Source organism: Rhipicephalus microplus, chromosome 9 (assembly GCF_043290135.1).
Source record: "Rhipicephalus microplus isolate Deutch F79 chromosome 9, USDA_Rmic, whole genome shotgun sequence".
Classification (NCBI taxonomy): domain Eukaryota; kingdom Metazoa; phylum Arthropoda; class Arachnida; order Ixodida; family Ixodidae; genus Rhipicephalus; species Rhipicephalus microplus.
In genome coordinates, this window is record NC_134708.1 from 126,526,792 (window position 1) to 126,598,880 (window position 72,089).

The 72,089-nt window shown below is 44.0% G+C and overlaps 1 pseudogene; it reads left to right on the top strand.

Moving 5' to 3' along the window:
- Positions 1 to 31,171: 31,171 nt before the first annotated feature.
- On the top strand, positions 31,172 to 39,349 carry LOC119163050 (uncharacterized; annotated as a pseudogene).
- The last annotated feature ends 32,740 nt before the right edge of the window (positions 39,350 to 72,089 follow it).

Here is a 72,089-nt window from a genome sequence, read left to right on the forward strand (position 1 = left end):
CGCGTTTAAAATTACTACCTCGTGTAGGAGTGAAAGATGGTACATGACATAGTTTTACCACCACCTCTCAGGCAAGTAGTAAAAGGATGTCAAAATCCAGTTTTACCACGTAGGGAGTTTTCTATCACGTGATTTTTAACCTGCGTTTCAGAGTTTATTACCACGTGACTGCAAGGTGCGGCTGCTTCGGCGGCTTTTGCCCCATGCCCCCCATTGTGACGCTCGCAGTGAATCATGAAGCTACGCGATGACCACAGATATTTTTATTTTTTTGGTATCGCCGTGCCTCAGGACTGACCTCGAGTCAACGCACTTTCACTGGAACTGGGGGCAGCATAAGCACAACAAGCGAGAGCAGCATTCTGTGAACAAAAAAGAAAAAAAAGACGGGGGGGGGGGGGGATCTCAAAAGAAGGAAAAAAAGAAAAAAACCTGCTGTGGAAAGTTGTCCTGCATATTTTCGCAAAATGTTCGCTTTTGCTCGGCGGTGGCCTTGGAGACAGACGGTGCAAGAAGCTCGGTATCTGTGTGTCTCGTTGGGCTGATGGATCTGACGTGTTTCCTACATCATCGAGCGATTGTGCGCTTCCGAGCGCCTCCGAACCTGCACGTGGTAACAAAATCAATCTGGTATCATCGTCCGTGCTTGCCTACTGGAGAAGCAATAAGCAAAATGCTTCACTCTGTCGTCGGAACCGAGCCGCGGCCGCCAGTGACCAGTGGGAGTGTGTCGCCGGGACAGGTGAAAGAAGCATCGCATATATTTTGTTCTACAGTAGGCGATGTCTGCATAAGTAAAGTGCTGCCCGAATCGCCCATCTCATGCACCAACTGTTCTCAAACATGTAGCGCGAAGCCGATACGAGGCAGACGGAACCAACAAGCGGCTGCAGGTGAGCACGAAGAAAACCCGGACGGTGGTCTTTCGTTGGAAGTATGCATACACCGCCCCGTCGCCGTAAGATAGCGGTCACGTGTTCATTTGTGTCTGAAATGACGACGAAATTCGCACAGTATATGTGTTCTGTGATCGCCAGCTGTGTTTCATCGGATAGCCGTGCTCCTCGGAAAGGCCTAGTACGCCGTCGGTAAGAAGCTTGTGTGCAGGCGTGCACCGCTCTTCTACGCCCGTTGTGATGAATACGTGCTGCTGCTATGTTTGTGCACTGTCGCTCAATGAAAATCATTGAGCTACCATGGTTTGTGCGTAATTAGGTATATTTTGTGGACTCAAAAAGGTGAGATCGAGTAGATTTATAATAAAAGGTCGGTGTGACATTTAGTGCGCTGCAGCCCACCTTAAGTTTACGCTTGCACCTTCAACCGTTGTTGTTAATCATTGCAAAAAAGAGCTCTTCAACCGGTACTACAGGGCCGGTCGAAAAGTCGTGCTTATATATGCTGGATTGTCAAAGTGTAGTTCCGCAACGCGTGCAGTCTGTTCGAGTGGTGTATTATTCTGCAGTAGTTGTGTGTGCGTGTTTGTCTGTATGTGAATCTATGTGTCACCAATTCTGCCGTTCAATAAATTCAATCAATTCTGCTATTTAATAAATTCGTCAACTCTAGGCGAATGCACTCGTAAATTTTTATTTTTTTACCACCAAAAATAACTCCCAGAAATCGCCTCAAAAACATTGTTAAGGAAGTAAAATTTTACTATCTTTATACCCGCTCAAAACTTCAAGGGGGTAAATAATTACTACTCTCCCTATGTTCAAAAACTCAGTTAGCACGAGAGTAAAGTTTTACCTTGATAGTAGGTGGTAAAAAAAACACAGGAAAGGTAGTGCGTGAAATGACAAATGGTTTACCCAGTTTTTGAGGTTATTTCAGATCATTTTCGTTTAGTGTGTAGAGCACCTGTAGTGCCCATCCACTTCATTAATATAGTGCCACTATGGTCAAGACTTGCCAAAAAGGGTTTCACCTATAGCGATATCTATACCCATGTCAGCCAGTGTCAATGAGCGATAACACAGCCCTGTCGGCAATGCAGACCAGTTTTGAACATTAAGAAAGATATAGAATGTTTTCAGCCATATTCGTGTTGGTCGAGAAAACGCTAAATGATTTGGCATGGATTGCCAATTCAAAGAAATCGGCTGTGACTCCATTCAGTTACGCCTACGTGTGTGTAGCGAAAGGCACAGTTGTTCTTATTGGAAAAAAATATTTAGCACCCACAACAGCTTTGCGAACACAGCCTGTCATAGCAAATGGCTGGCAGGCTGCATCTACAGAGCGGCTGCGGATGCCCACTAAATTTGTGTATTGTTTCCAGATTAGTTCTCTGCACAGTTACACGTTTCGAGGCACGTGGCTCGTTCTTCCTCCTTGTCCTTAGCTCGCTGCCTCATTTTGAATTCGTTCCGAAGTGCATGGCTCCTTTAAGCCCATGGCTCCGACGCACTTTTTATATCTGCCAATGAATCCGACCAAACCACCACTTCTATATTTACGGTGCAATGCTAGCCCCTCCTCTAATGAGTGTGAACAGCACAAAAGAGTTGAACACGCACACACAATGTTTACTTTACATTGTAAATGCAGTTGCGATGCAGTTTGCTTCTCCTCTGTCACATGCCATGTAACGCAGGGAGTGGTGCAACCACCGAATACAGCAAAACGGCGATGATGCAGCCAATGTAGCTCCCGCTAGGAAACTCTGAAATCAATATGTGTATTCAAAAGGGAGTACTTCACGGTCTCACTAAGCATGGCAATAAATATAGCCTCAAATTGACTTGGCAGTGATGGTGAGATTCCTGATATCTTTTTTTCTTGACTGGCATGCACTGATCATATTGTTTGGGAACATTAGACAATAGTAATAGCATCTAAAGATGAGGCGTTCATTATCAGTGACATAAGAAGCACGTAAGCAGGGCTGTTGTTGCCACACAAGGCCGCCTGTACATTTGAGCTGGAAACACTTCACTAGCAGACAATAACTGCTAATAAACAAATACTTGAAGCAATATTGATGTTCACACGGAGCAAAATAATGTAAGAGTCGTACTAAAGGAACCTAAAAGCTCGTAAGCTACGGGCTGCACAGGTCGCTCGCTTGTTTAGAGGTTTTCCTGAGGCATGAGCACTGTGGTGCAGCGCAATGAAGAACATATATATGCTATCTAGAGATAATAACATCGTGTATGCTCATGCTCTTCCAACTATATATATCGGCACTATCTTAAGGTCATTTTCGCATGTAGTGTATGTTCAAATGCAGTTTTTCTGAGCAATATTGTTTACTAGAATGATCTATATGGTTTACTTCTTTCTTCTTGTACCTATATATGCTTAGAAAGTGACAATATTGGTTCTGTTGAATAGCTTGTGATGTTATCGCAATTCTTTCCTATTGCTTTTATGTACGCAACTCCTGTAATAGCCCTGCATTCGGCTGCAGTAATTTAAAATCATGAAATAACAATCATAAGTCGCTCGCACCTGTAGCGTTCACTCCATTTGGCACAAAACACGTGACCAAGAACTGCGGTATTCGACAAGTCACCTGAATACTATCATGGGTTTACTCCAAATAAAATTATCTTCGCATTTTATGATTCCACGAAGTAGCACACTGCACAAAGCATAGCATGCACTGACATACCTCTCTTGCGTCGACGGCAGCTCGGCGTACGCACATACTTTTGAATGTGCAATTCTAGAACAGTGCACGCTAAGCTTCGCGTTTGCGTTGCGCATGCGTTCTGCGGCTACTTCTCGCGGGCTCCCTTTACATGACGCCCGCAAAAGGTAAACTTGCACGCTTTGTGTATGATATTCTATGCGCAGATTACATGTAGCTAGCGGTCTGCAAGCGCTCTGGGACATGACCTAGTTGGTTAAACACGGCGTGGTTGAACATATCGCAAGTAGGGGGATCTCTTCTTGAAAGAGGATAGCGAGAAAAGATTTTGAACATACGCACACAATACGCGGACCGTGTAATGAGGAATTTTATTTCACCTGTCATATTCAGAAGTACGGTGTCGTAGCGGCAGCATTCGGTCTTCTCATCGGTGCTTCCCGTGGTGAAGTCGTCGATGTCCTTGCGGCTCGATCATCGTACTAAGGTGGCCACTAAAGCCACACGTTCTTCGCATTTTTAACCTTATTATTTTGTCAAATTGGTATCTTATATATAAGAACTGCGTCTCAGTAACAGTTTACATGCGAGCAATGGTTAACACCACAAAATCATTCGTAAAAGCCATTGATTAGTATGGTGATGACAACGAAGACGATGATGATGATGGTGATGATGATGATAACTGTGGCCTTGCCCTTTGAAGCGGGCAATGAACGAGCATATACAGCCCGGATGTGACCTTTAAAAGGAAGAAGTTCTAGTTGTCTGCACTTTCAGGGGCACCTGATGGATTCCTGGTGCGCCACCAGTGCTCCTGCCGTCGCTTTTTTATTCCACCTCTTTCCAGTTAGGGGGCACACCCTATTTGCGAAATTCCAGCGCTGTCACCAAGGCACTGGGGTAACTGGGGTTCGTCTGCTCGAGTGGATGCTCAGACTGTAAGCCAGTGCATTAGAGCACACCGTGCTGAATGGCTTCCTCGGCCGCGTTACAACGGTGGCAGGTCGTCGGCGTGCTGAGTGTGAACTTGGCCTGCATGGCGCGAGGGTGGAGGACACCACCACAGGCCTCTGAGAGGGGACTGCTTCCCCTCGAACTGTCGAAGAACCGATCGGGTTTATTGGCTTGTTTATTTGTACGGTATACTGACAGTGTCGGCTTTGTCTGAGCCGAAGTCCTCCACCTTTTCAGCGTAGCGGCTTAGACGTGATCCCTCACTTTGTGTCTTTGTTCAGCTTGTGGGACGGTCGTGAGTAGGATGAATTCGACGCCAAACCGTTCGGTGACGACTTTTTACCCACTTGGTGTTATGGGATCGTAGGTAGATGTACTTTTACATCTGCAGGGCCCATCGGTCATTGGACATCCCGCCTAATCTCAGCTCGTAGGATAATTTCACTACTGCCTGGCGCACTTGAAAAGAGGACCAACCAACATCGCCCTGGATGGCTGCATTTGGCATGCACCTCTGTGTGCCGAGAGCCATGCGGCCGACCACGCTCTGTCGGGTCTCCAGAGCCTGTCTTGCACCCGACGACAGGTGCAGCAACGCATTTTGGAACGTGAGGCCCGGCACTGCCACTCCTTTCCATAGCACTCTCTATACCTCAAAACGGTTGAACGACCACAGTGCTTTAGAGCCGAGAAAGGATCGTCATGCTTTCGCCTTGGCTGCCAGGCGCGTCTCATAGCTCTGCAGGTAGCTTGAGGCAGATGGGATTGATATCCCCGGATACATGTACTCCTTTGCCTAAGCTAGGGGTTTTCCTTGAATGGAGAGCTCTGGGATAATTAGGAGTGGGGCGCTGGTACATAGGTCATTACCGCTGACTTTCCGACGCTGAAACTGAAGGCAAGGTTTGTGCCCTCTTCACCACATAAGTTCAGGAGGTCACATTACCAAAAATATGTCAGCGTTGCTAAGACTGCCATAAAGTGAAGGTTTCACTACTAAGCAAACGTATACCAGCATTAAATCTTCTTGGCATATAAACTTTGATGTTTCGACTGAAAGAACAGGAACTCCAAACCATAAATATAGTAATAACTAACATGACAACACTATGAATATTTGTTATGTTGTCACATTGTTTTGTATAATCAGTCTCAATTTTAAACAACACCAAAGCTAGTTAGTTTTTAATTATAGTGCTAAATATTGTCACTATATTTTTCCTCGGCTACCACTATTTTCTTAGTAATAAAATAGGCCGACAAGATCACGCTTTTGCCTCAATCAAGTGAGGCACCAGCAGAAAAACCAATAATGGTGAGCGTGTCAGGCCTTTTAAATACAGCTCCAGCCTTCCGCCTAATTTTCTTCTAAAAAGAAAAACAACAAATAATTCGAAGCACTCAGGTTAATTCTCTCAATTGTAATAAAAAATAGAAAAAAAGCTTCAAAGAGATATCATACCTGGGACTTCAACTTAAGACTCACGGTGTTCGCGAATTCGGCAGCAGCGCACTGACACAGTCACCACAGCAAGGTGCTATGTTCCTGCAATAGCAGCACATGTACGATCATGCGACGAAATACTGATATTTGATTGATATAGCATGGTTTGTGTGTGTGTGTGTGTGTGTGTGTGTGTGTGTGTGTGTGTGTGTGTGTGTGTGTGTGTGTGTACGATGCTGGCCTGTCGCCATTCTTCCATGTGGGTGGTATCCCTTCTGGCTTACTGAGGACAGCAGCTTCCCCACATCGACGATCATTTCGGACAACCACCTCGGAGCACGATGACGTCACGACGCATGCCCACAAGGGTCCGCCTATATGCTCTGAGAGATATGTGGGGTTGAACGTCCCAAAACCGCCATATGTTTATGAAAGACGCTGTAGTGAAGGGCTCCAGAAATTTCCACTACCTGGGGTTCTTTAACGTGCACCCAAATCTGAGCACACGGGCCTACAGCATTTTCGCTTCCATCTAAAATTCGCCCGCTGCAGTCGCAATTCGGTCCCGCGACCTGTGGTTCTGCAGCTGTGTACCTTAGCCAGTAGACCACCACAGTGGGGCCGCCTGTATGCTCTAAATGCGGAAACATCGCCTGCCTGCTTCAGTGGACACGGTGGCAGCGTCGTGTCAATGTCGCCTCATGTAACGCTGTTCATGCAGGTCCTATGCGCGAACCTACGCTTCATAACCGGACGCACTGCGGAATCTTTTAAAACTGGATGCGGTGAGCTTCGTTATGATGCTGACCTGTAGCCGTACTTTTATGTGGGCGGTGATCCCTTCTGGCTTAGGGCCGGTTCACCCTAGGGGCAAGCATGCCTCGATGTTGGACGTTGCACGTTCTCAAGCAGCCGTGCGCGGCTGTTTCCTTCGCGCAGGTCTGCCGTTTCTCACCGTTTGGAAAATGTGTCCGAGACCCATTTTTGCGCCATTTCCCAGAGAGTGACGTAGCCAATCAACGACGTAGGAGCGAGGAGGTTGAGCCATGTCACAGAACACCTGCCAGTTTAGAGAACGGAAACTGTGTTTGGGGTGTTGTACCAAAATACCATGCAAATACGTAGCGGTGGCGTACTGAACTGCAATACCGCGAGATGAGATGGCGCTGTTAGTACTATCATTTTTTTTCGTTGATAAATCGCGCTTTGCGTCTGTAATTATGGTCAGGTGACCTAACAGACCTCCACTTGCAAAACAACGTTAATCTAGTAAGGTTTGCATCGTTTATTGCGAGTGTCAAAGCCGGTACAACTAATGTATATGGTCGAGTTCGCAAAAAACAAGTCACTCAAACATATTGAAAGCTTTCAAGCCAACTGTAAAGACTCTTGAAAGCTAACAAGCATATGCATGTAACTGAACATTGAGAACGCTGAATGAACGTCGCTCTCATCGTGTTGCGGCGTTCGAGTTTAATAGCGTGGGTGCAAGACAAGGGTCCCATTCTGCCATCAGATGCGGCGCTTGCCCTGTAGTGTTGATCTTGAAGTGAAGTGATTGCATGACGTAGAATTGGGAAGGAAACTTGCACATTTCCAATAGATAGCTTGAAAAGTTAGAGAAATGTTGTTTTGCTAAATTTGTCAAATAAGCAATTGTGAATGCGTGCAGTTCTGAATCTTTCTCGCTCTGCAATGCTACATAGAGTACTTCACAATGGTGCTATGTCGCGTCGTGTCAACAAGGTAGGCGCTAGTTTTAATTCTCAGCCTTGATCCCATATCATAGGTAATATGTATATAGGTGATGGGGCTCGAAAAATATTTCAGGCTTGCTACATTTATTATTAGAGTGAAGTTAATCAGTTACTACAGCTAGGATTTCTTGTCGCAGGTACTGACTGGTCTGCAGAGTATACGGCGAACATATATGCTTAAGTAACAGTTATGAGGTGTCTGCTTACATATCTAAAAGGCCCAGTTCTGAAAAATAAGCTTTAGGCATGCATTGTACGATTTTCTTAATTGTACATCTTTGTTGGTGCTCTTACAGTACACTATCTGCTCAGATCTGAGCACAATCTTTGTTTTGCATAGACATATCGACAGAACTTGAGCGCTCTCTTGCAAGCAAGCCTTCCTGAAATGAAATGGTGGTACAAGATGTTAATCTGTTCCAATACTGGATCAATGAAGGTCATATTTATGACACATATACTTGTGTATATAGTATACTTGTATTGTACGTGTATTGTATAGTATACTTGTATATAGTATTCAGTATACATGTGCTTGAAAGCTTAAGTTCTTTTCTCCCTGCTACTTTTAGAGGTTAGGACTTGAAATACATACTATCTTGCAGTGCGGCTGTGGATAAGTCATGATCATGTATGTTTCAACTACCTGTGCGATTTCCTATATTTTTTTTCATGACGGTAGTGCACAGAATTTCACTACGTAGTGGTAGACACTATAGCTAAGACAACTTAATTTCAACAGAAGCAGATGTGCTCAATGAAATCTGGGACGTTTCTCTGCTATATGAAAAAAAACACTACCATACGTACAATCTTGCTCTTCACTACAGCATTCACGTGTTTGATAAAGCTTTGCAGCAAGTGCTCATCACCTTTATGCATTATTATTCTAGGAGCCCATTGAACATACGTGCAAAGCTAATGCGATTCAGTGCAGCCTTATGAGCTTTGGCACACCTTTTTTGTAAACTTCTATGAGCTAAACACAGTTAATTAAGACAAAACAGCTCTGGGTGTAGTGCGTAAACTGTCACAAGGCACATCTGAATGTCGGAAAGCCTGTTGATGCCCCTCACTGCGGTGGTGTTCATTTTGTATTGCAAATAATAATTTCTGGCGATTCACATGCCAACTCTAAGTGATCATGAGTAGTACAGTACTGGACAAATTTAGATTGATTCTGGCTTCCAGCGTTTAAATCTAATAACATTGTAGCCTCGCAGGAGACAAGACTGCTTGTAGAAACTTTTGCTCTGACCCCTCGTGTTCACAGAGATTTCATATTTTCGAGCTTCCGTCTTTGAGGGTCAGTTTAGTTCACCTGCACCAATGGGGACCGGTTCACAGCTGTGCACGAAATTTCAGAACTTGTGCAGCACGAGTTCAGCAGTTCGGCACCACAAGTGAATGACAAGGTGCCGTCAAGGTGGAATCCTTATTTCTCTTTGCTTAATTTAATGAGGTGCAAATATTGTGACAAAACACGCCGCATTTGCAGAGGTGGGTACAGTACCTACGTCTAATGCTATGTTGTATGTTAAACTGTGGGTGCGGCTGCACCAAACCAGGGCCGCCAGAGTACTCGTGAACTAGTTCTCGTTCTGCACCTCTCCTGCGCTTTTTGAAATGAAAGTCACGGTTTAGAGGATGGCATTGGTGCAACACTGAAATGAAATGGTGAGGTGCAGCACTTTGCAAAATGGATTATGTGGTGCAGGGGAATCGAACAAACCCTTAAGCACACAAGCATCTTAGCATTTGACCCCCATCGAAATATGGCCAATGTGGCTGGGATCAAACCTGTGTTGTTGAGCTTAGCCTTACCACGCAATCCAACTAATAGTGTTACAGTTTCAACATTATTGAATTGTAGATTTCATGCTTGTGGCCAATCTAAAGCACCCCTCCACGATATGCGTGGCAAAACATTCACAAATACACCACTGCATGTGTGGGGTTGGAGATGACTTGTTGTGGCGGACGTTCGAGATGTTTCAACGTGCTAGCAGAGTCGACATTCGGGGATAGTCATCTTGTCGTTGCATGGCAGTCTGGAAAAACAAGCAACATCACCAAATATCAATGCATGGATTCAATGTATAGTCAATACAGGAAATTTTCCAAGGTAACAAATAAACTCAGTTAATTAGGAAACATTCTTTCTTTTTAAACATATACGTAATGGTACATCATTGCACGTCTATCGCTCAGGGCTGCTCCTTCACAAGGCATGTCATGTAGCAGGTTCCTTGCCCAGTGTAAAAAGCTGCTTCCATGTCAGGTGGGCCAGGAGGCTGTAACAGAAAAAAGAAGTATTTCTGATTTATGTGAAGCTTTCTTTGTCACATCATAGCAAAACTACACCCATAATTATGTGATGTTTCTCAAATGCGACTTCGGTAAACTATTAACTCGTAGGTTCTTTGTACTAATATATGGGCTAGCTACGAAGACACCTGTGAGGCGGCAGTGATTTATTTCCCTTCTTTCATCGCAACGGCATGGTTGGTGTTACATGGCGATATAATTTCAGAATTAACTATTGAGTCAGCGACTCCTTCCCACGTGAAGCCACGCCGCAAGTAACACACGCTTTTCCAGTGACAGATTGAGACAAAAAATTTTAAAATTTAATATTGCAATGCGCTGCCACCGTGCGATGCCTACGCACTCATTGGCAAAAAAAAAAACTACATATGTTGAAATGAACCAACTAGCCCCGCAAACAACCGCCCTTAAAAAAGCAGAAGTGGTTTCTACTCACCGGCCCTGGTTCCCAATGGGTGTTCACCCGATGAAAGCTTCAACGGTTGCTTCGTTCCCCGAAAGTCATTTGAATTCCCTTCACGAAAGCACTTGAACGAGCCAAAATAAACAGAACGAGAAAGAGCGTGTCAGTCGGCAAAGGCTCGAAATATTTACAGCGAATTGAAACAGTTTGAGACACATCCGAACGCACCGCGAGCCGTTGCCTGCCGTCGCAACCGCTGGCCGCCGTATATTTTGAAATCAGCATAATGATGTCGATAGGCTACTGCTGATATCAAATCAGCTGGAGCGAAAACTATTGCAAAAAAGTGATGACGCAGCACATGTTTAAGAAAAACTATTTGCTATAAGAACAAGTTGTTTTTTCTGTGTAGTGGTATACAAAGATGTAGTATTTATTTATTTTAGAATTGAATTTTGGCCCCGGCGAGGGCACCCCTACAAGAGAGTGCAATAGCGCGAGTGGCGAGAGAGGTTAGTAGATCTACTCTGGGTGTTTGCAGAAACGCGCTGTCGTTGATTTTTTCGCCCCCTATAGGTGATAACTTGAGCTTGAGAGTTTCCGGGGCCTGGCCACGTCATCTGCTTTCGCCTCTCCGCATCGTCTGCGTCTGCCGCGACTTGGCGACTTGTGGCGTCTGCCACACTTCGCACTACAGACAGTGGTTTGATAGAGAAGGGAACTCTTACGCCGGCAGGAACAGCAGCAGCTGGTCCACCGGGCTCGCAGGACCGCGCAAGGCAATAGAGCCCTGGACTGAGGGCCCCACCCACAGAAGGTGCATTTGTTATTATTAAAAGTAACTCTCTCTCTCTCTCTTTCTGCGTCTGCCGTGGGACATTTCGAGCTGCTTGCTTCTTGCTTCTCGGTTTTTATGCTATGTTGTACGTGTTGTTCTCAGACTACATTCAAGCAGTCAATAGAGCATTTTAGTCTGTCCGGTGCTCAAAAAAGCTCAGAGCAATACAAAATGACATCTCCAAAAGGTGGCGTTTGGACAACTAGCGCCAGCTATTCAGCGTTAGTAACAACTAAACAAAAACGTGTTATGTGCGCCCTCTGAGATTGAGGGAGGCTTGCTTAAAACTAGAACACTAATTCTTAGAGAATGGCTCTCAAAACGGTGCCGAATCAATCCGAGTACTGTAGTGTCGAAGCTAAACGACATGAATCTGAAGCGAATGGGAGCATCAGGTCGGAGCTTACGAGCTACGAAGCGCACGGCGGCCGGATGATAGCTTCGAGGCGGTCGAATGCTGCATTCGTAAGGGCAGCAATGGTTATCAGAGGCTGAAATTGTTCGACGGCGTAGCTTGCGTGCTTTTTGAAGAGCCCTCCCGCGGACGGTGGCAGCCGACGGTCTACGGCACTTACGGTTGGCTTGCCGCTAGCGTGAACCGGCCCTTACTAAGCACGTCTGCAATCAGCAGCTTCATCACATTGACGATCACTTTGTCCTGCCACCTGGGAATACGATGACGTCACCATGAATGCCCACAAGGGTCCGCCTGTATGCTTTAACTGTGGGACCATCGCCTACCTGCTTCAGTGGACACGGTACCATTGATGTGATAATGTCTCCTGACAAACCGCTGTTCGTGCAGGTTCGCGACCAAAAGGATAGCTTCCAGTAGCGCTTTCATAGTTCTTATAGTGATCTCGTGTCAACAAACTTCGGTTGACTGTGTGTGTGTGTGACTGTTTTTCTAATATGGGTCTGTTGTTGAAGTTTTCTGACGATGCGAGCTGAACCCAGGTCCTCTAACGGACGTTGTATGCAAAGAATTGCTCCAGAATCAAAGAAAAATCTTGTGTAAACTTACAATGGTTCAATAAAAGCAAGATTCGTTTGAAACTATAATCTTAGACATGCAAAATTGGCTTCTTGTTATTGAGATTAAAGTGCAAAGCTAAGATAAAACTCACAAAAAGCTCCCAACTCTTGAAACAATTGTGACTGAGTGTTATGACAAATTGTCTAGCCTGCTTAATCAGGTCGACAATTTGGAAAATCATTCGAGAAGGAACTTTATCGTAAGGGTAGTAGCAGAAGGTGGGAATAAAAAAAGGAACTCTAAAAAAACTAAACAATTAAATCTTTGGCTCTACTCTTAAGGTAAATATAACATCTATTGAGAGAGAATAAAGGGATAAAATTAAAGTCTTGCAGAGGAACTCAAGGCTGAAGGATGTGGATTACAGCATTAGCGAAGACTTCTCTAAAAGAGTACAGGAAATAAGAAAAACAATTTTGGGACTCTGCAACCGCAGAAAGTAAGGCAGGAAAGAAGGTAAACCTTGTTTTTGATAAGTTGAGGGTAAACAACACCCTATACTGCTGCAATGAAGCATGCGCCCAAAGGTGCAATCTTGGAAATGATGCTGTAAAACGTGATATGTGACAGGCACAGGGTCAAAAAGATAATATAAAAGTAATCCGCTTAAATGCCCGAAGTCAATCACATAAATCAGATATGCTTAAATACTTGGTTATCGATCATGAACCAGATACCATTGTACTCAAAGAAACGTGGTTTCACGAAGATATACCTAATACTGAAATCAGTTCACCCGTTTACTAAGTGGTTTGGAGGGATCGCTATGGAAGAGGGTGAGGGGTTGCTTTCTTACTCAAGGCATAATTTATATCTCTATCGACCCAGCAGATGTTATTAAGGCGGTATGAACTAAAACAAAACTAAGTAATCACAAAGTGGTTATAGGCGGGCTCTATCGACCTCCGGACTCTCCTGTTGAGTGAATTTTGCAAGAATATTCATTGACAGCCACTTTAGGAAAGAAGACAATATCTTCTTCCTAGGAGGTTTTAATCTTCCGGCAATTTCTTGGCATTTGCATGAGGCCGGCGATTCACATAATGCTTTTTGTGAATTATTTCTCGGCTCAATATTCTCTTTGAAATCACATCGGGTTGTAAATTACTTCACTAGAGTATGTGCCGCACGGTTTTCCATACCTAATAGAATTTTACTATTCAGTGCTGCGACTCCAAAGGTGAACGTTTGCCTTCTTAAAAAAGGTTTATCAGACCACATCATGGCTATTCTGTCCATGAGCATGTTGTCTTGCACCTAACTGCAGAAACCGGGCATCACTTTTCTGAACTTAGAAGTTGCCAAGGATATTAGCGTTCTGGTTTTTTTTTTTTCGAAAGGTCGTTTGACAACTTCACTGCTATTTATGAATCAAGCGGTAGCTCCGACTCGTTGCGGGAATATAGTCAAATATAACAATGGAATGCATTAGGTGATTTATTCCTAAGAGTTTTAAAAAGTGTAAAAAAAATAACCCTTGGAACACGAGAGATATAATTCTTGTCAAACGGATGATTGAAAGCAAGAGAAAAACTTGCTCTCGTGGGGCAACTGCCTAGAACAAGACTTCACTTCATAACAAAAGGCTTGATCTAAATCATCTTGTCAAAGAACTGTTGGAAAGTTTTTGAAATGTAACTTTGATAAAAAGCCTGTACGAAGCACCTAGCAAAATCTGGAGGTATCTAAACCCGTCCAAGAAACAGAATAAACCTGTCAATGAAAAAATTGCACTTGAACGCGCGTAAAATTTTTATTCTTCTTTTTCTTCCATATTCACGAAGATTATGGTGCCTTTCCGTTGTTTTCTGACACTTCCTATTGCCCGCCAGTATCCGACCCGTTAATAAACGAGGCAGGGTTAAACCTTCTTTTACACATTGACATAAGGAGCTACCCTGGTCGCGACCGCATTCCGAACGAGTTCTCATATAAATATGCTCAATGGGTCACAAAGCATCCTACTATAATCTTTCAAACTTCAATGATAAAGGCCTGATTTTGTTTACCCTAGAAAAAAGCTCAACTAATACAAGTTCATAAAAGTGGGAATATTTCAGTAGTGCTTAACTACAGGCCCATCTCTCTTACGAGTATCTGCTCCAAACTGCTCGAGCATATATGAGCATGGATCTCTTAAACTATGAAGACACTGACAATTTATTATTACCAGTGCAACGCGGTTTTTGAAAAGAATTATCTACAATAACGCTGTTTGTCGTTATAGTTCACAGTTTTCCACAGAAAATTATTCAGCGGAAACACATTGATCAAATATTTTCAGGTTTTGTCAGAGCCTCTGATAAGGTCCCACGTCCCAAGCTAATAAGGTGTCACGTCCCAAAGTAAATAAGATAAACAAAAAATAAAATATTACTCAATGGTTCACTTTTTACGTTCATTCTCGTACACAGTGCATAGAAATAAACAAAATTAAATCGACGTCCAGAACCGCTCGATCCGGCGTGCATCAAGGCAGTGTTCTGGGGTCTCTTCTATTTCTTATTTTTATAAATGAACTGCCCCCACATTTGTATCTTCCAGTAAGATTGTCTGCAGATGACTACGTCATGTATATCAAGATCACATCCCCGAGAGACCAGTTAGGCCTGAACAACAACCTAAACAAAATTTTACTTTAGTGTGATGGATGCCACATTACTATAAACCCTGTAAAATCAGTTTGCATGAGCCTAACGAAAAAACACCTCTAAGCAATAATTAAAATATTGTTCCTTACGGTCGAAAAAGGGTAACAAAATATAAATATTTAGGGCTAACATTTACTCAATACTTGAGGTAGAATACTCGAACAGATGTCACCTATAGAAAGGCAAATAAAACTCCATGGCGTCTGACGTGAAAGTTGCATGACGCAACACCCGAAGTGACAAGTCTTGCGTTCAAAATGCTGGTATGAATAATAGTCCAATATTTAAAGGTAGCATAGGACCCCCCTCCCCCACCACCACCAAATCTGACCTATATGAATTAGGCGAAGTTCAAAGGAGGGCTTCCAGGTTCCCATTGAATAAATATCAACGCATGCACTCTGCTCCCAAACTTTGCAACCATGCAAACTTCTACGCCTTAGAACTTAGAACCAAGTATATGATTATTTAAAATTTTCATTCCTCATTATTTGTAATCAGTTTAAAATTAACTCATGACACTTCTTTGTAATTTCTCAAGGTCTGCGCTCTAAACACAAACACTGTTTATATATACAGCCACCAGCCACCCGAAATGACGCATTTAAATACAGTTTCTTTTCTAGGAGAAGTAACTGTGAAATGAATTACCAAACACAGTCAAGATGTCTTCCTCTCTCACATCTTGTTCTGCAGCTTTAGAATCGCTTATTTTCTCAGCAACAGTTGCTTTATAAAACATTATTATTTTTATTATGGTCTTCACGATGTCAATGTATATTGCCTATCTCTTTGTTAATCTTTCAGTGCGCAAACTGTGAGTGTGCATGTCTGTGTTTATTTTTTCTTTCAGTGTAAATTCCTCTGTTTGCTGTATGTCCCTATTTTGTGACGTCTTTCATGCCCATATTTTTAGTTATTTTTTATTCGAACTTCAGCATTGAAGTGTATGTTATTCATTGCATGCGTTTTCCACTCCTGCAAAGACCCAAGCTTGGGGTTGAGAGTATTAATAAAAAAAGAAAGAAACAAACAAACTAGATGGTCGTTGTAAACGACCTGGCAACATAAATATTGTTTTCGCGTTTTGCGCGTGGTTCATAATAATGAACTTATATTCATACTAAAATAAATTTTTAACAATGTTTCGTGCGGTGACACAGGCAAACATTCCAGTTTCCATTGCCTTTTCACTCGTTTTCACTGTTATTTAACCTCTAAATCTTCCAATAGGCAGCGCCACCGTCACACCTAACGCACGCAAACGCTGTCCCGCTGAACTATGCGATGCTGACCGCCACGAATATTTGCTGCACAGTAACGCCCATAATTTAACCTCCACTATCACACTAATGGTAAACTATGATTGTCTAATGTCAGCGAACTGCTTGCTGCAGACGTTCAATGAAGGCGGAAAGCGCTTTCCCTTTCTGAGTTTGAGGATACGCTTCTCAAACTGCTGGTTCTTAGAATCTTTGTGAAAACTAACATCCTTTTCATGGGTGGGTGATCACAAAAAGGCACAGTCAGTACTTGACCATTGCGCAGCAATCGCCGCGGAGACAAGCAGCCACAGTTATAGGAAAGAAAACGCTGTGGTTTTCAAGTGAGTGTTAAAAAGGGACACCCATGGTTGTTAAAACAGCGTTGGTAGCCACCACACACAACATAACCAATTTAATTGCTTCTTTGTCGAGTTTTACCACAACGGTGGCTTCTACATGGCGCCGTGCCTTGAAAGCGCGCGAACCCAAGTGACGTCATAAAAACACGATTCACAGCGCTGTCATCGGTGGCGCACCAGGCCAGTAGACGGCACGTAATGACTCATCATCAGCATTTCTCTGCAGACTGTGTAGGACCAGAAAAAGAATCGTTTGCTACCCTAGATGCAGCTTAGTCAAGTTCTATTTTGAAGTAAACATTGTCATCTGTCAATGTCGATTCGCACGTGGAGCCGTTAGGTTTGCGCTCATGTCAGCTTACCGGTTAATTTTTTTTTTGCCGTAAATTACAGATTTTTTCTGCGGGGTGGTGCAGTCAGCAGTTTCAAATCTATGCATTAGCTAGGCGCACAGCGTGAAAAGGAGGGGTGTGTTGCAGTAGTGTAAATTGGGAATAACATGTAAATCGCTTTTAATAAAATACATTTTATTGAAATGGATGAAATAAATGCTGCTTAGTCTTGCAAGCTGACATGGGAAGAATTTTTAGACTGTAATGTTTCTGTAAAGCTACTGTGTACTTTTCATGAAAAAAAAATGTCGTAATGTGAAATCTCTTTAGAGAATGTTAAATGAGATTTGCTGTAATGTTATTTCTTTCATTCAGTGTTGCTAGTTCTTCAAAGTGCTTAGCAGCTGTCAAGAAGGCAGTGATAGAGTAAATTGTGTGGATAAAAGTTATTAATAATCTTTTCTTCCCAGAACCATCAATGGTATGTTTTCATGACTTGTCTGGTACTACATCTGTGATTTCTTAATGATTGCTTCAATTTGCTATCGTCATTTTTAGTTTCACATCTGCTGTATGTCTTGAGTGCAATTGCAGCTCAAATATAATGAGAGCTACTTCGAATGCAACAGTGTCATGCAATGAAATGGACATGACCTGAATCATTTTTCTTCATGCTAGATCCCTTAATGGCAGATATCAAGAATACATTGCTCGTTGTTCAGAATTGCTATAAGAAACCACTCAGTGGCACGAAGTTTGAATATTGTGTATTCTTAAGACATGCTATACTAGTTGTCACATGGAAGGAGCAAAAAAAAAACAATTATGGTTAACTTGTTAGAGCATGTGTCATGGCCGCTTCAGTGTGCACTGCTGCCTTCTTACCGATAACATTCGACAGCTGCCGTTGTCCTGGGTTTCAACTTCTAGGGAAAACTATGTCCGTCATAACGCTTTTATCTGGTTTGTTGCTTTGTCTATGAATTCGCCTATGTGCTTACAATTCCTGAGCAAAAATGTGAATGAATAAATCTTTATTATTTACGAATGCTGCTTTGTTTCCTGTTTTTCATATGTAGGCAAGCTCTAATGAGCTAGCTGAAGACATTGTTGGGCTCTAAGATATGCCGACTCTGCGGGATGATTTTTCATTTTAACAGCCAGCAGAGTGCATAGTAATTCTGAAAGTAGTCAAAAAGCTCCTGAAGAGAGAGAGATAAAGATGCAAGGAAAGGCAGGGAGGTTACCCAAACGCACATCCGGTTTGCTACCCTGCACTGGGGAAGAGATAAAGGGGAGAAAAGAGGTTGCAGAGAGATGAGAAGGTACACACAATCACGAGCACACTCGGGGAGCACACACAGTCTACAGGCGGTCGCTCAGGTTTGTTGACTTTAGGTAAGCTCCTGAAGATGCTCAAGTAAACGATGGGGATGCTGACCTTGATTTCTAAATTAAGAAATTCCCCAGTAATGTCTTCTGGCCTCTCTGGAAGCAGACTGCAAGCTATGTGCTAGTTTTTTTATTTTGTTTTAACAACTAGACTGCAATAGACACAGGTTTGCTGAAGCTGCATAATGCAATACTTTGAAAAAAAATGGTTTGCATCTATTAAAAGGGGTGCAAACACCAATTCTAAGAGCTGACTTAGGTCTGCCATACAAACATCCTTGGTACGGAGATGTCTATGAGGTAGCGTGAGTCAAGAGAAAGGTGGAGAATAATAACTTGGCTTGAAGAAACTTGTGACGTCGACCCTATAGAGTGGTTCTGTTGGCCGCGTGCACCAGTATAGGCAGTGTTTATGACGTCAGCAACCGAAACAAACAAAATGGTGGCTTGTACATCACCAGCAGAGCCAACCATAAAATGTGACATCTTGAGCTTGGGGCAAGAATGCGATGAAGAGCTTGTATCATGTCGTGGTGTCTGGGTACAGTAAAAACTGATACTAACTTGTACTTTATTTTTCAAGGTGCACTGGTACTTACTAGTGCACTATCTAGGGTCATTGAAGGCATATCCTTGATTTGATGCTGAAAAAGCAACTGATCATTTTTGCATCACCTTTCATTACAGCTTTCACGAACTCTAAGCTATATTATTCATGTTACTTTTAGAGTTTTGGCATGCCTTTGAAGTCCTGCATGAGTGGATAAAATTTATAAAAATATTTTATTCGTAATCTGCATCACCACTGTGAACATTACAGTCAGTAAAAGCTTGTGCTCATGGAAGTCAAATCGTCACGCAAAGAAAGAAACTAAGACATTTTTTACAATAATTGGGGGGCTCTTCACAATGTGGAATGTGCTTCATTGGTCAACGCTACATCAATGCTGTCAGTGGACTTATTTTGCCATGTCAAATTGTTCCTCACGCATTTACCGATATGCGTTTGCCGTGCATCAGACATCCACACGAGCTTGGTATAATTGACTGCTTTAAATCCAGTTTTGTATTTATTGTAATGTGAAGGCTGCAACACTATACAATACAGTACAGTATTTATTTGCTCTCATATTCACATACCTAATGGGCACAGTGTTCTGTTGAGTTTTTTAATATTTTATTACTATTAATATCTGTTGGGCAAGTATGATACGACAGTTTATGTAGTATTTTGTACATATCAACTGTCGTAGAAAAGCTTCGTGTTAGTGTAATTAACTATGTATTCCAAAACTGAGCGTACAATCTACTGCATGGATTCGGTCTCTGTGTCTTTTTTCGGTAATCAGTTCCACAACGTAAACAGATTTCGTGTTCACAGTATATTGTAGGACTGTCTTGTGTTTTTTGATGATCTGGAAATCACCTGCCTAGGCTAGCTCTGATGTGCCACATCAAAATGTGGTTTGTGCAATAGAATATGACGAATCAGAGAGGTATATACATAGGTCAGTAAACTAACTGATGAGTCAACTAATTTATATTCAGATCAAGCAGCAAGTCTGAGTCGGAGTAAGCTTGGGTGAGTAAGATTTTGGGAAGTTTTAGTCCAAGAGTCTGGGTCAGAAAATTTTTGGGGATGAGTTGGAGTCAGTCATAAGCACAAAATTTATTCTTGAGTGAGCGTGCATGAGATCCACGTTTCTGTCGACTTATGTTTCCATCTACTGAACTTCATTACTATCAGCTTGATGTCGGCTTATGTTCATGCTTGTGCCTACGCACACATGCTTCAGTGCATAACAGTTTAACTTCATCTAAATACTAGTTCATCAAAGGCATAATTTACGGAAGTTGGTCACTTTGCCCTCAGCTCACAATCTCTTTCACAAGACGTTATTGATAAAAATAGTTCATTTGAGTAGTCTTTCAATAAAAATGTACTTACTGAATTGCAACTGATAACTCATATTGAAAGCTACGAGGTTAAAATGGACTAAAGAGGGCACCGATTATGTCAAATATTAGCATTGAAGGCGTACTACGTGTTTGAAAAGTTGCTGTATTGTTGCTTCTAAAGAAAGTTGAGGTTCCAAAAATGTATAGCTGTTTGGAGTGCGGTTGAAATATTTTTAATATCGTTCACTAAAAAATTGTTTGGTGTTGATATCGAGGTCGTGGTATTACAGTGCTACGTAAGCAGTGTGGCATATGTCTAAGTCACAAGGGGATAGTAACAAACACTGAGTAGATCACTGTACGTCGTACGTGTTGCATGTAAACAGTGAAGGATGAATGGACATGCAGGTGCTGTAAGAGCAGTTTTGGCTGCACACAGACACAGAGTTTGCAAATGAATGTGTCTTATGGATGGGTTTGCCTTACGAATGCGGGCGTTTTAAGAACGCTTCGGAAACAATGCAGGTATGTTTATAGCTAACAATTGTATAGCTTGTAATGTGTATAGCTAATAATTGATGAAACTGTATACTAAATGCCAATATCCATTTTACTGCTTTTTTATCTGGTATAAAGTTTATTCCTAACGTATACGAATTTGTGCCAACGTATAATTTCGTATTCATCTTTTTTATGGCTCACTTTTTCTGTGTTGGGGTAACCTCGTATTGTCTAAGTGTACTGCATTTGTTTTTACCTAACCATTTGCAAGAAATTGGTTTGTGAAAGAAATCGTTTAAAACTTTTTCCTCTTTTTGCTACTGCCAGCCAGAATAACAGCAAGCTTTAAAAGCATTATAGTTCTTTCGGCAGCACTTAGCTTGAGATCATTCACCTATGAAGCGTCAGCAACAACTATATTAGTTTTATCATCATACATTCTTTGTAATGGTAAGATTTTTTATGATGTAAGACAGTGTATACATCCATATACACGAATCCTTGAGCATGACCGCTTCATATAAATGGTGTTTTTAGGCCATTGCTGTTTGTTTGCTATTTCGTTGCTATTCAGCCCTGTTTGAAAACATGGCGCTTTCCAGATGCCACAAAAATTAAAAACACCCATTTTAAGCCCAAGCAATGTTTATATTGCTTACATGCTGGGCGTCTTAGGATGGTTTCCCCCATTTTTAACGTCACCCATTCATCTGGCAACAATAAGGTAATATGGCACAAAAGTCGGGGAATTTAGCATTATTATTTTATATATCTTTCCGTATATCCGAACTGACAGCTCGCGAGGTATTTTTAGTATATTATTACAAATCATGCTATTCTATGTTTTTGTAGAGCAGAAACACCACCGTGTTCCCGGAAGACATACCTGTGCAACAATACAGTAAAACAAGGCTTCCTGTCTTCATGTTCCAAGCATTGCTCCACAATGAACAGGTTCAGGAAACTTACTCACCAACTCAGAAAGATAAACGTTCTTCTCGTAAAACAATTGTTTTCAGTGTTCTTACCATTAAACTGATCAGAATCTATGACAAGAGTATTTCAAATGTCTTTACAGCCTGGGGACGTGCCTAAAGATTGGCACAGTGCCAGAGTGGTGCCTATGAAGAAAAAAGCTAACAAATGATCTGTGCAAAACTATACATCAGTATCTACTACATATAGATCGTGCAAGTTTCTTAAGAACGTTGTGATCTGTGGAATTCTAAATTTTTAACACTGAATAACATTCAGCTCAGAATCTACAATGTTTTACTTGAACAATGTCTACTCTTGCTGAGCTCATAGCTACTTTGCAGCACAATAAGACAGATCTGGGCAGGTAGATGTGCTCCTACTAGATTTCTGTGAACAAATTTATAAAAATTCACATGCAAAGATGCTTTACCGATAAGGTATGAAGTGTGCAGTTAACAGATATTTTTTTATTAGACACAAGATAAATAAGGTAAAGCTGCTAATCACCCCAATGAAAGCATAGGGATGTTATTAGAGGCAATTGTAATGCAAATCCTAAGAAAGAATTGTGAAGAAACAGAAAAGTTGCCGTGGGCAGGCGCCCAACCATCAACCTTCGAATAACGCGCCCGATGCTCAACCGACTGGGCTACCATGGCAGCTGTCTCCCTCATTCACTTTATGATATATATATATATATATATATATATATATATATATATATATATATATATATATATATATATATATATATTCAGTGGGAAGTCAGTGGGTCTGGTACGCATGAGAAAACAAGCTGGTACACGTACGAGAAAGCAAGCAGTTCCTTTATCGATTTACGTTTCGGCCGTGGCACGGCCTTCGTCAGAGAATGAAAAGTGAACAAAGCGTATGTCGCTTTTAAGGACCACTCATATCTAGAAAAACAAAAAAAACTGTCAGGAGTTCAAAATCAAACATTGGTGACAATTCATTTTTATCTATCACCTCATGTAACAAGATAAGTGCTACAACTCAAATGTAGCCTTGATCTTTCGTATTTCTCTCCTTCGCGGCCCCATCATCGTTTTACTGATTTATATGTTTCACTAATGCCATGGCTTCCTATTCATATAAGCCTTGAGTTAGCGCAAAGCTAGAGCAAAGATAGCTAGAGCAAAGAAGAGAAGAACGAAGTCAGAATCAGAACAGCTGGCCCAGAATCAGTTGTTGTCTCTGTCTCTTGTTCCCTGTCTCGCTCATTACAATATATATCTATATATATATATATATATATATATATATATATATATATATATATATATATATATATATATATACTGCAGAAGTTTTTTCAATGCGCCAAACGTAATTGGGAAGAGAAGACACACAACGTAGCGGTTGCCTAAATTTTATTTCCAGCAGTTTCGACCGGTGGACCAGTCTTCGTCACGGTTCTTTCTTTTGTTCTTTTCTCTTGCTTGTTCGCAAACCATGACGAAAACCGTTCCACCGGTCGAAACCATTGGAAATAAAATTAAGCCAACCGCTATGTCGTGTCTCTTCATATATATGTGACGTGACGCTATGATGAATGGCAGACGTGGCCTGGCTCATACGCCATGTTTATTCCATTCTGCCTTCTTCCTTCTCGGCCTCTACCAACCATCGCTTCGTACGTCACACGATTCTGCCTCCCCCCGAAAGAATGCATGAATTACGAACAAGAAAAAGTAAACAACGAAAGGTTGAAAAGTAACAAATGTCAAAATTCACAATTATTTCTATGCTCCAGAGGATTTCCGTACACTTTCAAAGACTTCAGGAGAGAGTGTAATAGTCCGGTTAACACAGGCGTTTGGGTGGGCGAGGCTGACTGTGGCGTTCTGGAAAAGATAACCACGTCTTGCACAACTGCACTGACCATGACACGGCTTCAGCAGCTGCGAAGAACGAACGAGGTTGGACGTCCTTGTAGCCTTTGAAGGTCAGACGTCGTATGCGCCAAATTTTCTGTCGTGGGTGCTGTATTTTGTGTCGTGGCTGAGACAGAAGCTTTGCTTCCAGCTGGCGTTTGCCAGCACCGAAGTTTGTAATACGATGTCTGTGTTCCTTCATTTTGCAAATGGTAGCGTTGAGTCTCTTTCGTGGTTTTGTGTGGTGGCATCTCCGTCGGTTGTATTGTACATGATACCTTGATATCTGGTACTGAAGACTTCCTTGACGTTTTCTTCTACGAATATGGCTCAGATGTTGAATTGGTCTTTCCTTTAGTTGGTGTCGTTCCTGACGACCATCCTTAAGCCGCAAGTCTGCTTGTGATTTTATTTTAGTTTGTCATAGTGCTTGACGTAACTGCCACACTTTCCGGAGTTCTTTGAGTTCTTGATGGCACTGCTGATAATTCGGAATCTGTCGAGGTGGTACTCCTTTAGTTACACGAGCCTGCTTTTCTTTGATAGTTGGTGTGACCAATAAATAATTGGTAGTCGTTGGGCTGTCGTGATTCTCTAAAGAAAATGAAGGTGGTGCACTAGAATCAACAGAAAGGTCTTTGGAGGCTTCTTCTGCGCTGTTCACTACGAAGGGTTTTTGCGCTTGGCAGCGTACGCTGTTTGATTTGTAAAAACCTTCTGCTTTGTTTCGACTGTCTAGTGTGTGTGCACCGCACGGTGATGAATGAACCCGTCTGGAAGGAGCATGGCTTGACAGGGTGTTTTCTTGAAGCGCCAGGTCGTCTACCGTGGTCGCAGCGTCCTTATGAGGCAAATGGTAAGCAATAGGAGCGCTTGAAGAGCCGGGTGATGGAAAACCACGTGGTGAACCACGTATGCGAGGAGAAGAATTAAGAGCATCAGGTCGGTGAGCAATGCTTCGCGTCATATCCTGGAGCGAGGACTTTCGAAATGCTGACTTTCATTTAGAATGGAGCCGCGCTTGATGGTTAGGTTTTTCCCAAAACACGCATGGTCTTCTGAAAGTACACTCATGTGCCACTTCGTCTTCTGGCAGTTGTCGATTCATGTTGGGCTTTTGAATGCTTGAGGACTGCTTAGGGAAATTACGATAGTGTGCGGTTTTCTTCAGATGGTCGGCAATAAGTAGGTCTTGGTCATAGTCGTTAAAACGAGTGAACATCTGTTCTTTGATCGTTGGCCATGACTCGTCATTTTCAAAGATGTGGGTGAGGTAAAACATAAATGCCTCACCGGAGATGTAGTCAGTGAAGTTAATGAGCGAGAAAGACACAATGCCCGTATGAGTGTATGTATGTGTGTGCGTGTGTGCAACTTACTACGAGTTGGCAGCAAGCACCAATGAACGATATAATTGAAGGCAAAAAGTGTGAAGCGTAGGGCTCGTTTTCTATGTGGGGCACATTATTAATGTAGTCCAATGAAACATTTTGCCGATAAAAGTATTGGCGATAATATCAGAAGTGATTGCTGTGCAAGTGTGAAGGAGGAAAATTTAATGAAAATACAAGTTGCCTTTGGCAGGCCAAGAACCTGCAACCTTCGAATAACGGTTTTCCACCAACTGAGCTACGACAGCGAATATGTTCCGTTCAATGATGGCGTATTTTTCTTTCTTTCATTTACATCGAGGGTCTCGTTCTGGCAGACTAGGTGCCCTCTGGTAGTATAGGACGGAATACATGAGGGTAATGGGTTGGGATTTTGTAGGGCAGCTGACGTAGAGAAGAACGCGTCACACATCAGCGCATGCTTTGAAGGCCAAATTTGCTCGTACAGTTGCTTCAGCAATAGTATTTTTCCTGAGGTACACACTACAAGAGAATAATCTACCAGAGTTCGTCATTTTAGCATCCGATTTTCATCACTGTCAGGAAGAATATTTATTCGGGAATCTGACACCAGCGCGTGTTTAATGCTTCATGTTCTGACAAAATAGACGCCTGTAGAGCGAAAGTTCCTAGTACACCCAGGAAGTACCGGATACTACGGCAACCAACATCGATCCACTTCGTAAAACCTGCCTAAAAGGCAACAAAATTCTGCATACGCTTTAGAATTACGCTTCACGTAGAAACATCGCTGTAATGAAAGAACCGCATTTAACGCTACCATTGCTGGTGCTGCTGGTGCTTACAATAGTGGTGGCGTTGTTGCACAACTATGAACAACCGCTTTTAACATTTGCATGTTTCGAAATACGTAAATGCGCATAAACTTTTGACATTTGTTTACTGTGTACTACGTTCACCTGCATCACTGTTCTTTGCACTTATATTATTATTCAAATTACAAGTATACAGCTGGTACCAATCGGATGATAATTTAAAAAGTTAATTGTTCACAGTTTCTCTCGAGCGGTCACTCTGCATTGAGTGTTGTTGAGCATCGCCTCAACTAAACCCACAAAGCAATTCAGAACGTGTCTGTTCATGTACGAATCAGTGATATATTGTGTTTTAGTAGATAGTGGCACTGGGTGATTGAGTTGCTGCATAGCCGAATAAAATATTTGTGGTTGATCTTAAACAAACAGGGAAAAAAGGAGAAGGGTGAATAGGGTGCCAGATCCTGTCTCCTTCTCTTTTTCTTTACTTGAACCAGCTGTAGTACAAATATTTATAATGATTATTGTATGTATTGAATGTTGCTTAGTGCTACCTTGAATTTGCGAGATTTTGTTTTATTATGGTCATTCCAAACCTTAGATTTTGTTCAGATAATTCAGCACACTTGTGCGAACGTCCTTTACATAGAATAGTGTGACAAAAGCATCCATGATGCCTAAGAAGCCGGCCTAAATGATGCCTAAAGTCCTACCCCGAAGTGCCCGTAAATGCCATGAGGTTTTCTCCACTGTCCGATGCACCACTTAGACTTTTTGTGACGGCTAACGTTTACCATTTACTTTTGGTAGAATATGATTCCGCCGTTATATAGCTTACACTCGTCACAATCTATGGTTATTCGCGCAAGAATACAAAACTTTGAAGTGAAAAATCATAAACTTCAAAACTGATCATTTTTATTGTACGTGATCAAACGTGATAGACTCAACAATATGTCCATTTGCGGTGCCTAAAATGAGTGATGTTTCGGGTAATCTATTACGAAAATGCATAATTCTTTAGCGTGAGCAACCTGCTCAGCGCAAGAAATATCATTTTTATAAAGAAACCAAACAAGTGTATTTTGCTGCAGCGTATAGGTCGGTTATAATAAACCTTACCTAAGTTCTTACTAGGGCACATGATCGATGTAGCGAAAATATGCGTGAAACACGGGACAGTGAAAAAGACAATGCTTCGTCCGTCTCGTTCACTATCACGTGTTTTGCACTGTTTTGAGGTTCTTTTATTTTATTAAAGCTCCTACAATATTCAATGTCATGCCCAGTGATAAGGCCTTAAACTCACTAGCATCGAGGTAATTGATACGTGTTGTTACGTGTGATTATTTGAACTGCAGTTTAGAGGAAACTGTCAGCGTTACTATGATCTATAGTCATACTATTTCTAGTACCTCTGCACTGACATTCATTGAATGAATAACATATGAACACCCAGAGATGCTTCTTAACCCATGTTGCAAGCGCGCAAACCCCGAAATAACAGAGCGCTGTGGCCAAAATAAGCAAGTATTATTCCCCACGCTTGCGAAGTCCAGATTTGTATCTATGCTTTAACTCTCTACACTTTTTTTCATATTTTCTCGGATGGGAAGTCTGGGCCTTCGGCACACAAGTACATGAGGAATAAAGGTAACAACTATTTATTATAACCACCTCACCAACGACCTATGGGAGTATAACTGAGCCAACCTCACAGCAGGACATCGGTTACTAGACAATATAGTTGTTATGCAGAAGCTAAAAAAATGTAAGAAAGATGGAGCGTCGCTTCGACGAAAACAACCTAACACCTTCCACTGTGGCCGCTTGGAGCGAAATAGAATGAAACACCTGCATTTCTCTACAACAATAGCTTCGCTGCATATGTTGCGTGGCATAGACAATGCAGAGTGCAGTGTTTGCTTGCACTGTAGTTCAAACGAAAGGTCCAAGTGGTGGCGGCATGCTGCTAAATAATACAGCACTATGACAAAAATTATTTCAATAGTCTTTTTTTTACTTTCTCTTAAGTGGTTTTCCAAGGTATGCACTACCAGCTCTTATACAATCGTGTAGTTGGTACCAGAAGGTGAAGTTTGAAACCAACTGGAGAAAGCTTCTTGTGTTCTACCTTGTGTAAAATGGGTGTTGCTGTAAAAAATCCAAAAAATCCAGGATCATCAGCAGCTCCACCCACTCTTTCAAACAGCCGCGCTAGAACCAGCTACTTCATGCAGAGAGGGCTACAACATTTCAGTTCTTTGAAGTTATACGGATGCCATTGCTAGTAGATGCAAATACCCTGAATGCTGCGCACTACTTGTTCCAGACCTCGAAAGTTGATGGTGCTGAAGTGCACCAGAAAGACTGAGGCTACTTAGAACAGAAAAGAAGAAAAAGCCCCAGCTAAAGAAGATTTTGCCTTTCTTGCCTCCTTTCTTTTTCTTCAAGGTTCGCAGTTCTAATTTGTTTCGCTTGTTTTGACAACGAAGGCTGCGGCTGCTAGCAAGATTTTAACGGAGAAAATATTTAAATCTTGCGCACAGGTTTACAATGCCGAGTTAGATATTAAAAGGCTTCACATCTTTTCCGACATCTGTTTTCTTTTAAAGCACTGACACTATTACAATGCTTGTGCCCTTCGTGCATTTTTCACGCGTATTTTACAAGGAAACTGTCAAGGTTTTGAAGCTGCGATACATACGTAGAAGCACTTCATGCCAAATTAGGAAAAGATGAACAGCAGTTTATGCATCATCATTTTTTTGATGGTGCACTGGCATCAAAACAACAATACTGTAAAATGCTCAACAGCATGTAAAGCAACAGCAAAGGTTGTATGAAGACAACACCATGTAATTGCCAAGATGACCGGAAGCAGTATTAGTTAAACTGTGAAACTTCAGACGCTCTTCGTAAAAGTGCAAGATATTTGGACGTCATACTGTGGAATTTAAAACTTAACAATCAACCTTTATGTTTTTGTTTTCTTGGGCACCTCCAAAAAGTTTTATTGCACCGGTAGCGTAAGCTACATTTTTTTTAAAGCTGCTTGCTTTTCACTTCAGCTATGTGATTAGCCGCGTACAGAAACAAGGAATGTGTGGCACAAATTGGTTACAATATTTACTTGCACGTAGTGAGCCCAAAGGCAGCGGGTAAAAAATAAAGTGGCAAACCCATGTATACCTCTCGAAACGGCCGGAGCAAGAATGTCTCTGGCATGTGAATAGAATCAGATGTGCACTCGCAGGCACAGAAAACTTTAGCATGCATAATGTTGTTCATGGTATACAACTTATGTAATGTATGAAAGTATTGATTGATTGATTGATTGATTGGTTGATTGATTGATTGATTTATATGTGGGGTTTAACGTCCGGAAACCACCATATGATTATGCGACACACCGTAATGAAGGGCCCCGGAAATTTTGACTGCCTGGGATTCTTTAACGTGCCCCCAAATCTGAGATGTATGAAGCCGTGCGCTAAGAAAGCGTATTTGTGATTTGATATAGCTATGACTGTAGGTATGTATGATTATTTTATATTTGTTAAAGTTATCACGCAGCTTCCATACTTGTGAAAGTAGTATACAATAATGTTCTGGTGCATAAACTCTAGCGCGTTCACAATGCATACGCATTTCGCACTTCCCAATTCACTCGCCTTACGACACTCCAAAGAAAGCAAATTTTTGTGATACTGTACCAGCAAACGAAACTATAGTGAGAAATCGTTCTACATTCCTATAAATGACAGAACGATACTCTACGTATTAATATGGTATATGGCTGCACTGAACATTACGAGTAAAAAGTCATATTTAAGGAGCAGTATCTGCACACTACATTTTTATACTACATATGCTAAAAGGCTATTTTTTCTTGGATATCAGGTCACACTGTTATATGTGTTCCTTATTCGTGTCCTCATAGATAATCTGCCATCGCAATTTTGATGACACCCATACCTGTATTGAAATTTGTTCATTCCATTACCTGTTAATGAGAGTCCTAGAAAGTGATTATCTTCAGTATTAATTGCTTAAAATGAGAACGTTGCAGCGTCAGGCAGAAAGTTTCGGGGATGATAGCCTCAAACGACCAAACGCAACACAACTGCGAACACAAGAGAAGGTAGTGCACCTGCACCGCACAACTTTATCGATGCAATCTCATATCCTCTCTCTCATGCGTCCACTCATATGTCCACATTTTTTCGGAAACACCAGATATTACTACAGGGGAACTTCTATGTAAAGAATATGCAACTTTCAGACAGTTATTGTGCTCGCAGGGAAGAAGTCTGAAATTTTTCTTTTGCACTATCTAAACACAGTGCATTGCGGTTAGCCAAACTGTGCACTTCACTCGCGTTTGAGGAGAGGTATAAGAACACAAAGGTTATTTGTGTCGTGATCCAACTGACTGTGATAATCATTCATACATAAGCTAAATATATCTCCCCAGCAAAGCTAATTAATGTATCGCCACAGAAACTCCACCAAGACAGGCAAAAGATAGTACATAAAGCAAAGTAAAGACTACCATAGCTTGGCACTCAGCAATACCCTCTATGTACACCTAAAATTATAAAGTTTTATAAACTGTACTCAGGCTTACCTTTGCTTTCAAACTTCTTGCTTTTTTATGGTAATAATACTGTAATATGTACAGTCACTAATGATTCTTGCGTTTGCGAACAATATAGCCGGTCTGTAAATATATCTTAGTTCATTAGCTCTTATGATAACGTATCGAACTTGGTTAAGTTATATTTTTTTGGTAGCATCAAAGGCTGAATGACAAAAGCACTTTATTGCTTTTCTCAAAAACTACGGCGCACGTTTATGTTTTTCTTGATTGCAGAAGAAAAAGTTATTTGTGGGCTTCCATGCGCATGGCATATCTTCCTAATTCATCCTTGCCGCCAAAAAAGAAAAGTGAGAGAACGTTGATGACGTGAACACAAGACACAAAAAATAATGCTACTAGCGCATGACACAAAACTTCTAAGGCAAAAAATTACGGATTTGGGCTTCATTGTTCGGTCACACTTATTCATGTGATGCGATAGGTCTCGCAGAGGACGAAGCCATAAGACATTTTTATTTTTATTTTTTACAAAACGGCCACGAAATATTTGCAAGATAGCTGGCGAAAGCAGAAAGTGCAGAGGCTTAGCATGAAAAGGAAATCTGGACAGCTGTTATTTTTTGGCGTTGCGTCGCTCGACACAGCGCTGGATAGTGCGCTGTATTGTTGCACAAACAATACCTTTGCCGCGAACCTTGACTTCCTACCAATGGGGCGAACGAGCTAATCCTAGAATACACGTAGACAGAAGTATAAAAGGCATGGCCACGTCGCACAGCAGTCACCTTACCGTGTCGAAAGGCGGACGCACACTTCTGCAGGAAGGTCATCTAGTTCCGCCAACATGAAGCTGCTTTGTGCACTAGCCCTCGTTGCCCTTGGTAAGATTACTTCCCTCATTTCTGCTGCAAAGACTTCGTGCTAGGGATAACAACTTCGTGTAGCACCAACTCGAGAGAACACATGTACCGTGCCTAGACAATGGCTGATTTGATCACGGGAGACATAGGGTAGTATTTTTAGTCTTCCTTTCTGCCACTAAATTTCTAGTGGAGCTGTGGCGTCGTTTCGCACTCGCCAGGTTTTTTATTTATTTTTTTCAAGATGGATGCTAAAATAGTAAATTATGCACCTAAACGTGTTTGAGCAGCCTAACTTATATGAAACATAGCGTGAGACGTGTTCAAATATATTAAACGCAATTCGCTACAAACGACAAAGTATCATTATTGCGTTTTGGAAACAATTAGGTACAAAAACAATGAACAGCGAACATAAAACACTGCGTCGTGGTTAGCTCAAGTAATGCAAGTTAAATCAAACACACATTTCTGCTTATGGGGCTGTTTTTTGTCTAGCGAAAAGCATCTAGCGAGAAGCAGGATTGAGATGCGAGTTGTGTAACGTCTACGAAAGAGGTGCCCCAGTAAATGAACATTTGCTAAATAGCAGGTCGAATCAGGCTATAATATTTTACTAATACTCAGAGGAACAGAAATGATGTATGTAGTTGAGGCAATGCAAATATTTATCACCAGTCGGAACGTGCGCACTCATGTGGCGTTATCGGTTCGGTGTTTGCGATTGTCTGGATTTCTCCGAAAAGTGGCCACGCGTTCGATTGGGGAATTCCGAACGCTTGGACTACCATTGGTTCGGAGACGCACACACGGAGTCGGAACGCTCTCGATCGCTTTGACTGCGAAGTGAGAGCGTAGCACGATCTGACCAGAAGGATGGTCTGCGCGAGACTACCAACAAACGTGTATGAGAGCACGGGGGCAGCCTTCGAGAATTATGCAAGGAGACATCGCTGGGCGCGTGTTGTTTGTGGCGATTTATATGCGACGGCAGTTTTTAGTTGGGCTATGTGAGTCATCCAGCTTTGTTAGCGGCAGTGTCCGCGTGTGAGCTGGCGTTATTTCTGCCTTCTCACTTCCTCTGCGGGCGCGCGCGCTTATCATCGTTCTAGCAATCGGGGCATGTGTTGCGAGAGAGTGTAGGAGAGAGTAAGTGCTGCGCTTCGCTGCTTATGGTGGTGGTGGTAATGGTTACACTGAAGAGGAAAAAGGCACCTAATTTCTGTCTGCCTTCAGGCGACACGGCGCAGTGCCTTATAGGGGTGGGGGAAGGAGGGATAAAAAGAATAGAAGGAAAATAGACGGAAAAGAAGCCAGCCAAGCGAGAGAAAAAAGAAGGAGATAGGAAAGTGGGGATCCGGTCGAAGCAGTCCAAGGGCGGGGCGCCACAATGCGAGAGCTGCACGGCTTCAGGAGACCGCGGAGGGGGAACCGTCGGCGGGAGCTACGCTGAAGTCGGAGATCGCGAGGGCACAACCGTCCAGCTTGAAATCCTGCGAGCGAATCGCTTATGCTCTCGCCGTTGGCTCTCTATTCTTTATCGCCCCACTCTCCCATCCATTCGCTCCTCACTCTCGATCATTTGCTGGCTGGTCGCCTCTCAAGGCGATGGCAGAAGTCAGTGAAGGCGAATGTCTGACAGAACGGTACCCTTCCTCGGCGCAATAAATGCATTCGCATTTCTTCACAATTTGCCTTCGGGGTAGTGGGGGCCTTTTTCTGAGCTTTTGTAAGCGAGTACACAATTGCGAGGTCATAAATGCGTTTTGCCAAAAAGTAAGCGCCTAGTGAAAGAGGTGGAAACGTCTTTGCAGCTGAAGCAGCAGCTTGCAGATGAATGCAGTGAAGCTGGCAGCTCGCACGACGCCGACGATCGCCAGATTTATCTGCTGAGCTCAGAAAACTGTCGCTGCATTCAGACGTTTCGGAGATGGCCACCTAACTGATCGGCTCTAATTGTCGATGGAACGCAGGAAGGTTTTCTTGGCGGCTTCCCGAGCTGGCTGCACGGTGGCGCTACAAAAATGGTGTTTCTTAAGTCCTTGCATATTTTATTGATATTGCAATTATACGGACCCTCTCGTCTGGACCTCACCGCCAGCGTTGGCGTCGACGTGGGCGTTGTCGTTGATGGGATGCACCGCATATTAATACGTATCTATATACATGAAAACGCAAGAAAAAAAACAGAAAAATTTAGCCCCGTATCTGCAAGTTACACCACAAATGTCGTCGAAAGACAGTAATTTGCGCCTTAAGAGATTGAACAAACGGTTAATTCGATGTTATGCTCAAGAAAATCGATGAATGGTATTCTGGAGGCGCTGCGTTAGAGTGCCTCGAGCGTGCAGCGGAGGCGAATGAGTAAATCAAGTCACGTCACACGTGAGACATGAGCGCTAATCTGGCAGTTATCCGGGAAAACGGGGCGCACACCATGCACGCCCGTCTCCGAGGTTATGAGGTGTAGAACGCAAGGCATTGGTTGGGTACTACCACCATTTCGTCTTAGCAAAGCATGGGGAACACTTGCCGTTTTGTGCAAGCGTTGCATGGCAAGCGAAGCGTTATAAAAGCTACGATTCTTAAAATTGCTTATGTATGCCTTTTCTAGTAAAAAAAAAACCCGCATACATAATATCGACGTGTTGTTATGGTGCCTCAGATATGCGCAATAATTGCTTTTTATTGACAATTGCGCAAGTATGAACGCTGAACCTTGAGCAATATTGGTGGGCGTTGCGGATGGGGTTAACCGTTTGGAGTATTGTTTAGTCACTTTGGTGCCATTTAGGGTACCATTGATGGGGGGGGGGGGCAAATAGACAAGTGTACAGACAGACAGACAGACAGACAAACAGACAGACAGAAAAACAGACAGACAAACAGACTAAAGTTTTTGCGTCGAAGGTCCTTTAAAAGACTCTGGCGTGCAGAATCAAACGTGGGACACCCGTGCCGTGAATGCGAGGCGTTAACTACTGTGCCACCGAAGGGTACCTCCTTCAGCGTTCAAACGGCAAGCCACATCTACTACTTACCATTGTTGGCTGACGTCTCAGGGTGAGGGGGGAACTATCGTGTTTTCAGCATTATCAGCAAGATGGTTCCGTGAGCGCACAGTGGCTCTAATCTCTCACGCGTACTTTGGCCCGCGTAGAGAATAAGGGGACGTACGCTCGATCGCGCACCTTTATCTTGCAGTGGGGAGGATCGTACCCCTTGGCTAGCCTTTGGGTTTTGCCGGAACGATTCTGTTGCAGTTACCGGGCACACAAAGATCACTGCCATTGGGGCGCAGCCTCCGTATGCAAAAAGGGCAGGCTTTTCAGACACAGCGAAGTAACAACTGAGACGCTTATTGCGTTCATCTGTACCTGTGAGTACACTTTGTGCACCATTTGTGCGTTACAAACGCGAGGCACGTTTTGATCTGCTTGCCATTCCGTGCGTGACCTTCCAATTTGTCGCTATCGCGTTCATTGTTTCACCTTTGTGGCAAAGCTATGACTTTTTAGGAAAGTACTGCTAATCTTTCACCGAGCCGCCACAACGCACACCCTCCTCTCTCGCCTCTCGGCCACCCCGAACACCGCGCGTGTTATTCGCGTGGCATAGAGTTGTTCACAAGAAAGTGGCGCGAGTCGGTTAATAGCGTCGGTGCCCGCTCAGTGGCCGTTCGCGAGAGGTTGTAGAAGGAAGTTTCTACACTTGAAAGAGGAGGCCTTGGACACTATGGAGAGGATATGGAGAAGAGTGTCCCTAACTTCTTTATATTAGGGAGTTTAGGTGCTCCTAGATCACCGAAATATTCGGTGGGCATGCCACCTGTCGCACACTGATTGCCAGCTGCCTCTGCATTTGGTGACTCCGAGCCAAATGACCGGAGCGGCCAACCAAATACGCTATAAGGAAGCGCCCTAAAGCTTATGCTGACGTAGGCTTTGATGAAGAGTATTTCTTGCCGTCGAATATTTATGAGTGCAGCACCACGAGAACGCTTTTCCTGAGGCTTGAATGCCGAGCTTAAGTGTAAGCTCGTTATAACAAAGCCTCAAAACAGACAATGCAGAGTAACAAAAGTGTAGCGCAAGGATTAGGTACCTCAGTGATCGTCTGTGAAGGTAAACATATGAATAAAATATCAAACACTCAAATAAGAAGGAAAACAAAAAGCCTTATTTATGGTGATACCTGGAACGGTAATCCCTGAAGCGCGCCTCTCAGAATGTGATTTTAGGGGCGATGATCTCATTATATTTATTCTTCCAGCATGATTCTCAAACCTAAGCCACTCACTTGAGTGCCACTGTATGCACATCGCATTACGCCCACCCAAGTTGTCTTTTTTTTTTCGGCGTATAGCAGTGGCACTTTGTATAAGCCTATTAAAGAGACTGTGTTTGAGATCAGTATTGATAGAGCTATGATAGGGAAGTCGAAGCTTTACGTAATTTAAGGCAGCTGTCAAGTGAATAGATAGTTTGTGGGTAGTATTTGCAAATAAAAGCTACGACCATGATTTGGCATCACCTTCACCAGTCGCGACAGTGCCATTGGATGCCGTTCTAATCGCATTCTCTATCGCTAGTCTGCCTTCGCTTCTTGGTCGAAACCTTAGCGTTGCCGCAGGGATGTCTGTGTGCATGTAAATTGGTCGTTACAACTGACGCTGAAGTGCTCACTAGAAGTACACATTGCTGATGCGCCCACCACGACCTAATTATACCTTCTGCGAATTTGCAAAACACACATTGCGCATCGTAAGGACACCCGGGCAACTCCCAGTGGCACACGTTGTTGGGGCTGTTAATGTTGATAATTATCATCATCAGCCTGACTTCATTCACTGTAGAGCAAAGGCCTCTGGCATGCTACGCTACTCAACTCAGTCCTGTGCTTGCTGCAAACTTCATAATCTCGTCTGTCCTTCTAGCTTTTTGTCTCCTCCACACCCGCTTGCATTCTTTTAGAATCTAGTTTGTGAACCCTAATGACCAGTGGTTATCTGTCCCTTATTCCACGTGCCCTGCCTATGGTTGTTTTAGATAACAATGCCTAATTATTCCTGTTTGCTATGTAATCAGCAGACTTCTAAGCAAAGCAATGATTATGCAGGTAACACGTGTTGACACCTGGTGTGACAGTACGTTTTTCCCTCGCAATGATACAAGCGTTAAGGGCACTTTTCTGAACACAAGATATTGTTTGGTGTTTTTTCTGGAAAAACGCCTGCAACCCACAAGCCCTCTGCTCAATTCCCCCTTGCACTAAAGCTTTTTTATTTGTTCATTTGCATCTATGTTTAACTTTGGATCACAAAAAAAACGTTGGTCTTTCGCTCATAGTCAATGGCAATGGTGCCAACACAACATTGCTGCGAAAAGAGCCGTTTAAAGCTACAGCGTTGACATTCCCATCTGTGTAACATTTTATGGTGCACAACCTAGACGAAACGTCGAAGTCAACCAAATATCAAAGGTCACAACTGGGAACGTAATGATGAATAAGCACGCCTACTATAAGGTGCTGCTAACTGTGTGTAGAATAACGCAATCTAAATACAGTTACTTTTTTGAAAAAAGATACGGAAGTTATAAAACAAACAAAATCTCACAAGTCGGGACACGTAGGCCGAGCCTCCCCGCAGCGTCGTGGGCCCACTGGACAGCTCAGAGTTAATGTGCAAGTTCTGAGCTCCTGAGCGCAGAGCTCCATTCCTCTTCGGTCATGTGACGTGAATCGCGTGACGAGGGGCACTGCCAGAGCATGTGTTCTAACTTAAATACGGCGCCACAATGTGGGCATGTCCGGTTTATGCTTTCAATATACTGGCTGTGGGGCCGAAGACTGGGGTACGACCTGGTTTGAAGCATGCGGAGGGTAAATGCCTGGAACCTACAAAGTTGCATATGACGAAGGGAGAAAATCCTTCTGTCCAGCTGATAATGTTTTCTGACGTGGGAGTGGCCCGCTGCTCTAGCTCGTTGAGGTGGTGTTACTCAGGACCTTAATAAAGTTCTGTGTCTGTCTGTCTGTCTGTCTGTCTGTCTGTCTGTCTGTCTGTCTGTCTGTCTGTCTGTCTGTCTGTCTCACAAGTCCTGGCTGTTCTTATGCGCGCCGTAATAATCAGGTGTTTTTAAACCGCGGGAAGATTAAAGTCATTTTAATTCTACAAGGAAAATATTCATACTGACACAAATTCAGCATACCTGTTATTTTGAGATGTTGAAATATATACCTGTATACATTGGCAGTGATGATTTTGTCGCTACATATTACCAATATAAAGGCATTCTTGACGAAGCGTTTTTTCATTAGACATATAGATAAAAATTATTTAATGGACTCTGCAATAACAGTTGCTCTGATCCGATCAGCACCTACGCTGGCGTTTAATGACATGTTTTTGTACTTTACACCCCAGGGCTTCCATTCGGCAGCGCTTACTTTGGTGGATTCTATGGAGGCTTCGGCGGCCTCGGCGGTTGGGGTGGCGGTCTCGGTGCCATCATGGGTCCAGGAGCTTATCCCGGTTTCTATGGCCTCAACAGCGTGAACCTCTTGGGCGGCAGGTTCCACCATATCTTCGGAAGATTCCCACCACCACCTGGCATTGGAGCCGCTGAGCGCCGAGGAACTCTGAGCCCATACCCTCTTGACATCAACACTGTTCAGGACCCCGTCACTGGCCACCCCATGGTGCGCGTGGTCTACGGTGGTGTCTTGCGGGAGCGCGTCGTACCCGTACCAGTTCCAATTCCTCAGGATGTGCCTGTCCCAGTCCCCATCCCAGTACCTCAGCCATACCCAGTCCCACAACCACGACAAGTTCCTTACCCAGTGCCTAGTCCCTACCCTGTCCCAATCCACAGTAACACCGAAGTTCACAAGACCGACGTTGTCGCTGCTACCCCAGGAGGACCAGGTACGTCGTAATGCTTTAGCACAGTAGGGGACAATCACGTAATATGAATGGGTTAGGGATTACTGCAAAAAGCTGAGAATATTACCAAAAAAAAGCTGGAATAGTAGAGCACAATTATATACAGCGCATTTTCCTGCAGCTTCAGTCACTATAGGAAAACAGTGGCACGTACGCCCTAAAAATATGTAACGTTATGAACAAGCTTGGACTATACGCGTAGACAGAAATTATGCTTTCGTTTGAAGCAGATATGCGCGAGTTAAGAAAAAAAGGCGCAGAAACAAAAGAAATCACAAGAAGCAATTCATTTCTTTCACTGGTGTCTGTTCGCGTCACACGAAGTTTGGCTGCTTGTTTTGATTTATTGCAGAAAAACTAGGCACAAGCCTGACATCGCCAAGACACCACGCAAGACTGCATGCGGGAACGTCTCTGTTTTAAGGCTGTATTGTTCTTCCACGTTGATGACTAAGGCGCTGAAGTTGAATTGGCAATCACAAGAGCAGTGTTAACTAGAGTGGATTGAATGCTTCACGGCACTAATCATTTTCAAGTGCTGTTAAATCATTCATTACATTTGAGAGCGTGTCAAATTTTAGAAATTCTCTCTTTGTATATTCACTCGTCGTAAAACCTCACCTAGTGTTCGTAATGTGCCGAGGTCGTCTTTTCTTTCTTAGGCGCAGTGTACATTATAGTGAACCTTGTCTGATTATCTCACAAATTTTATGGAGTCTGAGAACTAAACTTACAAAAAAATTATTTTTGAAGCCTTTCAAGGATATAAATGCATCATGCATAGAACATACTGAAGTATAGGCCTGAGTTTTGCGCCAGCGTTGTTCGCCGTAGATAGATTGGCACACTGCTGCGAAGTGGCCGATACAAGTTGCACAATATTGGCCAAACTTCCTGTAATCATCTTGTGCCTGTGGGTGTCCTAACTAGTGCCCTTAAGAACTCCGATGGCAGTGCTTCTCACTAGTGTAATTGCCTTTCTTTCTTTTCAGTCCTGCTTGATTCCGGTGTCACCAACATCACGCCAGGCACACCCCGGGTGGCAGCCTAAGCCGTATCTGATAGAAAGTAGTAACAACAATTTAATCAGTGAGCTTTACGTAAATTATGCATTACAAATAAAGAAACTTTTGTTTGGCAGTGATTAGCCTCATCTTCCTAATTTCATTGTTTCAAACATAATCATATATATTCGGCGTATCCAGCCCTTGGGCCAAAGGCTGATTCTTGCCGTGACTAACATAGCTCGAGCACTTGGCCTTTTACTTGAAACTTGCACAAAAAATACAAGGAGCTCCTCCACCAACTGGTAAAAAAAGGAGAGAATAAAACTTGGCGTGTGTGCGCTTGACCTACTGACTTTATTCATTTTGTCCTTTTTATTGCACTGCCCAATGCTCATCCAAACTATTTCCTTCCTGCATGTCGGGAATTGAACCTTCACTCGCAGGCTTACCAGCGCAATATATCTTTCGCTAAAGGCAAGAACAATGATCATGCGTTAAACAAGAGGATGCCACAAAAAAAACTGGCAGATCCCACGTACATTAGGAATCGATGATATGCGAAGCACAAATGATAAATGTTGATATGCCACTTTAAAATCAGCAGATCAGAACGAGGTGGAGTAAATGACGCCGTATATGACTTCCGTGTCATAATTGTCATGTTTGTATGTGTTGTTTACTTCCGTTATCTATTCACTTCACGTGATACCAAACCTAATATAAGGGAAGCTAGCCAAACGGCCGCGAGCACGCTACGATGGTGGTATGTTTGGATGTTTCTACACGACATGCGTGTCAGGATTATTATGTTTGCACCAGTCATACAATTCGTCAGCCATTGGCGCCACGTATCATCAAATTTGATATATGTGGAGCTAGCAAAACGGTCGTAAGCACATCATGAAAGGCCCAACAAACTCCAACGTAGCGCTGACGCGCGCGCACGCCGGGCACAGCGACGCTAAGTTAGCAAAACGTGACCACTCTTATAGTCTGACGCCAGGCGCGACCAGCGTCCGTCGGCGTTGCTCGACGGCAACCGGCGAGAAATGCGACATGCTGCATTTCACGCCCATGCGTTACCCAGGGAACACTCAACGCCTGAAAACACTGCGTCTCCCTCTCTTTGTGACGGAGGGACGCCGAAGACGCTGAAAGGCGCATACCTCAAGACAACGCAGCGTGGGGAACACCTACGAGTATATGGCAGGACCGGCACCTGGCATGGCTACGCGTGCCACGACGATAAAATGTACTGGCGCCTTGACTGCATCACGTCGAAATGTATTGGTGCCTTAACTGTCGCAGGCATGTAGTCATTCTTCACATGACACGCATCTCATGATAATCATGTTTGCACCAGTCACATACCTTCGTCATTCATTGACGTCGCGTAATACCAAATTTTGTATATATGAAGCTAGCGAAATGGCTACGAGTGCATCAAGAGTGTGGCATTTAGTCATGTTCTTACATAACACGCATGTCGTAATTATCATGTTTGGACGTGTCGTTTACCTATGTCGTCTGTTCGCGTAGCGTAATACCAAGTTTGGTACACGTGAAGCTACTGAAACGGCTGCGAATGCATCAAGAGTGCAGCATGTAGTCGTGTCGTTACATGACACGCATCTCATGTTTATACATTTTCGCACCATTATCATACCGCCATCCTCCATTCACGTCCCGTAATACAAAATTTGCTATAAGTGAAGATAGCGAAACGGCTGCCAGTGCGTCATGAGCGGGGTATCTATTGATGTTGTTGCATGACACGCGTCTCACGGCCATCATGTTTGTACCAGTCACATACCTTCGTCCTCCATTCACGTACTGTAATATCCAAATTGGTATATGTGACGCTAGCGAAACGGCCTCGAACGAACCATGAGCGTGGCATGTGGTCATGTTGTTACATGACACGCATGTCATGATTTTATGTTAGGGTCTGTCGCTTGTGTTCGCCATGCAATCATGTCATGCCATACCAGTTTCGCAACATGCCATGTGAATCAAACCACCGCGAGAGCTGCAAAACCATGAAATGTAAAACATGACATGCATTACATACCTGTCATGATTTTCATCTTATGGCTAGTGAAATACGTTCTTCATACAGTCATGTTACGCCATGCCAAGTTTAGTATCGATAAGATTATCGAAATGGCCAGTAGAGCTAAGAGTCGTACGCAGCTAGATAGATAGATAGATAGATAGATAGATAGATAGATAGATAGATAGATAGATAGATAGATAGATAGATAGATAGATAGATAGATAGATAGATAGATACGCTCAAAGTCATCGAAGTTCGCTAAGAAATGCTTCGCATTTAAAACGAAAAACAAGTGACCTCGACATCAGATCAGGTACCAATATCAGAAACAGCTGATTGTCAAAAAGAGCACTACTAGAGGGAAACGGTTTTTTGAAAATGGTACATACAAACATGCTTTTTGCTGGCTCATATTTGTTAGAAGGCCTATTTATGGTCACCCGCATTCCTGATTACCCACTTTTGCAATAGTGGTCACTCGCACCTTGAAATTACGCTTTAGTGTCGCACGACGACTTAGTGTACTTTTACTGTGTCATTAGACACAGGCTGGGCATGCATTGGCAAAAGTCGTTTGGTGTGTATCAGAGAATCAAATGGGATTGTAGTACACCTTAGTTATTGTTTGTGCTTGGGCTACTGAAGTTTTATTTGTACTTTCTAGTGTCAAAGCACATTGCAACAACGCGGTTATATTTTCTTATTTGAGGTGGCAAATCCACTACTACCGTACTGCCAGTAGTTCGAAAAAGTAAACAGCATATCCACGCAGTGAATGGTGATGAGCGGGCAAAGCGTCCGTCCCTGCATCCATCTGTCCATGTATCTGTCTGTCTGTCTGTCTGTCTGTCTGTCTGTCTTTCTGTCTGTCTGTCTGTCTGTCTGTCTGTCTGTCTGTCTGTCTGTCTGTCTGTCTGTCTGTCTGTCTGTCTGTGGTCACCTGCTGAGTGAGTCATCGAACTAGGTGGTCACGAACCACAACGAGCTAGGCAAACAGACCAACGGCTTTGGAAGCTTTGCCTCTAAAAGGGCACCAGACAACGCCCCACATCCATGTAGGAAAAAAGGCAAAAATTGCGAACGCAAGTGCACCTACTGCCACCTCGCGCGTCTCTATAGTAGAGAGCGATGAAAAGCTAGGAGCAGAAACGCGTACGACATCTTTCACCTACGATCGGCCAACCGTTCGCCGATCGCAGCAGCTAGCAGACGGAAATCGGCGTCGTTCTGCTCAAGTGTAAACACACGCATGCACGCAAGCACCCACACAAGCACACTCTTACTCACTCCCTCACTCACTCATGTCGATGAAATAACGATTTAACATACCATCAATCGAATGTTTTGAAGCGTTCGTGTGCACTGGCAAGGTCGTTATCGTGCTTCCTGACGTACTGGCAGTGGATCTGGCTTGATGTAGTGTCACAAGAGCGCGTATTCTTTAGGGTCGAAGCTCCTGACGCCATGGGTCGTACGAGCCGTGTTTGTATAGTGGCCACCTACTGTTTAGTATCTTTAATTTCCGTAGAATAGCGGCTGTTGTATAGGAAGAATATGCGGTGAAAAGAGGCGAGATGGCGGTAATTAGAGTGTTCACTAGATGGATTGATGAACACACGGAGAGAGACAGGCAGACGGACAAAACGGACGAAACGGACGTATGGATGAACGCATGGACGGGATGATAGGCGGACGCGCGTACACAAGTACCGACGGGCGCATGAAAATATGGACCAACGCACGTACGCTTTACCTCACTCATAATCATTCACTTCGTGGATATGCCATGATTTTTTTCTTGGCAGGTTTCACATGTCAAAAAATATTTACAGTGGCTTAGATTGGCTATGTCAGGATGAACGTAGCGTAGTTACTTGGTCACCGGACCCTACGGGATGGTGGTGGTAAAAAACATTTATTTCAGAAAAAGTCTACTAGAGAGTCCCTACGGGAGTGTCCACTCTTTATAAAAGTATGTTTCTCTATGCTAAGGCTACCAAGCCTAAGCCCGCCCTTTTAAATGCGAAGCCTTTCTTAGCGAACATCGGTGACATTGAGCGCATCTGTCTATCTATCTATCTATCTATCTATCTATCTATCTATCTATCTATCTATCTATCTATCTATCTATCTATCTATCTATCTATCTATCTATCTATCTGTCTGTCTATCTATCTATCTATCTATCTATCTGCCTGCCTGCCTGCCTTTCTGTCTGTCTGTCTGTCTGTCTGTCTGTCTGTCTGTCTGTCTGTCTGTCTGTCTGTCTGTCTGTCTGTCTAGCCGCCTACGACTTTTAGCTCTCCTGGCCGTTTAGATAATGGTATCAATAGCAAACTTGGTGTGGCATAACATGACTGTATGAAGAACATACTTGGCTAGCCGTGACATAAAAATCCTGACATGTATGTCATGAATGCCATGATTTACGTTTCATGATCCTGCAGCACTTGCGGTGGTTTTGTTCACATGACATATCGCAAAACTGGTATGGTATGACATGATTGCATGGTGAACACAAGCGACCGACCCTAACATGAAATCCATGACATGCGTGTCATGTAAAACCATGACTACATTCCACGCTCAAGGTGCGCTCGCGGCCGTTCCGCTAGCGTATGCTATACCAAATTTGTCATTTCGGGACGTGAATGGATAACGAAGGTATGATACTGGTGCAGAAATAATAAACATAAGATGCGTGTCATGTAACAACATGACTACATGCTACACTCAAGATGCGTTCGTGGCTGTTTCGCCAGCTTCGCATGTGCCAAACTCGGTACTACGCGATGCGAACGGACGACATAGGTAAATTGCTTATCTAAACATGATAATCACTGTGTGTCATGTAACTACATGACTACATGCCACACTGATGAAGCGCTTGCGGCCGTTTCGCTAGCTTCACATATGCCAAATTTGGTATTACGTGACGCCAATGAATGATTAAGGTATGTGACTGGTACAAACATGATAATCACGAGATGCGTGTCATGTGAGAACGTGACTACATGCCACGTTGAAGGCGCCCATACATTTCGACATCATTGGGTGCGCGTGCTCACCAGCGTTCATTTTGTTGCGTCACGCCGGCTTTGCCACGCCAGCCGCCAGCCCTGCCATATACTCGAAGGCGCGTACCGCGCTGCGTTGCTTTGACGCATGCGTGTTTCAGTGCGTTTGACATCCCTCCGTCACGAAAAAAGAGAAACTCAGTGTTTTTTGGGTAACGCATCGGCGCGAAATGCAGCATGTCGCATTTCGTGCCGGTTGCCGTCGACGGCGCCGACGGACGCTGGTTGCGCCTGGCGCCAGACTGTAGAGTGCTTGCGTTTTGCTAACGTAGAGTAGTTGTGCCCACCGTCTGCGCGCGTCAACGCTACAGCGGAGTGTATTGGGTCCTTCATGATGCACTCGTGGCCGTTTTGCTAGCTCCACATATACCAAATTTGGTGTTACGTGACGTCATTGGATGACGAAATATATGACTGGTGCAAACCATGATAAGCCTGACACACGTGTAATGTAAGAACACGACGACATACCAGGCTCATAGCGTGATCGCTGCCGTTATGCTCGCTCCATATGTACCAAATTTGGTATCACGTGACGTGAATAGATGACGAATGTAAACTACGCATCCAAACATGGTAATCATGACACGTAAGTCATGTATGGTATGATTTACCTCCACCTCGTTATGTTGTGCTGATATTAAAGTGACATATCAACGTTTCTCATTCGTGCTTCGCATATCGTCGTTTCGCACTGTAGGTGGGATCCGCCAATTTTTTTTTTTTTACTGTGCTTCTACATGTAGTCCACTAGCGCTAAGTTTTGTATACTGCGAAGCGTAATGAAAAATATGCAAAGAAAAGATGCAAATACTACGTTCTGTTGTCCGCAATGTTATTAGGAAGCCTGACCAATGTAGGTTTTTCATTCATTGCTGTTTCAAGTTTTCTAGTTTTCTGGTGCCATTTCACATTTTCCCTGCCCAGGTAAACAACGATGGCAACGTTTGGTTGCAGCATCTTCACATCGAAGCTGGTCAGTGAGCTTGAGTGCGGGATGATAAGGTGATCTGTAATCATCGAGCAGGAAAAAAATGAAGACAGTAGTGCGTCGTGAAATATTTTGTTTCTCGCACTTGCAATCAGCGAAAATTGGCGTGCGAGTGATAATATCACTGGGTGTGAGACCCTAATCACAATATTTGTCTTGAATGTGACACCGGCGACCTGCCAGTACGTGGAAACCTCACGTAAAAATCAATGAACATTTTTCTAAATCTCGTTGCATACGTGGTCGGTGTTTCGGCTGCCTAATATTAGTGATGCGATAACGCTGAAGACCACGTACCGTAACTTTGCTCTCATCGGCGTCTACTGAGGGAGTCATTGCTCATGATTTTCCTGGGTAACGGACGCGTTCATATATACCACTCTGCTGACTGCGCAAAAACATTGTTCTTTGTCGAGTAATAATTGCGTTCCTCCCACTTGCATTTACGAACGTCAAACGCCCGCTCATGACCGATCGGTGCCAGCATTTCTGCTTCCCGTCGTTGCCTAAGCGTTCCCTAAAAATTAACATGAGCGTGAGTGTGAGTGAGTGAACAACTTTATTCTGATTCTGAAGGTTACCGGGCTGCGTTCTCTGCTAGGAGTCGGCCGAGAGACCATGTATCTCAGTAGCTTCACTAGCCTGCTGGATAGCCTAGAGTTGATTATCTAGTCCTAAGCTGAGAAGCGCAATCCGCACACGCTCCCGAAGGTCCTCATTGGATGCCCCGTTTCTTATATCGCCAATTAGTGCTGGACACTCCATGAGAATATGCGCAAGTGTGGCCCTACTACTAAAATCCTTGCGTGAATCGGTCATATACCAGCCGGGATGAATGTGTTACATTATTACGGGATTAGTGTAGGTGTCTTTTTGTAATTGCCGGCATTGAACGGACTGCGCCTGGTTGAGCTTGGGGAGAGGTGGGGAATATTTCCGTTGTTGAAGTCTATATTGTTGGGCAATGCCGTTGAATAAGCTAGGTCTATACCCCACTCCCCCTCCTCCGCAAGAGAGTCCGTACGGTTGTCAACCACGGACGTGGCCCAGAACGTGAGATATCAAGCCACGTCGTGTGCACCCTCGTGAAGATTGGCCTCCGTGTGGTCGACGGGTGTGTGGGCGGGAAACCAGAGAATGCATGCACTTTGGTCGTCAGAGCACGTTTTGCCTTTAGTAAGGACTCTAAACACAACTGAAGAAACACTACCATTCGCAAATACTCGGACTGCTGTTTCTGAATCACTGATGATATACTGGGCATCAGCGTGAGCTATGGCGAGAGCGATTGCGACCTCCTTTGCAGTTACGTCTCCAGAAAATTTTAAATGCGAAGCATTTCTCAGCGAACTTCGGTGACTGTGAGCGTATCTATCTATCTATCTATCTATCTATCTATCTATCTATCTATCTATCTATCTATCTATCTATCTATCTATCTATCTATCTATCTATCTATCTATCTATCAATCAAGCCACCTACAACTTTTAGCTCTCCTGGCCGTTTTAATAATACTACCGATACCAAATTGGTATTGCATAGCGCGATTGTAAAAAAAAACATAAATATGACTAGTCAATACATAAACATAATGACATGTATGTGATGAATGTTATGATTTACATGTCATAGTCCTGCCGCTCTTGTGGTGGTTTCGTTCACACGGCATGTTGCGAAACTGGTATGGTATGACATGATTGTATGGTGAACACATGTGACAGACCCTAACATGAAAATTATGATATGCGTGTCATGTCACATGACTACACGCCACACTCATGATGCACTCGCGGCTGTTTCACTAGGTTCGCATATAGCAAATTGGTTATTAGGCGATGTCAGTTGATTACGAAGGTATGTGACTGATGCAAACATGATAATCATAAGATTTGTGTAAAGTAAAAACATGACTAGATTCCAAACTCATGATGCGCTCGCGGTCGTTTCACTAGCGTCACACATACCAAATTTGGTAATACGGCACGTGAATGGATGACGAAGGTATGTGACTGGCGCAAACATCATAATCATGAGATGCGTGTCATGCGAGAACTTGACTACATGCCACAGCGAGTGCGCCAGTACATTTCAAGATGAAGCTGTGCGCGTGCTCGCCGGTGGTCATTTGGTAGCGTCACGCCGGCGTTGTCATGCCAGGAACAGGTCCTGCGTATACTCGCAGGCGGGCGCCGCTCTGAGTTGCCTTGACGCATGCGTGTTTCAGCGCGTCTGGCGCCCCCCTGTCACGAAAAGAAAAAGTCTGGGTAACGCATCGGCATAGAGTAATGTTAATCTATGCCATCGGCTCGAAATGTAGCATGTCGCATTTCGGACTGGTTGCCGTTGGGCCACGCCGACCAACGCTGGTCGCGCCTGGCGTCAGACTATAGGGTGCTCGTGTTTTGCTAACGTAGCGTCGCTATGCCCAGCGTGCGCGCTCGCCAACGGTACATTGGAGTATATTGGGCCTTTCATGATGTGCTCGTGCCCATTTCGCTAGATCCACATATGCCAAATTTTGTGTTACGTGACGTCAATGGATGACAAAATATATGACCGGTGCAAACATGATAATCCTGACACGCATGTCATGTAGGAACATGACAACGTACCACGCTCATAGCGTGCTCACGGCCATTCTGCTAGCATCACATATGACAAACTTGGTATCACGTGACGTGAATAGACGACGAAGGTAAACGGCAGATCCAAACATGATAATAATGACACAAAAAACATGTACGGCAGCCTTTGCCTCAACCTTGTAACAATGTGCCTATTTTAAAGTAACATATCCACATTTCTCATTCATGCTTTGCATGTAATCGGTTCCCACTATACGCGGGATCTGCCAATTTTTTTTCTAAAAAAAAAGATTTTCCAGAAAAGGAAATTAACAATGCCGTCGAAGTATGCACTCAAATTATGGAAGTGGTTTCTTGGCATTTCGTTGTTTTTCCCAATTGCGCACTTCCTGCGCGGCCTTCTGTTTTTCTTCTGAAATAAATCTGAATGCTTCAACGAAACTTCGTCTCCCTTAAAAAAATGATCATTTTATTGATTTCCTCTCGAATAGATGTAACATTTAATGCATGGTGCTAATGCGAAAACGTACGTGTTGTATGCGCTTGTGAAACCAAAACCGAAATCGCACGAAAACGAACTGCTTGGCGTAGCAACACATTTGCAGAAGCTCCACTTACGTAGCTTTGGCTGGGCTGCCACAGAAAGCTGTCGCTGAGTATAAGTACGAACGCGATCATTACTTCGTTAAGTGCGTATTGCATTAGTAAAGTAAGCCTTAAACTGACATTTCTCACAATATGCTGTTCGATGCAGGGAGCTTTTTAAATGCGAAGCATTTTTTAGGGAACTTCAGCGCCTTTCAGCGTGTCTATCTATCTATCTATCTATCTCTCTCTCTCTCTCTCTCTCTCTCTCTCTCTCTCTCTCTATATATATATATATATATATATATATATATATATATATATATATATATATATATATATATATATATATATATATATATATAAATATATATATATATATATATATATATATATATATATATATATATATATATATATTGTCACGCAGCTGCGACGATGAAGGAACGTGCACGAGAGGATCAGGAGCAAGCCGCAACAATCTTTTATTTCACTGGGCTGACCTGCGCCCGAAAGAAGCAAATGAACCGCCGTACAGATGGCGAACTACTACCCCGGTGCCCACGGCTGCCCTCGGCTTATTGGCAAGGGGCGTTTTCCGATAAAACGCGGCACGAAGATAAGTTCACGGATCACGCCTTCATACACACTAGCCACGTGCGTCACAAGAAAAGCGATAAGGATGGCAAGTGATTGCGGCAATATATATATATATATATATATATATATATATATATATATATATATATATATATATATATCCATCTATCTATCTAGCTGCTTACGACGTTATCTCTCCTGGCCGTTTCGATAATGGTATGGATACTAAAATTGGTATGGCATAACATGACTGTATGAAGAGCATAAACGACTAGTCATAACATAAAAATTATGACACGTATGTTATGGATGTCATAAATTACATTTTATGGTCTTGCTGCTCCTGCGGTGGTTTTGTTCACTTGACATGTTGCAAAACCGGTTTGGTATGACATGACTGCACGGTGAACACAAGGGACAGACCCTAACATGAAAATCATGACTCGCGTGTCATGTAACATGACTACATGCCACACTCATGATGCACTCGCGGCTGTTTCACTAGGTTCGCATATAGCGAATTTGGTATTAGGGGATGAACGTTTATTACGAAGGTATGTGACTGATAGAAACATGATAATCATAAAATACGAGTCATGTAAAAGCATGACTTCATGCCACGCTGATGATGCGCTTGCCGCCCGTTTGTTAGCTTCACTTATACCAAATTTGGTATTACGGAACGTGAATGAAAGACGATTGTATGGGACTGGTGTAAACATGATCATCAGACGCGCCCCATGTAACAACATGACTATACTATATGCCACGTTCATGGTGCGCTCGCAGCCGTTTCCTTTGCTTCACATATAACAAGTTTCGTATTACGGGACTTGAATAGATAATGAGTGTATGTGACAGGTGTGAACCTGTCAGCAGATAATAATTATGAGAGGCGTGTTATTTAAGAACATAACTGCATGTCACACTCAGGCGCAAATCCACTTCGACGGGACCCGGTGCGCGTGCGCTCCAGCGTTCGTTTTGTCGCGGTATGCAGCCGATGCCACACCAGGCGCCGATCTGCCTGCCATATATATACTCGTTGGCGCGCGCCGCACTGCGTTTATTTTAACCATGCTGGTTTGAGCGGGCCCGGCGTCCCTTCGTCACGAAGAGAGCTAGACACAGTGCTTATGGGTAACTTCGCAGGGCGGGAAATGGAGCACGTCGCATTTCGCGCCGGTTGCTGCCGGGCCGTACCGACAAACACTCGCCAGCTGGGCGCGCCTGAGTTCTCACGTTCTGCCAGCGTATGGTCTTTGCGCCCAGCGTGCGCGCGCGTCAACGTTACCTCAGAGTACATAGTTCCTTTGAACATGATGCGCACGTGGCCATTTAGCTATACCTGTACATATACCAAATATCTGTATAGCGTGACGCGAATAAATGAGAAAGGTAAATGAGACCTACAATCAAAAGATTCATGACATGCGTGTCATTATGACTACATGCTACGCTCATAGCATGATCGTGGCCGTTTTACTAGTTCCACTATACCGAATTTGGTATCACGTCACGTGAATTGATGACAATTTTAAGGGTCACTTTCAAACATAATCATGGCGTGCGTTTTATATAAAATTTTCCTACATCTTACGCTCATAGCCCTCGCGGCTGTTTTGGTAAGTCCACATATGCCAAGTTTTGTATAAGGTGAGGTGAATAGATCGCGAAGGTAAATAACACGTCCAAACATTATAATAATGACATGGATGTCATGTACGGCATAATTTACCCTTGCCTCGTAAGTTTGTGCTGATTTTAAAGTGACATGTTAAGCTTCCTCATTCCTGCTTCGCATATCACCGATTCCTGCTGTACGTACGTGAGATAAATTTTCTCATTCTATTCACTTCGCGTAGTAATTTCGTGAATTGCATCACACACAAAAAACTTGAAAAATTGAATTGCTGCCCAAACTTGAAGGAAAACAAGGCAGACAGGAAAGAGCGCTGCGCTCTTTCCTGTCTCCCTTGTTTTTCTTCAAGTTTTTGCAGCAATTCAATTTTTCAAGTATGAACCAACTAGTCTGCAAAAAAGTATTGCTTCACAAGAAACTGTTTGCTACACTGCGCATCAGGTTTGCGAGAAAATCGTTTCTTCCCTATTGCGAAACCCAGTGCCACTCAGTACTTTTATGCCTGGGAGTCCACAGTGGACGTCATTGCCTCTGCAAAGGCAATTTGAGTCAAGGCCAGTAAGCAAGCCTGCCTGACTTCATCAACTCAACGACATGATCAAGCGGCGGTGCCGGTCTGTCTTACGCAACACACGGCGAGCTCCCTCCGCCCACGGCCCCGATAAAGCAAGCGGCGCCATCGAGTCTGGCGAGTCTTACGCAATTCGTGGCAACATCAATCCTTTTTGGGTGCAACCCAGCGCTTCGGCTAACTTGAGGAAGCTGACGCCACGAGCGGCGGTTCCGATTGGACGTTGATGACGTAATGGATGACCCGGGGCTTATAAAAAAGCCAAGCGGCGCGTCGACAAGAAGCCGGCTTATGCGACAGAGAGAAGCCGACGTATGCGTCAGAGCAGACATCTCGGCTCTTTGAGCCCTTTCGCTGTCAGCCCAGCCGGTTACCTTGGCAGTGGTAAGTTTCGTAGCGTTGGCACCTTCGGTACCGTATTGGCGTCGCGCTTCGTAACAGTGGATGACAGCTGCGGGATCAGCAGGCTTCAGCGACATCGATGCGGTGAGTGCTTGATGTTTTCCCCTCAGTCCACCACACTGCTCTAGTACAGGTTACAGTAGTTTAGAGTAGGGCTGTGTGAAGCATTCGAGTGAGCTTTGATCGTTTCACACCAAGTCGGAACGCATTGAAACCAATGTTAATGCGGAGGGTGTAAACACGGCAGTGTTAAAAATTACTTGCTTGTCTTGCTATTCGACTTATAGCGGGTGCGGCAAGTAGATTCTTTACAGGGGCAAATAGCAAGAGGCTAGTGTGAACGATGGAAAGCCTTAACGTCAAGGAAGTCATCGAAGTATGTGAGGAACTAGGCTTTATTTTGGGCCGTGCGAAACGAAAGCAAGTGATCCCTGAGATCAAGAAGGATGCACGAGTGATGACTGAAGAAGGTGATGAGGCCTGAGCGGATATCAAAGCACGCCACGAGGAGCCTGAAAGGCGGGAGGTTAACGAACGCGAAGAAGCTGTAAGGCGAGAAGTTCGCGAACGGGAAGAGGCTGGAAGGCGAGAATGCCATGGGGAGGCCGAGAGACAGGAGAGCCTCGAGTTGAAACGAATAGAATTGGCAGTACTACAGAGTTCGCAGGCGCTCAGCGTAGCCTCTGCGATGGTTCAGGTTAGCGGTCAGAGATCTCGGGACCACCTGCCACCGTTCGTAGTAGGCGAGGACGTGGCGAAGTATCTCGTCAAGTTTGAACACGTCCGTGAGCAAAATATCTTGGAGTGGTCTCTTTGAGCGCAGAACCTGTTAGCTCTTCTTCTCCCCGTAATCTCCGACGTGATACTGTGCTTGCCTAGGGAAGTGTTTGACAGCTATGACGAAGTTAAGGAAGTGCTTTAGAGACATCGTAGGTTGTCACCAGAGGCTTCCCGGCAAAGGTTCCGGTATGCTAAAAGAGGGAATGAGTTACACGTTGACTTCGCGTTTCGTCCTAAAGTCGATTCAATTCAATGGCTCAAGGGCGAAGATGTTTATCATGATTACGATAAAGTGGTAGAATGCATTGCATTGGAGCAACTCTACCACTGCATCAAGAATGATGTCATGCTTTGGCTGCAGGACAAACTTGGCGAAGTGCAGCTTAACAAGACGCCAGAGTTAGCTGAGGAGTATTATACTTGCCGAAGGTTGCAGAGCAGGGCGTGCGCGTTGAAAAATGTGAAAGAAAAGAGGGCTCTTCAAAGAAACTTGATGAACGGAAACCCACTCCGCACCGTAATTTCTGCAAGGGCCCGTCTCTTACAAAGGACACTCTAGGAGCAGGGCGAACGGAAGCGGAGAAATCACGTGAGGTTCGTAAACACCGCACTGATACCACACGGGCGTTTGAATCATGGAAGCCGCTAATCTGCTACAACTGCAAAGAGGAAGGGGACATGGCGGTAAACTTTAAACAAAAGTTTGCTTTCGCAACAATCCGAGATTCGGAAAAAAACATGTGGTTGTTAGAGCTGTATCTACAGAAAATTAGTGTCAATCGGAAAACGTGTCGAACGCTTCGAGACTCAGCGGCAACCATGGACGTTGTCCATCCTTCGTTTGTGTCGGCAGACGACTTTACGGGAGAACGCGCATGGATCAGGCATGTCATCGAGGAGCAGAGTGCTTGCTTACCCATCGCTACGGTTATTATTGAAGGCCCATTCGGAAAGTTTCGCACCGAAACGGCTTTATCTGCTGCGCTTTGCGACCGTTTTTCTTATCTTTTTTTTCTAATAACTCCGAGCAGCTTCTCAAAGAGCAGGGGAAATCATTCCTCTTCAGCTTAGCGTACATGGCCCTCACGCGATCGCAAACGCGGAATCTTTCGCAGGAACTCGATCTCATTCAGTGTAGTGAAACACCACCTGCTAAAGAGGCTAATTTGGGTGACCTTTCGGTGAGTCGACGGAACCCCGGAAATAAAATTCTCCGGGTGAGTCACTCCAGCGGCCCGTCGCCGAAGCGACTGGTGCTGTCTTTGTCGGCAGTGGACACGACATGACGCCAGTGGATGAGAGCGAAAGAGTGCAACGCTCTCGACTGTAGTGAAAAGCTGAAGTGAGCTGTAAAGGATAGATCGAGAAACGCTCAATTGAGAGCAGCAAGAGGACCTCTCGATTAAAACAGTAATGAGAAACGTAAATTTGGGAACAAACAAATAGAATGTTCCTTTTTTTTCTTGAGAAGCCAGTGCTCTTGTATTGAAGCTAAACAAACGTGCAAGGTCGCAAGTATGAGCAGCTTTTGGTTCCAACAAAGTATCAACAGGGCCTCTCGGCTAACAGAAGATGAAGGCTAGAGTTTCCCATTAGTGTATTGGCCCAAATGCTGGAAAGATATTGAAGACTTTGTGCGCTCATGCGAAACTTCTGAGAGTGCGGCGAAATCCACAGACAAGTGGAAGGCACCCATGAAGCTTGCAACAATTATCGCAGAACCTTTTTGGCATCTAGTAATTGATATCAGTGGGCCATTGTCAAAGTCCAGACAAGGTTGGTATAAATCCTGATGGCGCTTTCTGTAGCGACGAAATTACCAGAAGCGATACCATCAAGGAGCTCAATTCCCCTCATGTCGTGGATGCACTGCTATGTATATTAGCACGTGTTCGATTTCCTTTTGAAATTCCATGCGACATTGGTAGTGCGTTCACCAGCTGCCTTACCTTTACCCTTTTTTGATAAATGTGAAATAGAATTAGTGCACAGCTCGATCCATCACCCGCGATCTTATCAGGTAGAGCGTATACATTCCGTTTTGAAACGAATAGTGAGAGCTCTTTGCTACGAGCACAAATGCGATTAGGAAGCCTGTATTCCTCCCGCTATGTTCGCCTCAAGATCAGCTCCTCATGAGAGCACTGGTTTTCGTCCTGCTGAGCTTGTGTATGGCAGGAGTTTAAGAACATCATAGCGAACGCTACGCGAGTCCCGGGAGGGGTTGATTCGATGAGGACCCTAATGTAGTTGCGTATGTTCTAGACCTCTTTCAGAGGCTTCGAAAAACTAAATATCTTGAGGAAAGCCACATGAAGGCTGCACAAGTATTGTCCAAGCAGTACCACGACCAATCGGCAAAGAAATACACCTCTGAAGGGGGTAGTCAGGTAATGCTGCTGCGGCCGTCCAAAACAAGCAAGGTTAAGGTTCACTGGGAAGGGCCTGCCAAAGTAATATTGAAAATTTCTGATACTGATTGTGAAGTTAAATTAGGAAGGCGGCCAAACAAAATTTACCACAGCGATTTGATGAAACCATACTTTCAAAGTCTAGTGGTCGTAAATCTGCTTTTGAGTGCTTCAGAAGAAAAAGGAGCAGAAATTTTGAGTTATAGTGATGCAATCGAAATGCCAGTTTTGTATTTAAGTCGAAAACTGAGCTGCAAAGACGACGCATACAGTAACAATGAAACGGAAAGCACTTGCCTCGTGTGGGCAGTTCAAAAACTAGCCTGTTATGTCTCCAGTTCCAGGTTTGTGGTCGAAGCGGACCACGGTCCTCTGACCTGGTTGAATAACATGTCGCCTAAAAGAGGCCGGTTACTGAGGTGGACCATGATACTCCAACAGCACTACTTTGACGTTCGGTACAAAAAAGAAAAACTAAACGCTAATGCAGACGGAGTGATCGGTGCGTTTTAGCTACAGTCCCTTCTCCACCCTTCGTTCTTTCACTCGCGAAATAGGGCAAAATATTGTCCTCATCACGGCATTAGCTCAGCGCTCTCGTCCATAGTGATCTCAGAGGGCCAATTTTGTGTTATATTCTATTTCATTACGTTTACGTGTTTTAAATTTTTGAGTTTCCATTTTAAGAGTCCTGTGTCCCGCATGTGTGTCGATGTAGAGGGAACAAAATTCCAATGGACAAGTAGGCAGGTGTATGTTGTACAATACTTTGTCTGCTGTTCTGTCGGGTAACCGAGGGTACTTGCTTGTGTCTAGGGATGTCTGTTGTCGAACCGTTCTTGACAAGTTGCAGAACCATCGACAAGTGCTGAGACCAAAAATTCTCAGAAGAGACAAGCGATGCTAGTTGACAAGTTTTGGTGACACGCTGATGGAGCTGGGATCCAACCTCATGAAATGAATGTGATCACGAAACTGAGCTTAGAGTTACGTCCTCCCGATGGCACTGGAGGCCAACCTGGAAGGACCTGGTGAACGAGGGCGTCCTACATCCAAGCCACGTGGAAGCAGCTCGTCTTTACGTCGCATTGTCTGGTGGCAGAGGTGCTGTTACGCCTGGGAGTTGACACCGAACGTCATTTCGTCTGCAAAAGCAATCTGTGTCAAGGCCAGCGAGCACGCCCACCTGACGCCATCAACTCAACGACGTCGTTAAGCGGTGGCGCCGGTTTCTCTTACTCAACACACGGCCAGCTCCATCAGCCCACAGGCCCGATGAAGCAAGCGGCACTATCGAGTCGGGCGAGTCTTACGCAATACGTGGCAACATCACTCCTTCTTGGGTGCAACCCAGTGCAGCGGCTCCCGATTCGAGGAAGGTGACGCCATCAGCGGCAATTTCGATTGGACGTTGGTGACGTAATGAATCAACCGGTGCCTATAAAAAGCTAAGGGGTACGTCGACGAGAAGCCGACCGATGCGTCAGGAAGGCATCTCGGCTTTTCCAGTCCCTAGTCTATCAGCCCCAGTGCCGAATATGTAACGCACCTAATAATTGGCTGTACATAAACCTTGTCTTAACTCACTGCCGTCTTGCCCGCTCGCCTATCAACTCTGCGCAGATGCACTCGCGAGCCGAGAAACATAGGCTCCCAAACAGCCAGTGACCATGGCAGTGGCGAGTTTTAGAGCAGTGGCGCTTTCAGAATCGTGTTGGCGTCCGCCTCGTAACAGTACCAGCGTCTAGTGCTTGCCAGCCCTGTATCGATCTGGGCACTGGGACGCTGGAGCGGCATGTTACTGGGAGGCGCTGGGTACACAGCACAAGATGGCTTCACAGTTTTAAAACGGGAGTGCGTATTCGCTATAAATAAATATCTCAGTAAAAGAAATGATATCGAACGCATTGAAAAATAGTGAGCCCCGAGCATTCTATATCACCTCTTTCTGATTCTCAAGTGAATACTCTACACACTACACCACAACAGATCATGTGATGATCATGATGTGTGGTTCTTTGTGGCGCAAGGGCCAATTGATGGCCAAAGAGCGCCATTTCGATGAGTAGAGATGTGAACAATGATTTGTTGCGTGGCTTTATAGGGGCCTTAAAATTCCTCGCGATAATGCGGGTAAAAACATAAGTATTAAGATCATGGCAGTGGCGTGATATGCATAGTAAAAAGGGTGACAAAGGTTTTGAGAATAAAAGCATGTAAAAACATTTGGCGCTAGCACAAGTGCCTCATCAGCGCCCTTGTGTCCAAGGGCTGCGAGGCAAGTGCTTTTAAATAAAGTCACTGCAGCAGCAACCTCTCTTGAGAGGTCACGCTACACAATGCCTTGGTATATTACATGATAAAAACCGACGTCTCTTAAAAAAGCTAGCAATGATTTATGGGTGAAAAGTGGTTCCCTACCGACAAACATTGCGGGGTGTAATGGTATATGTTGTCGGTAGGGTAATGGAAAGTGCTGTCTTCTTAGAGTGTCTAATTGTTTACATTGAATTAAAACGTGAAGAACTGTTATTGCCTCACCACATTTATCACACAATGGTGGATCGCCACCGGACAAAAGATGTGTGTGTGGGTTGGGTATGTGTGTCCTATCCTGAGTCTTGTTAGTGTTACCTCTGTTAGACGCGATTTTGATACTGGTGGCCAATGGCCAAGGTGTGGCTTGATAACGTGTAGCTTGTTTTGTGTGTGTCTATCCCACTTGCTCTGCCAGTAGTCCCTGAGCTTTCGTTTGAGAGACAGCTTAAGATCAAGGGGCGGGATCGATATGGGTGTAGTGGCACTGATTTCGTGGACGGATGCAGCAAGCTGATCCGCCATCACGTTGCCTTGAATCTCTCGGTGCCCTGGCACCCAGCACACTACAACACGTTGGTTGAGTGTGTAGAGTGTGCATAAAATAGAGTGAAGTGAGACGAAGACAGGGTTTTTTGTTTTTTAAGACTGTGCAGAGCCGTTACAACACTAAGGGAGTCTGTATAAATTACTGCTTTTTGTATTTGTAATTGTTTGATGTGCTTAGCTGCCACAAGTATCGCGTAGGCTTCCGCTGTGAAAATACTTGTGCCTGGATGTAGAGGGCCAGCATCCGAAAAGGAAGGGCCAACAACAGCGTAGGACACAGAGGAGTTGGACTTGGAGGCATCTGTAAAGAACTCAGGACGTGTGTATTTGTGTTGAAGTTCCAGGAAGTATGTTCGAATATGGGCAATAGGCGCATGTTTAGTAACTTCTAGAAAAGACACATCGCAATCTATAGTCTGCCACTGCCACGGTGGCGGGTATGCTACAGGAGCCATTAAACTGTGTTCAAGTGACACTCCAGTGTTCTCAGCGAGACCCTTCAGGTGAACTGAGAAGGGCTGCCTCATCAAAGGCCTGTTTTGAAACAGAATGGAGCTCGTCAAATCAATAATGGTAGAGTATGAGGGGTGCTTCTTGTCTGCTTTCACCTTAAGAAAATAAACAAAGGACATGTAAGTTCTCTGCAGAAGAAGCGACCACTCATTTGACTCAACGTAAAGGCTTTCTACGGGGCTGGTACGAAAAGCACCCGTAGAAAGGCGGATGCCCAAATGGTGCACGGGGTCCAGCATCTTCAACGCACTTTGAGTCGCAGAGTGATAAACAATGGCCCCATAATCTAAGCGGGTGTGAATGAGGCTTCTATACAGGTTCATGAGACATTGCCTGTCACTACCCCACGTAGTACGTGACAACACTTTTATAACATTCATGGCTTTTAAACATTTTGTTTTTCAATACTTGATGTGCGGTACGAAGGTCAACTTGTTGTCCAAGATTAAGCCTAAGAATTTATGCTCCGCATTCACAGACAGACGTTGACCGTTCAGTTCAATGTCAGGTTCTGAGTGCACGCCTCTCTTTCGGGAGAACAAGACACAGGTGCTTTTTTCTGGGTTCAGCCGGAATCCGTTTTCCTCTGCCTATTTGGACACCTTGTTTAAACCTAACTGAACCTGCCGCTCACACATTGCTAGGTTGCATGACTTAAAGCCAATCTGGACGTCATCTACATATGTGGAATAAAACATGTTGCGGGGAATGGACAGGTGCAAGGAATTCATTTTGATAATAAAAAGTGTACAACTAAGTACACCACCTTGTGGTACTCCCGTTTCTCGCACAAATGTTTGGGAGAGAATACTGCCCACACGGACACGCAATTTCCGATTGGACAAGTAACTCTCGATTATGGAAAGCATTTTACCACACACATCCAGGTGAGACAAGTCTCTTAATATGCCGAAACGCCATTTTGTGTCGTAGGCCTTCTCGATATCGAGAAACACAGAGAGGAAGTATTGTTTGTGGGCGAAAGCGTCTCAGATCTGTGCCTCGATACGCACCAGATGGTCGGTGGTGGATCTACCCTCTCGAAACCCACATTGGTATGGGTCGAGCAATTTGTTTGTTTCTAAGTAGTGGAGTAAGCAGCAATTATACATTTTTTCAAATAGCTTGCAGAGGCAGCTTGTTAACGCTATAGGTCTGTAACTTGATACAATGGAGGGATCTTTTCCCTGCTTCAAAATTGGAATTATAACAGCCTCCTTCCAGGAGGAGGGGATCACACCCAAAAACCATATGCGATTATAAAGAGAGAGGAGGGTTTCTTTAGTTTCGGAGGGTAGTTCCTTCAGCATCGCGTACATTACGTTGTCAGAACCTGGGGTAGATGTATTACAGCAGCTGAGTGCTGTTCGCAGTTCTGCTAAGCAGAATGGTGCATTATATGCCTCATTTCTTGGGGATTTTCTTTCTAACTTTTGTTTTTCTATTCGTGCCTTGTAATTCTGGAAGGATTCGGAGTAGTGTGAGGAGCTCGATATGTGTTCGAAATGTGTGCCAAGAAAGTTGGCTTGATCCTCCAAGCTTTCGCCGAGGCTATTAACTAGTGGAAGAGAATACGTTTGTTGGCCCTTAATTTTCTTTATCTTATTTCACACTTTTCCCTCGTCTGTGTACGAGTTGATACTCGATATAAACTTTGTCCAGCTCTATCGTCTAGCTTGTCGGCACGTTCTCCTTGCCTGCGATTTGACCCGCTTGAAATTTTCCAGGTTTTCTGCTGTAGGGGAATCGCGAAGCAACGCCCATGCTTTGTTCTGAGTGGTTCGTGGTTTCCTGCATGCGTCGTTCCACCATGGGACTCGCCGTTTAGAACACATGCCACTCGTTTTGGCAATACATTTAGATGCGGCATCAAGTATAAAAGCTGTAAAATACGTGACAGCGTCATCTATGGTCAGGGCAGACAGCTCAGTCTATGTCATGTGTGTAAGAGTTTTATATCCTTCCCAATCAGCTGAGTCAATCTTCCATCGAGGAACCTGCGGGGGTAGTTGATCTTTGTTCGGCGCACTCAGGATGATTGGGAAGTGATCACTCCCATAAGGGTTTTTAAAAACGTTACACTTAAAAACAGGTAAGAGGGACGGTGATGAAATGCTAAGATCTATGGAGGAGTATGTGTTGTTTGCAAGGCTAAAATACGTAGGCTCCTTCATATTTAAAAGACATAAACTAGAAGAGAAAAGGAGCTGCTCAATGAGACGTCCTCACGCATCAAAGTGAGCATCGCCCCACAGAACATTGTGTGCATTAAAATCACCTAGAACCAGGAATGGCTCTGGAAGTTCATCTATTAATGATTCCAGATCACGTCTGTGTAGCTGTTGATGCGGTGGTATGTACACAGAACATATGGTAATGAGTTTGTTAAAAAGTACAGCTCGAATGGCCACTGCCTCCAGGGCCGTTTGGAGCTTCAAATGCTGACATGCTATACTACGATCGACTATAATGGCTACACCGCCAGATGGTACGACAGGATCCTCCCGGTCTTTTCGGAAAATATTATATTGTCGTAGGAAGTCCTTGTGCTTAGGAGTTAAGTGCGTTTCTTGCACACATAGCACTTTCGCGTTGAACTTACACAGAAGTTCTTAGACATCATCTAAATTTCTAAGTATTCCCTTTACGTTCCACTGTATGATGTTGTCCATAGTGGGAAAAAAAGAAGAGAAAAGTTCTGTGTGCAGAGAAGACGGGGATTAACTCATTTTACAGGGCCTTTGTCAGGCCCTGTAATCGGCGTTCTGTCCCTTTTGGGGCGGTCGAGCGAAGCTCGCCGCTTTTTCGACGCTTCCTGCGCCGTTTGGCTTGAACTGGTGTCCATAGCCTCTTGCGAGGCACTGGACACCCGCTCTAAAGAGCGATCTGTGCGTCGCTTAGACTTCGCCTCGATCGACGAAGTCTTTGTCCCCACCGAGCTGGGGGTTGATGGAGCCCCCTTGGCCTCGTGATTGCCCTGGCTGCTGCCAGAGCTTGTAGAGGTCACTGGTGTGGACAGGCTGAATGTCGGCAGGGCAGCGCCGGCTGCTCCCGCCGCAGGGGCTTGTGGCATTGGCCTCGGCACGCTAGGCGCAGTCCGGGCAACTGCCAAGGGCCTTTGTGGTGCCGCCCCTCGTTGCACCACTTCGGCAAAAGGTGTTTTTAGTGCCAATGAAAACGAGACTCGTTGTCTTGCTTCCCTGAATGTGATATTTTCCTTAACTTTTATAGTTATTATTTCTTTTTCTTTTTTCCAGGCTGGGCACGCTCTGGAGTATGCGGGGTGGCTACCTTCGCAGTTTGCACAGAGGATCTCGTCATGACTACATTCATCAGCACTGTGGCCGGTTGTGCCACACTTAGCACACATCAGCTGTCCTCGGCAGCTCTGGGATGCATGACCAAATCGCTGGCATTTGAAACAACGCCTCGGGTTTGGAAAGAAGGGTCGGACATGGAGTTTTACCAGTTTCGAGAGTCTCGGGTAAAGTGGTTGAGTTGAAGGTGAGTATCAAGTGCTTTGTTGCTATTTCATTGTTGTTACGTCTGATTTTGATGCGCTGGACTTGTATTACACCTTGATCCTTCCATCCATCAAAGAGCTCTTCTTCACTCAGTGTCATCAAATCTTCGTCCGATACCACGCCCTTCACTGTATTCGTGGTACGGTGTGCGCTCACAGAGAGAGGGATGTTACCAAAGGCCACCAGATGCGAGAGTTTATTGTACTGTTCCTTGTCTTTTAATTCGAGAAGCAGATCTCCACTTGCCATCTTCGTGGCCTTATAACCGGTTCCATTGGTCTCTCTCAAGCACTTGGCCACAAGGAAGGGTGAGATTGCTCTAGCTTTTGTAGATGATTGTTCGTAGTGGAGGACATGGTATTTTGGGAAAGTTTCTCTGTTTTTGGGCCAAAGTAGGAAAGTTGCGTCGGTGCGTACCCTTTTCGAAGCACGATCAGTTAAAGAGGGGGTCGGGGATCCCATGAGAAAATGTGTATTTTTCGGTAACGGCGCCTACCACCCACCACGGAGTCCAACGAGGGGACGTGGCAGAACATGTGGGCATGTCTGCGCAACCCCAGCAGTACGCAGTTACTATAACCCAATATGGTTTACCCTAGTTTGGATAGCCACACAAGGTTAACCCTTGCCGCCAGGAAAAATTGGAAGTAAAATGAAGTGGGGAGAAGACAGGAAAGATGTAAAGTGAGAACAAAAGACGCAACAGATCATGTGCAGCTGCTAGTAAAATGATTATTTATTCAATGAACATGCTGTTCCACTTCATGTTTATAAATCACACAGTCAACATAAACTCGATATTCCTTTTCAAATAACTATTACGTCTTTATTAAAAAATAACAAACGGCTGCCAGGGATCAAATGACAAGCGCACATTGACAAGAGCACAAATTTTTTGGAGAAATTCACATCTCAACTCAGAAAAATATCAAATGAACTGTAGGCACAGCCACAGATAGCCGGCTGTTACTGCCGACTTGTTTTTCTTTGATAGCCGTTCTTAACTCTTGCTGCTAGTCAACATGATGATGATGATGCTCGATGTTTTGTGGCGCAAGGACCATTTCACGGCCAAAGTGTACCAGTCAATCTTATACTCAGACTGGCGCCTATATAAGGGCCAGTCTGAGGACTGCTAAGAAGCAACGACTCAACACGGCAGCTTTAGGTTTTCAGGGCATCGCATCTCCAGTATACATAAATGAGCACTTGTGTCCGGCAAACAAGGAATTGCTAACAGCCGCTCTAAAGACAAAGCGGGAAAAAAACCGGAAGTACACCTGGGTAACTGGTGGAAAGATTTTGATGCGGAAGGCGGATAATTCACGTGTGCTTCACGTCACATGTGCTGAGGATCTTTCCAAAGTTGTTTGAGGATTGCCTACTTGTTTCTGTAAACCTGGAGTTTCCTATAATTTTAAATGGCGTTTTCTCTTTCTGAGGTTGAATGCCCCGCCGCGGTGGTCTAGTGGCTAAGGTACTCGGCTGCTGACCCGCAGGTCGCGGGTTCAAATCCCGGCTGCGGCGGCTGCATTTCCGATGGAGGCGGAAATGTTGTAAGCCCGTGTGCTCAGATTTGGGTGCACGTTAAAGAACCCCAGGTGGTCAAAATTTCCGGAGCCCTCCACTACGGTGTCTCTCATAATCATATGGTGGTTTTGGAACGTTAAACCCCCCATATCAATCTTTCTGAGGTTGAAAACATATGGCTGCAGCAGGATCATTTCGCAGTTTTACATTGTAATATTCGCAGCATAAAGAAGAACTTCGACCATCTGCTTTCGTACTTATCACAGCACTCGTTTAAGTATGATGTCATCGCTATAACTGAAACTTGGCTTCGAGAAAGCGAATCAGTTCATCTACCCGGCTACGTCATGCTTTAGCAACCTAGAAACAGTGCTACACGAGGAGGGGGCGTGGCGCTATTTATCAAAGACTGTTTTAGTTGCGTTCACCTTAGCAATAGCTCATGCTGTAGTTCATCGGCAGAGACTCTTTTTATTCATCTTCAAAATGGTGCTATCATCGGTGTAATATATCGTCCACCAAATTCCAGTGTGGCTGACTTCATTACTGTGATGGAAAGTACCATGATACCCATTGTGGCCTCTAAAGCACCTTTTATTGTCTGCGGTGATATTAACATAGACGTGTCTGGAGATACATGTGATGATTACGTGTTTTTGCTACAATCAGTCAATCTGAGAAATGTTATTTCATCACACACTCGCATAACAGACCACTCGGAATCGATTATTGATCACGTGTTGTGTAACGCTGATCTGGATGTATCGGCCGGCGTATACGCTGTTGCTATTGCGGATCACAATCCCACCTTTCTATTTTTACCCCAGAAACACATTTGTGCTCCTGACATACCTGCCATTAAAAGAACAACACGTGTCGACTATAATTCCGTGCAAAAACTACTACAAGGTACGAATTTCGATGCCCTCTATGATGAAGACGTGGACGTCGAGTGTGATAACATTGTAAAATGCATTGTGGATGTCATTGAACGATCAACGCGTAGCTGTTCGCGCCGAAATTATGACCATGCCATATGTCCATGGATGAATAGAAACATACTGGAGGTTTTGAAGCTGAAATATTTTTACTACGGCAAATGGAAAAATAACAGGAGCAATGAATACTACTATCAAAATTTTAAGCTTTACAGAAATAAGTCAGTAGCAATGATAAGAAAATTCAAGAAGTGCTACTATACCAACCTAGTGAAAGAAAATGATGGTAACACGAAGATGATATGGCAGATTGTTAAAGACGTCACTGGCATGGCTAGCAAAGAACGCATTATACCTGATAATCCAACTCGTGAAGTGGCCGACAACTTTAACGATTACTTTACTAATATTGGTCTCAGCGTTGCGAGGAAGTTCCCTGCTCATATGCCGAATTTAAATGCACCCTGTACTGTTACCAACAATTTCGATCTATGTGATGTAACTGAGGATGACATCCGACAAGTAATTAATAAGTTACCAGGGAACAAGGCAGCTGGCCATGACGCCATATCATCAAGGATTTTAAAGGAGAATATTGATGCTTTTTTGTGGTCCCTTATGCCATATATTTAATCATGCATTTTCCTCTAAAACTTATCCTAGTATACTTAAGACCACCAAAGTAATACCAGTGTACAAATCTGGTGATCGGAATCTTCCGGACAGCTACAGACCAATATCTGCCCTGAGTAGTATTAACACTACGCTTGAAAAACTAATTTCGTCGCAATTAAGGCGCTTCCTGGGTGAACAGAATGTACTTTGTCCCCGGCAACACGGCTTTGTTGCAAACAGGTCCACTTCAACTGCTGTTTCGATGCTTACGCAATATATTAATTCCGCGCTACATGAAAACAACATAGCAATAGCAGTATTTTTAGACATACGAAAGGCATTTGATGCTATTAGTCATTCTATTTTACTGGAAAAAATGCATTCCTATGGGATAAAAGGTAACTCGCTTGATGTTTTTTCTAGTTATTTATCGGCACGCAAACAAAAGGTAGTCATTGGTCGAATCAAGTCATCTTACGGTTATATTAAATGCGGGGTGCCACAGGGTTCAGTTTTGGGCCCTATATTGTTCTCTCTTTATATTAATGATGTCCCGCGATCCCTACAGAGGTCAAGGGCACTGATGTACGCGGACGACACTGTTTTAGTTTTCACAGGACACTCCTTAGCAGATTTACAAAATGACGCGATGACCGATTTATCGAACATTTCGGAATGGTTTGCCAGGAATCAGCTGACTGTTAACTGTACTAAAACAAAGTACATGGTGTTTCACTCTCGTAGAAAACATATTGACGCTGAATCTCTTAACCTAACAATAAACAACGCTCCTATTCAACAAGTTCCTTGTTTTAAATATTTAGGCGTCACTTTTGATGAACATTTACACTGGCATGAGCAAGTACAGAGTGTGTGCGCAAAGGTAGCCTATGGCTGCTATTCTCTAATAAAAGCTCGCCAATATTTTCAACAAGCTATACTTCGCACACTCTACTTTCCATTGTGTCATTGTCACATAGGTTACTGTCTGGAATCGTGGCGTGTGACGTACAACAGTTATCTAAAAACTCTTGAACGACTTCAAAAGCGTACACTGAAAATCATAAGGCAAGGTGAATCAGTAAGTAATATTTTCCAATCACAACGCATTCTCTCGGTTCCGATGTTGCGTGACTACAAAATTGCTGTTTCGGTAAATAACGTAATTAATAGAAATTCACCTTTGCCTGCTGATCTTTTTTCAATTCCTAAACGCAATACGCGACATGCTTCGAATGGTAAATTCAATCTGCCCAAATGTTTTAATGTTTACGGAGAAAGACTGATACAGTTTAATGGAACAAAAATATGGAACACGGTCCCCCTAGAGATTAAAACAGCACGTAATTTCAGCATGGCGTGTAAATCATTTTTTTCTGTGGAGTCAAGGAATTTAAGCATCTGTGTGTTTTATTCGATTTTCATTGTATTTTTTAATAAGTGCCTATGTATAGAAACTAGCTGCAAGCTAAATAGTATGCATCTGCAGGAAAAAATGTATTACTGTGTTATCTGTATCATATGATTGTTTTTTATGTTGTTACCTGAGAGCTGACCTGTACACTTTTTTATGTTTGCACATTGTATTGGACCGTTCACTAGCCACTTTAGGCTATCGGTCCAAATAATCCCTGATTTTGATTGATTTGTGGGGTTTAACGTCCCAAAACCAACCACCATATGATTTTGAGAGACGCCGTAGTGGAGGGCTCCGGAAATTTTGACCACCTGGGGTTCTTTAACGTGCACCCAAATCTGAGCACACGGGCCTCGACATTTCCGCCTCCATCGGAAATGCAGCCACCGCAGCCGGTATATGAACCCGCGACCTGCGGGTCAGCAGCCGAGTACCTTAGCCACTAGACTCCAAATAATCCCTGTATTGCATATATCTATTCATGAAAATAAAGTTTCATTGATTAATTGATTGATTGATTGATTGATTGATTGATAAAATTGCTCGCGCTAAGGCGGGTAAAACATCGAAGTAATCAAATCATGACCATGCCGTGAAAGGTGTGTGTTGTTAATGAATGACAAAAGTTTGTGATAATAAAAGCGATGGTGGACATGTATGGCATTAGCCCAAGTGCCTCACTCCTTCACACCCTTGCGTCCAAGGGCCATCAGGAAAGTGCTTTGTTGAGTGTAGTCACCGCAACGGAGACTTCTCTAGAGAGGGCGTGCTACGAAATGCCCCGGTATATGATATGAAAAGTACGAATTTCTTTTAAATAAGCAAACAATGATTTGTGAGTGAAAGGTAGTTTCCTACCGACGAACATTGCAGGATGGAGTGGTATCTGTTGTCGGTAGGGTAACGGAAAGTGTTGTCTTATCAGCGCGTCTAATTCTTTACACTGAATTAGAATGTGAAGTACGGTGAATGCTTCTCAACATCTATCACACAAAGGTGGATTGGCCCCAGACAAAAGAAATGAATGTGTTGTGTGCGTATGTCCTGTTTCTAACCTTGTAAGGACTACTTCTGTGTGGCGTGATTTTGATAGTGGCGGCCAATGACCAAGTTGCGGCTTGACGACATGCAATTTATTACCTGTGTGTGTGTCCCATGTGCTCTGCCAGTAGCCCCTGAGCCTTCGTTTTAGAAAAGGTTTCAAATCGAGTGCAGAAACTTGTATCGATGTACTGGAAGCGGTTTTGTTGGCGGATCCAGCTAGCTGGTCCACAAGAACGTTGCCTTGAATTTCGCGGTGTCCTGGCACCCAGCACACTACAACTTGCTGCTTAGATCAGTAGCCTATGCATAGGAGTGAATAAAACGAGACAAGAAGAGGGTTCTTGTGCTTTTTATGAGTTTTCAGAGCTTTTACTACGCTGATGTAATTTGTATAAATATTGCCTTCTGTAGTTTTATTTGTTTAATGTGTCTGACGGCCGCTAGTATCGCATAGCTTCACCGGTGGAAACGCTTGAATAGTAGTGCAGAACGCCGGCTTCCGAAAAGAATGGGCTGACGGCTGCGTACCAGACTAATTTGTGGGACTTTGAAGCATTCATTAGGAACTCAGGACATGTGTATTTCTGTTGTACTTCAGGAAGTATGTTTGGATATGTGCAATTGATGCATGCTTCGTAGTCCCCAAGTAAGACACGCCGCAATCTATTGCCTGTCATTACCACGGTGGTAGGCACACTGCGGGAGCCAACAAACCATGTTCAAGTGGCACACCGGTTTTCTTCACTAGGCCTTTCACACGGAGTGAGTAGGGCTGTAGAAGGCCGTTTCTGAAACACAGCAAGGCTTGACATGTCATTCATTGTGGATTGTGATGGGTGATCCTTATGTGCATTTACATTAGGATAATATTTAAAAGACATGTAACATCTGTGTAGGTGGAGCGACCATTCTTTCGATTCCACGTAGAGGCTTTCCACGGGGCTAGTGCAAAAAGCACCCGTTGAGAGACTGATGCCTAGATGATGAATAGGGTAAAGTATTTTAAGGGCAGTAGGTGTCGCAGACTGATATACTACTGCCCCATAGTCTCGGCGGCTACGTACGAGGCTTTTATTCAAATTTAATAAACACTTCTTGTTGCTTCCCCACGTAGTGCAAGGTAACAGATTTAAAACGTTCGTAGCTTTTATGCACTTGTTTTTTAAATATTTGATGTGTGGTATGAAGGTTAGCTTGGTGTCCAAGATTACGCCAAAGAATTTGTGTTCGGCATTAAGAGAAAGACGTTGCCTATGCAGTTGAATATCGGTTTCGGGATGAATGTCTCTCTTCTTGGAGAACAAAAAACACGTGCTTTTCTGTGCATTCAGTAGGAATCAGTTTTTTTTTCAGCCCAATTGGAAACTTTGTTGAAACCAAGCTGAACCTGGCGCTCACACATGGCCAGATTGCAAGATGTAAAGCCAAGCTGAACGTCATCGACATATGTACAATTTTCGATTTGTGGGGTTTAACGTCCCAAAACCACCATTTGATTATGAGAGACGCCGTAGTGGAGGGCTCCGGAAATTTAGACCACCTGTGGTTCTTTAACGTGCACCCAAATCTGAGTACACGGGCCTACAACCTTTCCGCCTCCATCGGAAATGCAGCCACCACAGGCGGGATTTGATCCCGTGGACATATGTTCAATAAGAAAACATATTCCGAGTGATGGCCAAGCGTAAAAAAATTCATTTTGATGATAAAAAGTGTGCAACTAAGTACACCACGTTGCGGCACGCCTTTTTCTTGGACAAATATTTAGGAAAAAACGCTGCTTACTCGAACTCAGAATGTCCAAATTGACATGCAACTTTCGAATATGGTAAGCATTCTGCCACGCACGCCAATGTGGACAGGTCTCTTAGTATTCTAAACTGCCATTTTCTATCATATGCCTTTTCGATTTCGAGGAACACAGAGAGCTTAAGAACGAAAGCGTTTGTGATCTGTGCCTCGATACGAACAAGGTGGTCGGTGGCGGAACTACTCTCTCGAAACCCGCAATAAGATCAGTCAAGCAAATTGTTCGTTTTAAGGAAATGTACAAATCGGCAGTTTCTGATTTTTTGAGAAGTTTGCATAAGCAGCTTGTAAGTGCAATAGGCCTATAACTCATAACTGAAGGAGACACGCTCTGGAATAGTGAAGAAACTTCTCAATCAGTTGACCTCGGGCGTCACAACGAGAGTCGCCTCAAAGCCTGCTATGCGCATTGAAGTCTCCAAGAAGAACAAACGATTCCGGAAGTTCATCGATTAAGGACAGGAAGTCGTGTTTTTGTAGGTGATAGCTCAGAGGTACGTGAAGAGTGCAAATTGTGATCAGTTTGTCGAAAATCAAAGCTACAATAGCCACTGTCTCAAGGGTTGTTTGGAGTTGTGTATGTATGTAAACTCTTGATTCACGATAATGGCAACCCATCTGGATGTTGACATGGCATCATCACGGTCCTTTCGGAAAATAACGTATTTACGGAGAAAGTTGGTGTGTTTTGAATTTAGGTGTGTTTCTTGTACACACAGCACTTTTGGTGAATGTTCGTGTAAAAGTTCTTGGACGTCGTCAAGGTTTCTGAGAAGGCTTCTGACGTTCCAATGGATAATTTGAGTGTTCATGGTGAAAGTTAAGTAGTGCTGTGTGTAAGAAAAGCGAGTGGCTGTTCAAATTGGGAGTTTAAATTTAAGTAACAGGGTTGTTATCAGGCCCTGTTATAAGCTTTCAGTTCTTTTGTCGCGCTGCAGAGAGCCGTGCTGCTATTTCAGCGCCAGATGTGCCGCCGTATCCATTGACTCCTCAAAGGCACTGGATGCCCGCACATGTGAGCTGGTTGTTCGAAGTTTGGGCCTCGCCTGGTGAGGTGATGCCTTGAGACCTGATGACCCTGGAGTCTCTGGTCTCGGTTCCATAGTAGGCGGAGTAGACTCAACTACTACTGCCTTACGGGCAAGTGCGACAGTCGATGGCTCGCTCTGCCCAGGCCGAAGGAGTGGCGAGGGCTGGTGTGACGCTGTCCTCTGACGCGCCGCATCAGCATAGGTGGGGCCATAAATTGACGAGACTCTTCTTCTTTCTTTTTTACGTTCAATGTTTTCTTTATTCTTTGTTGAGATTAGCTCTTTGTCTTCAAAAAGAACAAAAGCTTCAGTATGTGGCATGATTACCGCTACAGTTCACACAGTATGCCGGTGCTTCGCAGTTGTCGGACGCGTGGCCCGCAACTCCACACAGAGCACAAGTTTTCCAGCCACGACAGCTTTGCCAGCCGTGGCCATGTCTCTCACATTGGAAGCAACGGCGGGGGTTAGGAATATATGACCTCACGGAAGTCTTTGTAAACCCGGTTTGAATCGTTTCGGGCAGATAGCTCGAAGCAAAGGTCAGTGTTAGGTGTTTGGTTGGTGCTTCCTTTTTTCCTCTTCTTATACTATTACGCTGTACGTTGGTCACGTTCTGGCTCTTCCATCCTTCCAAAAAAAAGTTTAGCTTCGGTCAGGTCAAGCAAATCTGCGTCCGATACCACCCCGCGAGACGAATTCATAGACCAGTGCAGTGTAGTACTGATTGGTGTGTCGCCGAAAGTTGTAAGAGAGTTCCGCTTTTCAAATTGGTCTTTCTCTCGTATCTCAAAGAGTAGATCTCCGCTGGCCATTTTGGTAACCTTGTAGCCGGCACCGAGACTTTTGGTTAGGCACCTAGCCACTACGAATGGGGATACAGTTCTGGCTTGTTTGTTAGTTTTCTCGCAGTGTATAATATGGGAGTGAGGAAAAATTTGTTTTGCCCGGCTGAAAAAATTGATGTCTTCGGTGCGTACCCGCTTTGATAGGCACGATCACTAAGCAAAGAAAATGATTTATGCATGATAATTGTATATTGTTCAGCAGCGTTGGCGGCCACTCACCACGGAGCCCAACGAGGGGACGTTGCAAGTTTGTGGATGCAGTAAGCCTGCAGACGTCAGCCATACAACACTAGTTGCTCTAACCCAATGCGCCTAGGCCAAGGTAGGCTATTTGCACAGGGTTTACCCTTGCCGCCAAGAAAATTGGAAGTAAACAGAAGGGAGAGGTAGACAGGAAAGATAAAAAAGTGAGAAAGACGAAGATGTAGGGAGAGAGAGACAGGAAAAGGAGACTGCCGATTTCCCCTGGGTGGGTCAGCCCAGGCATGCCGTCTACTTGAAGGCGGGGCCAAAGGGGTGTGTTGCTTCTGCCGGGGGCCTTAGAGGTCCAACCACGCGGCGTCGGCTCAACCACTAGGATCCCCTTTTTCCCAAACATGGCAAAGCTACGCACGGCTAGGCGTGGAAGGGAGTCGAAACTGCCCCGTTAGCTCGGGTCCGTGGTGTCGCTACGTACCAAACGCCTACTCGTGCAGACGCCCCTGCGGGTGCTGGTCAACATGTACTGTGAATTTATGATTACTTGTTCGATGCGTAGTGCGCACAGGATTGAATAATGGGTAGTATTCTCGTATGCGGGCACTGCACGCTAGAAAAAATAGTTCATTTGGATTTACAGACATCGCTTATATCAATACCTACAACTAAAAGGTAGCCCAAAAAACAACTAATGCATTCCGCCGAAACAGTATGCGAGTGTGTCAGTTCACTAAGGCGTACCAAATTATTAACTGAAACTTGCGTGTTCTACAAACAAGTCAGAAGAGTACCGGCTATGCTACGCCAGGCCGCCTTGGGTGACAGTCTGCAGCATTGCTG